Below are 54,484 nucleotides of genomic sequence, written 5' to 3' on the forward strand. Positions count from 1 at the left end.
ATACACACAGGAAACTGTTGAGCGTGAAAAATCGAGCAGCGCTGCAGTTCATGACTCAAACCGGTGCGCCTGGCACCTACTACCATACCCTGTTCAAAGGCACTTTAAATCATTTTAGGTTAAAATTGAAAAAAGGGTTGGATCCTTAAGAGGTTAATTAGTTATTGTTTTGTAAACTATTCCATGTCTTATGGAGCTTTCAAGCACTGTGCGGCATATGAGGTACCCCTTGACACAGAGACAGACAGCTCAAACACCTGTTCAAACACTGACGAGGAGCTGAGCAAAGAGTCATTGTTGAATGAAGCAGGGGTGGAAAAGTTAGCCTGGGGGGCATGGTAGTGGGTGTGGCCAATTGCCTGGTCTCCGACCAAAGATTTTGAAGGCCCTCTTGGCAGCAGAGACAACATTTTGCGGTTTTAAAGCACATTTCCTGAAATTGTACACATTTTGCCATGTTTTTTTTCCATCTCCTTATGCTATCTAAGTGACTCAAACATTATAACAAAATCCCTATCACCCTGCCATGACATTTTTTATATTTTTGATTCTCTCTGACTTGTCTAGTTTTTATTGGGGATTGTTAGTTCTCCAAGATGATCTCATTAAAAAAATATATTGCTCCTTTATCTTTTCTATATACTTTATATCTAGTTTTAGTCATTTAAGTTTACACTACCAAATTTTTACCATAACCAACATTTTTTTTCAAAAAAATAAGTACATCTTGGAGTGGCAACAACAATTTAGCAGCGGCGGCCTGCCACTGCAAATGAATATAGGGAAATACTGGGACACTGAGGAGGAAGATGACATAACACATCTGTTTAGGAAATATTTACCAGATCTAATGATTTATTTATACAATGTTATTCCTTTCTTACAGTCTCTGATGTTACCTGTTGAATAGGACACTTGCACACTCAAGAGGGAAGATTTCAACCCCTTTTCAAATATTCATAAACTATTGAATGTTTTATCAGAATTGATAGAGGACCAAACCTCTTGCCTGGATATGCTCACTACAGGTAAAGGATAATTCTGTCAAGGACCAACATTTACAGTGTAGAATGACTGTGATTGAGGCTAATTGCAAAGTCCCTGTCAGTTGGTGAGTGGAGCTGGTGCATGAAGTCAGGCGCGGGAGAGCAAAATGAGTGAGCAACGTACTTTACTCAAAAATAAAGGCACAAGGTAACAAATACACTTGACCAAATACAAACGGCCACCACCGACCTGAGGAGAGACACATGGAACGAGGGGTTAATTCGATAATCGCGGGGAAGCTGTAACCTGTAACATACCTCGTTCAGTCTCCTCAGGACTTTGAATGTCCCCACAAACCGCGGGCCCAGCTTCCAGCAGGGCAGGCAGAGGTGCAGGTTTCGGGTCGAGAGCCAGACCCGGTCCCCCGGTGCGAACACCGGGGCCTCACTGCGGTGGCGATCTGTGCATGTTTTCTGGCACCTCACGGCCTGCTAAAGGTGCACATGAGCGGTGTCCCATGTCTCCTCAGCATGCCTAAACCAGTCATCCACCGCAGGAGCCTCGATCTGGCTCTGATGCCAAGGCGCCAGAACCGGCTGGTATCCCAGTACACACGGGAAGGGGGAGAGGTTAGTGGAGGAGTGGCGGAGCAAGTTCTGGGCCATCTCTGCCCAGGGCACGAACGCCGCCCACTCACCCCGGCAGGTCCTGGCAATAGGACTGCAGAAACCTGTCAGTAAATGTCAGTTGGCTTTTCATAGCCGATCATTCAGAGTATTTCTACCGCTACTGCTGTCTCTAGAGAGTTGAAAGCAGCAGGTCTGGGACAGGTAGCACGTCCGGTGAACAGGTCTGGGTTCCATAGCCGCAGGCAGAACAGTTGAAACTGGAGCAGCAGCACGGCCAGGTGGACTGGGGACAGCAAGGAGTCATCATGCCAAGTAGTCCTGAGGCATGGTCCTAGGGCTCAGTTCCTCCAAGAGAGAGAGAAAGAAAGAAAGAAAGAAAGAAAGAAAGAAAGAAAGAAAGAAAGAAAGAAAGAAAGAAAGAAAGAAAGAAAGGAAGAGAGGAAGAGAGGAAGAGAGAAAAGGTGAGAAAGAGAGAGAGAATTAGAGAGAGCATACTTAAATTTACACAGGACACCAGATAAGACAGGACAAACACTCCAGATATAACAGACTGACCCTAGCCCCCCGACACATAAACTACTGCAGCATAAATACTGGAGACTGAGACAGGAGGGGTCGAGAGACACTGTGGCCCCGTCCCATGATACCCCCGGACAGGGCCAAACAGGCAGGATATAACCCCACCCACTTTGCCAAAGCACAGCCCCCACACCACTAGAGGGTTATCTTCAACCATCAACTTACCATCCTGAGACAAGGCCGAGTATAGCCCACAAAGATCTGCACCACGGCGCAACCCAAGACAGGAAGATCACGTCAGTGACTCAACCCAATCAAGTGATGCTCCCCTCATAGGGACGGCATGGAAGAGCACCAGTAAGCCAGTAACTCAGCCCCTGTAATAGGGTTATAGGCAGAGAATCCCAATGGAAAGAGGGGAACCGGCCAGGCAGAGACAGCAAGGGCGGTTCGTTTCTCCAGTGCCTTTCCGTTCAACTTCACACTCCTGGGCCAGACTACACTCAATCATAGGACCTACTGAAGAGATAAGTATTCAATAAAGACTTAACGGTTGAGAACGAGTCTGTGTTTCTCACATGGATAGGCAGACCATTCCATGAAAATTGAGCTCTATAGGAGAAAGCCCTGCCTCCAGCTGTTTGCTTAGAAATTCTAAGGACAGTAAGGAGGCCTGTGTCTTGTGACCGTAGCGTACATGTAGGTATGTACGGCAGGATTAAATCAGAGAGATAGGTAGGAGCAAGCCCATGTAATGCTTTGTAGGTTAGCAGTAAAACCTTGAAATCAGTCCTTGCCTTAACAGGAAGCCAGTGTAGGGAGGCTAGCACTGGAGTAATATTATAATTTTTTTTGGTTATAGTCAAGATTCTAGCAGGCGTGTTTAGCACTAACAGAAGTTTATTTAGTGCTTTATTCAGGTAACCTGAAAGTAGAGCATTGCAGTAGTCTAACCTAGAAGTGACAAAAGCATGGATACATTTTTCTGCATCCGTTTTGGACAGAAAGTTTCTGGTTTTTGCAATGTTACGTTCGTCAAAAGAGAGATCAGGGTCCAGAGTAACTCCATGGTCCTTCACAGTTTTATTTGAGACGACTGTACAACCATCAAGATTAATTGTCAGATTCAACAGAAGATCTCTTTGTTTCTTGGGACCTAGAACAAGGATCTCTGTTTTGTCCTAGGTTAAAAGTAGAACATTTGTCAGTCATCATTCAGGTAGGTCCTAGCCAGTCATCATTCAGGTAGGTCCTCCTAGTCAGTCAACCAGTCATCATTCAGGTAGGTCCTCCTAGTCAGTCATCATTCAGGTAGGTCCTCCAAGTCAGTCATCATTTTGATAGTTCCTCATAGTCAGTCATCATTCAGGTAGGTCCTAGCCAGTCATCATTCGACCAGTCATCATTCAGGTAAGTTCTCCTAGTCAGTCATCATTCAGGTAGGTCCTCCTTGTCAGTCATCATTCAGGTAGGTCCTCCTAGTCAATCATTTAGGTAGGTCCTCCTAGTAAGTCATCATTTTGGTAGGTCCTCCTAGTAAGTCATCATTCAGGTAGGTCCTCCTAGTCAGTCATCATTCAGGTAGGTCCTCTTAGTCAGTCAGCATTCAGGTAGTTCCTAGTCAGTCATCATTCAGGTAGGCCCTAGTCAGTCATCATTCAGGTAGGTCCTCCTAGTCATTCATCATTCAGGTATGTCTTCCTAGTCAGTCATCATTAAGGTAGGTCTTAGTCAGTCATATTTCAGGTGGACCCTAATCAGTCATCATTCTGGTATTCCTAGCAAGTCATCATTCAGGTAGGTCCTCCTAGTCAGTCATCTCTCAGGTAGGTCCTAGCCAGTCATCATTCAGGTAGGTCCTCCTAGCCAGTCATCATTCAGGTAGGTCCTCCTAGCCAGTCATCTTTCAGGTAGGTCCTAGCCAGTCATCATTCAGGTAGGTCATCCTAGTCAGTCTTCATTCAGGTAGGCCATAGTCAGTAATCATTTAGGTAGGCCATAGTCAATGATCAGTCAGGTAAGTCCTCCTAGCCAGTCATCGTTTAGGTAGGTCCTCATGGTCAGTCATCATTCAGGTAGCTTCTAGCCTGTCATCATTCAGGTAAGTCCTCATAATCAGTCATCATGCAGGTAGGTCCTCCTAGCCAGTCATCAGTGAGGTAGGTCCTCCTAGCCAGTCATCATTCAGGTAGGTCATAGTCACTCGTCTTTCAGGTAGGTCATAATCAGTCACAGTGAGGAGAGGGCCTTGCTCTGTTTGTCTTTAGAAGGATCTTATCCTTCGTCTAGTTGTGTCTAGGGTTGCAACATTACAAGAACTTTAAATAAATTCCATGGTTTTCCAGTTGAAGGATCCCAGAACCAGGAGGAAATAAGCAGGACATCCGGAACCCTCCAACCAGGATTTCTGGAAAACTAGGGAATTTATTGACAGTTCCCAGAATTTTGTAACCGTAGTTGTGTCCCAATAACTGCAGAAGGAGCTGTGCCAGGAGAGGGCCTGTGGGAGTATAGTGATGAGATTGACCACTCTCTCTGTGGTACAACTGCTGCTGACTCATCCTGCACTACCTGCAGGACTCAGGGTTAGTACTCATCACACACACACACACATTTCCCCCAGATGACATTTGAACCGTCCTTGTGGTTGTCTCGTGGGTGTAGTTTGACCAGTGAGGGTTTCAACAACTTGTTGTTAGTCTACTCCTCTCTGGTTCTGTTTGGCTTCAAGAGTGAAGATCTGGATGTCAAGGTAACATACATTTCAGCTCTCTTCAAAATAAGTCTTTCAATTCACTTCAGATCTGGATGTCAAGGTAACATACATTTCAGCTCTCTTCAAAATAAGTCTTTCAATTCACTCTGATATGAAATGTTAACAAATGTTTTTTTTGCTGACCTACGTCTCTCAATACCAATTGCTGATTGTATCAGAAGTTGTGTACATTGCCAAATGGATCTGCCAGATAAGATGGCGCTGAAGAACAAGGCTGACATTTTGCATATTCCTAACCAATTTTTTGTTTGTTTCTTTGCATTGTTTGTAACTTTTTTTTTTAAACGTATTTTGTACGTAATGTTGCTGCTACTGTCTCTTATGACTGAAAATAACTTCTGGGCATCATAACTGCGATTACTCACCACGGACTAGCAGAATGTCACGACTGCCGCCAAAGTAGGTCCCTCTCCTTGATCGGGCGGCATTGTGCGGTCGACGTCACCGGCTTTCTAGCCACCCCCGATCCACTTTTCATTTTCCATTTGTTCTGTCTTTGTCTTACACACCTGGATTCACTCAACCAATTACATGTTTATTATTTAACCCTCTGTTTCTCATGTTGTGTTTGTGAGTGATTGTTAATTGTAATTCGGTCCGTCTTTGTGGGCTTGTGATGTTACTTTGTATATTTGTCTTTTGAGTAAAGTACGTTGATTACTCATATCTGCTGCCCTGCGCCTGACTCTCTACACCAGCTACACACAGGACCCTTACACAGCATCCTTTTTTTCCTTTAACGAGTCCGACATGCCCAATGTGAATGATGTACTGCTTCCCCGGGAACAGGCCCAGATCCCCGTGATTTGCATGAAGAGAAGGCAGAGAAAAAGGGGCCAGAGGGCGGGCTGGCTTCTGAGAATTCATAGGCGATCGAATATAAACCCCCACTTCCTTCCATTCTGCTAGCAAACGTGTAATCTTTGGGAAATAAAATAGATGACCTACGCTGAAGAATAGATAATCAACGGGATATTCAAAACTGTAATATCTTGTGCTTCATGGAGTCGTGGCTGAACGATGACATTATCAGCATACTGGCTGGTTATACACTGTATCGGCAGGACAGAACAGCGACGTCAGGTAAGACAACGGGCGGAAGACTATGTATTTTTATAAATAACAGCTAGTGCACGATATCTAAGGAAGTCTCGAGGTTTTGCTCGTCTGAGGTAGAGTATCTCATGATAAGCTGTAGACCACACTATCTACCTAGAAAGTTTTCATCTGTATTTTCCATAGCTGTCTACAGAGCACCACAGACTGATGCTGGCACTAAGATCGCACTGAATGAGCTGGATTCCGCCATAAGCAAACAGGAAAACGCTCACCCAGAGGTGACGCTCCTAGTAGCCAGGGACCTTAATACAGGGAAACTTAAATCCATCTTACCAAATTTCTATCAGCATGTTAAATGTGCAACCAGAGGGAAAAAACTCTGGACCACCTTTACTTCGCACACAGAGACGTGTACAAAACTGTCCCTCGCTCTCCATTTGGCAAATCTGACCATAATTCTATCCTCCTGATTCCTGCTTACAAACATAAATTAAAGCAGGAAGCACCAGTGGCTCGATCAATAAAAAAGTGGTCAGATGAAGCAGATTCTAAGCTACAGGGCCGTTTTGCTAACACAGACTGGAATATGTTCCGGGATTCCTCCGATGGCATTGAGGAGTATACCATATCAGTCATTGGCTTCATCAATTAGTGCATCGATGGTGTCGTCCCCACAGTGACAGTACGTACATACCCCAACCAGAAGCCATGTATTACAGGCAACATCCGCACTGAACTCATCAATAAGCAAAGGGCCCTGGGACTAAACATCTCCCTCTGCAACTGGATCCTGGACTTCCTGACGGGCTTCCCCCAGGTGGTAAGGGTAGGTAACAACACATTCGCCACGCTGATCCTCAACACAGGGCCCCTCAGGGGTACGTGCTCAGTCCTCTCTTGTACTCCCTGTTCACTCATGACTGCACGGCCAGGCACGACTCCAACACCATCATTAAGTTTGCAGATGACACAACAGTTGTAGGCCTGATCACTGACAATGACGATGCAGCCTTTAGGGAGGAGGTCAGAGGTCAGAGACCTGGCCGTGTGGTACCAGGACAACAACCTCTCCCTCAACGGGATCAAGACAAAGGAGATGATTGTGGACTACAGGAAAAGGAGGACTGAGCACGCCCCCATTCTCATTGATGGGGCTGCAGTGGAGCAGGTTGAGAGCATCAAGTTCCTTTGTGTCCACATCACCAACAAACTAACATGGTCCAAGCACACCAAGACAGTCTTGAAGAAGGCACGACAAAACCTATTCCCCCTCTGGAGACTGAAAAGATTTGGCATGGGTCCTCAGATCCTCAAAAGGTTCTACAGCTGCACCATCGAGAGCATGGTTACATCACTGCCTGGTATGGCAACTGCTCTGCCTCCGACCGCAAGGCACTACAGGGGGTAGTGCGTACGGCCCAGTACATCACTGGGGCCAAGCTTCCTGCCATCCAGGACCTCTATACCAGGCGGTGTCAGAGGAAGGTCCTAAACATTGTCAGAATCTAGCCACCCTAGTTAAGACTCCAGCCACCCTAGTTAAGACTCCAGCCACCCTAGTCATAGACCATTCTCCCTGCTGCCGCACGGCAAGCGTTACCGGAGCGCAATGTCTAGGTCTAAGAGGCTTCTAAACAGCTTCTACCCCCAAGCCATAAGACTCCGGAGCATCTAATCAAATGGCCATTTGATGGCTATAAATAGCTATAGTTATCATCTATGCATAGTCACTTTAATAACTCTACATACATGTACATATTACTAACTAACCGGTGCCCCCGCACATTGACTCTGTACCGGTAGCCTCTTGTGTATATCTCGCTATTGTTATTTTACTGCTGCTCTTTAATTACTTGTTACTTTTCTTTCTTATTCTTACTCATTTTTTTTAGCTGCATTGCTTGTTAGGGGCTCGTTAGCATTTCACTGTAAGGTCTAAATACCGGTAGCCTCCTGTGTATAGTCTCGCTATTGTTGGTTTCGACGCATGTGACTAATACAATTTGATTTGATTTGTGTGCTAGACCCTCCGTTAAATTACGCATTTCTCGAGGTAGGAATACAGCAAAAAATATGATCAATGGCTCATTCGAGAGAAGACATCCTCCCGAGTTATGGCATCGGCCAGATTTTAAAACTGACATGTATGATAGATGTTTTCGGCAATCTTAAAGTCATATTCCTATTAGCTTCCAGTGTAGTGAGTGACTTTATCACGGTGCTACGTAATACCAGACGGATTTCTGCCTGCTGGAATGCCAATAACTCAGATAAACATGAAATTACCCAGGGAATCGATAGAACATCACTCCGAGATGCACAAAAACAATATAACATTCAAAATGGGTGAACCTTCCCTTTAATTTCATTATCTATTGTGTAATAGTAGCAGTGTCATCATTAAATTCATTACTGATGGAAGGATACAGGTTACACAGAGAGAATGAGTTGTCCCAGTGGATGGTTTGTGCGTGTGTATGTGCGTGTGTGTTTGCATGTGTATTTGCAAATGTATATTTGTATATGTGAGTGTGTATGTGCATGCATGTGTGTATATGTTTGTTTGTTAGGTTTCACCCCTTGCTCTCCCCCTGTCTTCCCCCCATGAACCCTCTAGCGGCTCAGCTGATGTTGAGGAGGAGCCCCTCTCGCGACTGGCTCCTGGGGACCTCCCTCTCCCAGCTGCAGGAGCTGCTCTCTGAGGTCCCTCACAAAGTCATCAAGGTGACCTGGCCAGTCACCTCTTCTCAATTTAGTGTCCTGGTCTTGTCATACACCTTGCCTTCACTGGGAAGACAATATGGGGTTGTATATTGTGTTCTGTTTCCATATACACTAGAGCAGCTGCATCCTCTTCATTACGAAATTTGCCAACTTTGTTTATCAGTCAAACTCCGGTGGTGCTATATTGATAATACTTGCAGTAATATCTTGTTTTTATTCCAGCTCTTCAGTGACACCAGGTCTCTGTACAAGCTGACTGCAGCAGCCTCCTCTCCAGAGTCTCACACTGAGTCCACTCATCAGAAAGACCACAGTAGCTCCACCGACCCTTGTGCCACAGCAGAGACAACCAACACCCACACACCGCGACCCACACACACACTGCGATGAGAACCATTCAAGCCTATCCCCAACAGCTGCCTCGCTGGCTCCCCCAGTGCTGAGAGTTTAGCTAGGAGTTTATATGAAGAGAGCTCTCTCATTACCAAGGAGGACAGTGCAGACTTCCAGGTAGACTTGAGTCAGGCCCCTTTCCAGCACACCTGGAGCCACAACCCATGGGAGACAGATGAGGTGAAATTTGTAGGCTGGAATGCAGGAGGACGAGGAGAGGAGTGGACATCCAGAGCATCCCTACACCAGGAGCCCCGTGGCTCCCCCAGAGACTACACGCCAGAGAACCCTGTTCAGACAGACCCCTTATCATTCAGCTACAGCACCAACACACAGAGACCAGCGTACTCCGACAACCAGATGTACTCGTTCTCTACAGTAGGCTACAGTAAACAGCAGCAGTACCCTGGTGGCAGCCGGGCCTCGCCTAGAGGAGCTCTGCCATGGGGGGCAGTAGCAGTGGCAGTGGCCCCTACAGCACAACTCAGGGGAGGGGTGACATGAGTGAGACACCGGACTATGGGACCAGTTACACGACGGGGATAGAGAGAAAGAGGAGAGCAGAGGCCCCAAAGATGAACAATGAGAGTAACATGTTAGACTGCTGATGAAGCAAGTTTGCATTTAAATATATTTTTTAGAGATCTCCTTTAGTGGTTTGGGAAAGTTCCAGTATAGCCTCTAGTGTGGAAATTATATCATTATTGAGGTAAATGTGAGCAATTACGAGATTATATTGTTCTGTTTTCATGTATTCTTTTCAGTTTTAAAGGCCATTGAAGAGGGGAAAGCTTAGTTATGAGAAGGTGTTAGGCTGAAGGGATGGACAGATGAGACTAACCTTTTTCTAAAATGTCTCATATCTGTGAAATACTGAGATATTAAGATTTGCTTGAAAAGTGAACAGTATCCTGTCAGTCCCTTGCCCTGTCAACAACTACAGATATTTGGTATGTAAGAAATACATGCAGTATGCCATAGGTTCTTGAGTGTTTGAAAGACACTATTAAATGTTTAACTGTTGTTGGGAAAATATTTGTCAATTTATGTGTGTTAAGGTTTTTTAAAATAACGATTTTGTTAATATTTTTCTAAGAAGGATAAGACTAAATAGACGGTTTTGTTATATTTTGACTTCATATAAAACACATACTTCTAAAGATAAATAATTGTAAGTTATGCTAGGACAAATACTTTTTAAATTAAAGTCAATCTGAAATGTTGTCCATCTTTTGTAGCTTTTGCCAGAATGTGTTAGGAATTGTATCAGACAGGATTAATATTTCTGAACTCAAATGAATGAATGACAGTAATTTCCATGAATTCAAATGTTCACTTAGTGCATATCTTCTTCCGACTAGTCCAGCGGTGTCAAACTCATTCCTTTTTCCCCGGGGGCCACGTTCGGTCTTCAACGAGGTCCAGAGGGCCACACTTAAACTGTGTTATAATTCCCGCCTATCAAAATAATATTTCTTTGAAATTATGATCCTCGCTGACTGTCTAACTTTCATTTCGGTGATCATTAGAGAGTCAGACACAGTCTAGAACAGGGATCAGCAACTATTCAGCCACGGGACAATTTATTTTCTTGAGTGGATGGTCGGGGGCGGAACATCATTTCAAATCATTTGTAGACTGCAAATTGACCACAAGAATCCCAAACAGATATAATATTTATGCGTGGGAAAACTTAGTAACAGATTTCCAATTGGATCTGATTTCCTGGTGTTTAAACGATCTTATATACAACAATTAACATTTTAAATAAACAAATAAAACCACCTGCGGTCTGCAATGCTGGTGAAGCCAGGTGTAGAAACTGTATTAATGTAGTTCCATTGTCATTTATACACAGTTTCAATTTGGTGTTAGTCATATTAAGTACAGTGCCTTGCGAAAGTATTCGGCCCCCTTGAACTTTGCGACCTTTTGCCACATTTCAGGCTTTAAACATAAAGATATAAAACTGTATTTTTTGTGAAGAATCAACAACAAGTGGGACACAATCATGAAGTGGAACGACATTTATTGGATATTTCAAACTTTTTTAACAAAGCAAAAACTGAAAAATTGGGCGTGCAAAATTATTCAGCCCCTTTACTTTCAGTGCAGCAAACTCTCTCCAGAAGTTCAGTGAGGATCTCTGAATGATCCAATGTTGACCTAAATGAATAATGATGATAAATACAATCCACCTGTGTGTAATCAAGTCTCCGTATAAATGCACCTGCACTGTGATAGTCTCAGAGGTCCGTTAAAAGCGCAGAGAGCATCATGAAGAACAAGGAACACACCAGGCAGGTCCGAGATACTGTTGTGAAGAAGTTTAAAGCCGGATTTGGATACAAAAAGATTTCCCAAGCTTTAAACATCCCAAGGAGCACTGTGCAAGCGATAATATTGAAATGGAAGGAGTATCAGACCACTGCAAATCTACCAAGACCTGGCCGTCCCGCTAAACTTTCAGCTCATACAAGGAGAAGACTGATCAGAGATGCAGCCAAGAGGCCCATGATCACTCTGGAGGAACTGCAGAGATCTACAGCTGAGGTGGGAGACTCTGTCCATAGGACAACAATCAGTCGTATATTGCACAAATCTGGCCTTTATGGAAGAGTGGCAAGAAGAAAGCCATTTCTTAAAGATATCCATAAAAAGTGTCATTTAAAGTTTGCCACAAGCCACCTGGGAGAAACACCAAACATGTGGAAGAAGGTGCTCTGGTCAGATGAAACCAAAAAACTTTTTGGCAACAATGCAAAATGTTATGTTTGGCGTAAAAGCAACACAGCTGAACACACCATCCCCACTGTCAAACATGGTGGTGGCAGCATCATGGTTTGGGCCTGCTTTTCTTCAGCAGGGACAGGGAAGATGGTTAAAATTGATGGGAAGATGGATGGAGCCAAATACAGGACCATTCTGAAAGAAAACCTGATGGAGTCTGCAAAAGACCTGAGACTGGGACGGAGATTTGTCTTCCAACAAGACAATGATCCAAAACATAAAGCAAAATCTACAATGGAATGGTTCAAAAATAAACATATCCAGGTGTTAGAATGGCCAAGTCAAAGTCCAGACCTGAATCCAATCGAGAATCTGTGGAAAGAACTGAAAACTGCTGTTCACAAATGCTCTCCATCCAACCTCACTGAGCTCAAGCTGTTTTGCAAGGAGGAATGGGAAAAAATGTCAGTCTCTCGATGTGCAAAACTGATAGAGACATACCCCAAGCGACTTACAGCTGTAATCGCAGCAAAAGGTGGCGCTACAAAGTATTAACTTAAGGGGGCTGAATAATTTTGCACGCCCAATTTTTCAGTTTTTGATTTGTTAAAAATGTTTGAAATATCCAATAAATGTCGTTCCACTTCATGATTGTGTCCCACTTGTTGTTGATTCTTCACAAAAAAATACAGTTTTATATATTTATGTTTCAAGCCTGAAATGTGGCAAAAGGTCGCAAAGTTCAAAGGGGCCGAATACTTTCGCAAGGCACTGTATATTGAGTTTTAAATATATATATTTTTTTACTCAAACCTCACGCTGGCCCTATTGGACCCTGGCGGTACGTTTAAAACCCCCTGGTCTAGTCTAATGCTATCATCCTGTGACCTTCATGTAGCAGTCCTGTTTCTCCATGTTAGTGTGTCTGTGCTGTGTGAGAAACAGCAGGTGGACTGAACATCAGGACTGCAGTAAAAGCTCCATTCACAATCATGGCCACTGTGTTTACCAACAATGAGGGACATTTCCCTAAGACTATAGTGGTCCCAAATACCTCAGTTACAACTTCTAAAAAGGCTCTATTACGTAGTCCTACCGACACTGCATTCCAATGCAGAATGGGTGCTGAGAGAAACGTTTCGCAGGGTTAGAGCGAGAATGCCGAAAATAAATATTACATACAAATAAATATTTAGACTTAAAAAATAACGTTTGGTTTTGATATCTTAAACATTTGGACGATGTGAGTGAAGTAACCAATGGTAAAGCAAAACATGCTTTGTTTTTGCTTTTGCTGGGAATTCAGGTTGATTTGGATTGTCCCTGCAATGAAAAGAAGTATACCTTTTACTCTGTAATTGACCTGCAATTTAGTCCTTGATACATCAATAATTTTACAGTCTAAAATGTGTCTGTTTACGAGCAAGGGTAGATGGAAAAACCCAGATACATTATAATTAACGAATACAACATTTTACATAGAACACTCTCAATATTTCATAATCAAAATGTAAAAAATGTATGGAGGTTTTATTTTTCCAGCTAAAACGCATAGTCTCCCTCCATTTCAGAGCTCAAAAGGTCGTTTTTCATTTAGCGCAGCAATCCCCTTATCACAGTCTATCAGAGTGTGGAGAGAGTGCCTATCTTCACGAGCCAGCAGTCTGAAGCTTTCTCCCGCAGGAATTAGCCTCAGACAAGGAGCCCCCCAGGGCATAGATTCCTGCCAGCAGCAAACCTACTATGTCCATAAGCTAACACAATGACACACACGCACACACACCATAAATAACCACCTAGCTAACCTTTTGTTTCGGTTATATGTCTCCTGCCACATTGCCTTAACAACAAGCCTAACAAAAGAGCCAAAAGGGTGTGTTTTTAATGGCAGGCGAAACAAAAGCTGAGTGAGAAAATTGTTAAAAAAGTCCAACACGTGGTGGCTAAATCAACATCTGTGTAATGGTCCAGTAATTGGTCCTGCCTGCCATACTTTAGCCCTTGAGTGAATAGCAGACATATTGTGAACAGGCTGTTCAAACCCAACCTTTAGAGCAGAATTATTTCCTTACCACTGCTTCAAAGGTCAGGCTACTACTGTTATTTTTTATATCACTCTGTTCAACTAGATTCAATACTTTGATTGGACAAGCTCTCGATGGGGACATCAGTTGAAAAGAGATGTACCTTTGTAATTGTAGACTCTGCATAGTTGTTTCTTTAGCTACACAGATGTTTTTATAATGTTGACAGCACTACAGTATGGCTCTCTTACTTCATTTGCTGTACTGACTAATGTATTTTTCCTCACTTCTCCATAGGTTCTTTATGTTGTTGTTTTCGTCAGGGTTGTCGAGCTGCTCGGCTCTATGCCCCCACACACTACCCTCTGTGACAGGAAAAACCAAGTTCAAAACGATCTGGCCCTGCTGAATGCGGCCCTGGTGTGTGTATGAGAAGGGGATGGAGGGACAGGCTGGCTGGCTGAAGGGGCCTGCTGCCTGCTGTGAGTGTGTCTGCAGACCTGAGGCCAAGTAGAGTGCAGAGAGCAGGGGAGTGGGGACCCACCACTGCAGGTGCAGCCCCTTGGAAGTGCAGCAAGGCCCATGAATGGCAGCAATTCAGGGCCAGCCCCATTGGGCCTGTTCTCCAGGACCCAGCGCTAATCCCAGGCCCTAATCGGATTATGTAAATTTCTACTCCACACAGAGATACTTTTATGGAAAGCTGCATCTTTGAAAAAACACTTGAAGGATGTAAAAAGAACAGTAGCAATTGGTTAAACTAGACATCGTTAAATAAAAAAACATCTGAAACTGAGGTTGAAAGTGGGAGGCAGAGAGAGGGGATATGGAAGAGGAGTGGCGAGGAAGAATGGTTTTAGAGAGATGGTTTGGCATGCGCTCATGCTTGTGACCCAGGGAAGGACTCTACTTTCACCCGCCTGGCTCGTTCCCCATGCTCCCTTTTGTAATTTATGTGTGGCCCCTGGAATGGATCAACAAGATTACCATAGTCATAACAAAACCCACATTGTTAAACTGTCAATCTGGATATGGTATTTCTGGCCCAATCAGAGTGAATTAAATGGCAGCAGGACTGGCGATATCAAAGTTTTACTGAACTGGCTACCCATTGTTGATGTTTAACCAACCATAACAAGTGTCCAGAATTGTAAGGGTAGGATCAGGCAGGGAAACATCTCAGTTTCATCTCAATAGGAATTTATTTGTAAGTGTAAATGTAACCTTTAATAGTCACGTTGTGTGTTAAAATTATTAATAATTTAATGAAATGACCAGGTTTGCAAAGTTAGGTTATATTATTGGAAACTTTCAGAGTTTACCAGTTAACTACCAGAATGTTGGTATCTTTCAAGGATTTTATATAATCTATCACAAGACATCTAATGGCACTTTTGTGTACCTCAGATTATCACAGGTGTCTGTAATTATCTATTGTCCTCTGTGTGGCCTTATCACATGTAAAATATATGAAATAATTGAATAAGATGATTTTAAAATAGAAAATAGAATGAGAAAGCTGTGAACATCCTAAATATAAACCATCAATTTAGTGAATGCTAAGTTTTCAGCATGAAATATGCTTTCCATTTTTTTTACACCGTTTTATTCATTTTACTATATCAATATGTGTTTGTTGTCAATGTTTTGGTGTAGGACTGGTGGCAGTTGTGAAAAATGTAAATCGTTGGAAGAGTTTCTTTTTTAAAAATGGCATTGATGATTTGATGCTTTGTCATTAATTAGGCTATTTTCTCTTGAACCATATGGTCTATCTAATAGAAACTCATATAAAAAATTAATACTATATATCGATATCTTTTTTTTTAAATGATTCAAGTACAAATTACCAAAGTTACGATTGATTGCCATAGATTTTCTGTTGATTACCAAAATTACTGAAGATTCTGGTAGCTTTGGTAAATTACCGGTAGCTTTGCAACCCTAGAAATGACTCAACAAAAAGTTGTGGATGATATGAAAGCAAAGTTTCCAAATACTCTTTCAAATTGTTAAACATTATTGTATGATATTATGTATTTGTATGTTTACCCCTAACCTCATTTTTCTAACCCATTGGTCATCTATTTGTTTACAGACAGAATAGAACATCCAACACAGCGGTCTGTGACTGGAAACATCTCTCTTGAGTTGAACACCTCACACAATGCAGCAGACTGAAGGAGAGGCTCAACGACAGCACACGTCACACAATAGGGGCTCACTCTGCTATAAAATGTGAGAAGCGTGCGCTAGCCTTTCCCCTCTCTCCATCCCTCCCTCTCACACACAGTCATCAGAGAGTATGAGAAGGCTGGACTGACTGGACGGACTATACACAGGACTTGGTTACTGCAGCTGGAATAGACACTTCTACTACCTGATACCTCTGTCTGCACGCTAAAGCACTTAACAGGTGAGATCACGGACAATAAGTGGATTCGTTTTTTTTCCTCTGTTGAATTTCATGTTGTGGAATTGTTGGAGTAAGGAACTGGTGGAATTACAATTCTCATGAAATGTTAAGAAACCTAATTGTTGTTAAGATAAAATAAATGATTATCAGTTTGTATTCATGAGTGTACCATATTAGAAATAGATAGTTCTTCAATACAGCCAAAGTGTAATTACTTGTATGTACGCTAATAATGCCGTAACACAATAGCACAAGCATCCTCTATGCATTGACTGAAGGTCAGACATTTTCCACAAACATCTATTTTCATTATGGTATTTTTCATCTTCTAAAGATGAAACTGAATTCCAATGTCAAATGCATTCTATTTGTCATACTTCAACTATATTTTACATCTATTACTTTCCATTACAGTGTGAATGCGTCATATTTCAGTTATCGTTGAGATTTAGATTCTCTGGTGCCACATTTTATGTGATACCACCATATAGTGTTTCTGTCTAGGGTCTGCGCCAGAAATGGCACCCTACTGAACAACACCTGCCTTCTATTAGAACAGCCTCATGGGAGTTTGAATTGTGTGTACATTTCTCTCTAAAACACTCTCCTCTTCTCCTCCCTCCAGGAGAGCCGCACCATGACCAGAAAGGTGTTCACCAACACACGGGAGCGCTGGCGGCAGCACAACGTCAACACTGCCTTCGCTGAGCTCCGCAAGCTCATCCCCACCCACCCACCAGAGAAGAAGCTGAGCAAGAACGAGATCCTGCGGCTGGCAATGCGTTACATCAACTTCCTGGTGCAGCTGCTGGAGAGCCAGAGTGGCCAGCCTGTCTCACACTCCCCCACAGCCCTGCTCACCTTCCTCAGGGGCAACGTGGAACGTCTCCACTCCTCCTCCCAGACCTGGGGCCTGGCCAGCGACACTGACGCCCTCTCCCCTGGATCAAGCTGTGACAGCACTGAGGCCTGGTAGTGTGCCTGCTGCAGTTTCCTCTGAAGGGTGATCATCTACAACTCCCTGGGTGAAACGGTCTGTCACAAGGCCCCCATTCATAGACTCCATTTTGGTTCTGTGACACTTGAGGAGTACAGTGTTGGTTGTGATGGCAAGCAGACGATATTTGTGGATGATGCCCTTCCTGCTGAATTAAATCAACTCTTGATGTTGACATTATGACACGGGAGGATGGGAGCCTTGTGAAATGTAATCTGTAATCTGCATGGATGTAGCTTGGATGTATTCCCCCCTTCATGTCAGACATGTATTTTTATCTTGTCGGTGGGGAAAGATGTCCACATCAACAACAAAAAATGTTTTGAAATAAGAAATAAGGATGCATTAAGGCCATAAAGGATCATTTAAGGGAATTTATTTGGGAAAGACATTTCAGGAAAGATAAAGTCTTGTCCAATTCACCAAGGACTGCAATCTAATTACAAAATGCAAAGGGCACTTTCTTTTGTTCAAATGACGATTTTATGATGAGACTGATTATGACCTTGCTTATTTGCAAATCAATCATTATTATCAAAATCCTGCAATATGACCACATTCATTGATTGACACATTGCTGTTATACGCATTAATTGTAACGGTTCTCTAGTGGTGAAGGAGAGGCGGACCAAAATGCAGCGTGGTTTCTTTGATTCATGTTTAATAACAAAAAGATAAACACGAACACTACAAAACAATGAACGTGGAAAACCAAAAACAGCCCTATCTGTTGCAAAACACAGAGACAGGAACAATAACCCACAAACGCACAGTGAAATCCAGCCTACCGAAGTATGATTCTCAATCAGAGACAACACCTGCCTCTGATTGAGAACCATACTAGGCCGAAACATAGAAATACCCCAAAACATAGAAAAACAAACATAGACTGCCCACCCAACTCACGCCCTGACCATACTAAATAAATACAAAACAAAGGAAATAAAGGTCAGAACGTGACATTAATTGACTATTTATTGGGACGACAGGATTGAGCTGCATGATAACACAACTGACAATCCTCTGAAATATGTTCCAATTGTAGGACTGTATTGTGTGAACAGATAACAGGAATAGTTTTTGTTGTCTGTCCATTCAAGTATTTATTCATCTGGCTCTTTTTGTACAATAAGCATGTCATGTAACCAAAGATTATTATTTAACCATCATTTGTCAAGGCTATTGTGATTATTTATTTTTTGTAAACTATGTTGGTTAATATTAAGTTGTGAATATGTTATTTATTATAACTATTTAATAATGGTTTGTTAATAAAAAATATTTATCAAAAGTAAGTACACATTAAGTACCATCCTCTTATTGTAAATAACCCTGGTATTCCATTGACACCATGCAACCATTTGTACTAATTTTACAAACACCTCAAAGTGCCGAGCCAGGAATTCAACAGTGCAGCTGCTCCCTATGTGTTTGTACTGGTCCATTCTGGACCCTCTGGTCTACTAATGCCCTTGTTTCCTCTCAATGGGGCCAGTGATGGCCACGCCTCTGATTGTCCTCTACAAACCCTCTGACCACTGTGTGGACACGGAGACAACCCCTAACCTCGAAACCCTTATCTAGTGTCCGAGGGCAGAGAGAGGGGAAGAGAAAACAGACAACTTAACTTGTGACCTGCAATCACACAGGTCAACATGTAGTCAAACCCTGATCACTGACCCAACAGGCAGATACAGCGCTGCTAGTCCTGAGGGGCTCCTACGGGCTCTTGAATGGAGTGTTTTTATCCCCTTTCTGTGACAAAATGTCAATGAAGTCAGATGCCAGTGTAGTTTACACAGGCCATTTCTGTGTCCAATAACGTTTGAATTGGAATATGTCATTATTTGGATATTTGCCCTAGGTATGGATATGCACATATTAGATTAAACTTGAATTACTGAATTTGCCTCTAGGCTCTAATCATGGATTATTATGTAAGAACTGTGAAATTAGATTTAGAGAAATGCATAACCTTACAACACAATAAACATGTTTTGAGAAAAAGTGCCATCTGTTAAATACACAAATTAACAGATCCATTTTGTCAAGTACCAGTAAGTACCAGTACCAATAAGTACCAGCAAGGTTCGATCCTAGGCCCCACGCTCTTCTCAATTTACATCAACAACATAGCTCAGGCAGTAGGAAGCTGTCACGCTGGTATAAAGGATTTTGGAGACAGGCGCAGGAATACACAATAGGGGTTTAATACACTCAAAACAAACACGTATACAAAAACACTGGGCTGTACCCAAACAAAAGAGCGAGGGTAAACCTCATTGACCGATACGGGACGATACCCGTAATACACAATATATATAGCACGCAGCATAACAGCTGGACCAACGCATAGGTACTCACACCACCAACAGACATGGGAACAATAACCGACAAAGACAGAGGGCACATATATAATATACTAATCAGGGGAAATGGGAACCAGGAGTGTGTAAGCAGACAAGACAGTCCGGGGTTGATGATAATGAATCCCGTTCAGTGAAGCCTAGAAAGCCGGTGACGTAAACCTCAGGAACTGGTGAACAGAATGAGCATCAGTATCGGGGGGATCCATAACAGAAGCTCTCTCATCCATTTATATGCAGATGATACAGTCTTATACTCAGCTGGCCACTCGGATTTTGTGTTAAATGCTCTACAACAAAACTTTCTTAGTGTACAACAAGCTTTCTCTCCCCTTAACCTTGCTCTGAACATCTCCAAAACAAAGGTCATGTGGTTTGGTAAGAAGAATGCCCCTCTTCCCACAGGTGTGATTACTACCTCTGAGGGTTTAGAACTTGAGGTAGTCACCTCATACAAGTACTTGGAAGTATGGCGAGACGGTGCGCTGTCCTTCTCTCAGCACATATCAAAGCTGCAGGCTTAAGTAACATCTAGACTCGGTTTCTTCTATCGTAATCGCTCCTCTTTCACCCCAGCTGCCAAACTAACCCTAATTCAGATGACCATCCTACCCATGCTAGATTAAGGAGACATAATTTATAGATCGGCAGGTAAGGGTGTTCTCGAGAGGCTAGATGTTCTTTACCATTCGGCCATCAGATTTGCCACCAATGGTCCTTATAGGACACATCACTGCACTCTATACTCCTCTGTAAACTGGTCATCTCTGTATACCTGTAAACTGGTCATCTCAAGACCCACTGGTTGATGCTTATTTATAAAACCCTCTTAGGCCTCACTCCCCCTATCTAAGATATCTACTGCAGCCCTCATCCTCCACATACAACACCCGTTCTTCCAGTCACATTCTGTTAAAGGTCCCCAAAGCACACACATCCCTGGGTCGCTCCTCTTTTCAGTTTGCTGCAGCTAGCGACTGGAACAAGCTGCAAAAAACACTCAAACTGGACAGTTTTATCTCCATCTCTTCATTCAAAGACTCAATCATGGACACTCATACTGACAGTTATGGCTGCTTTGTGTGATGTATTGTTGTCTCTAATTTCTTGACTGTTGACTGTTGACTAATTTCTTTGTGCTGTTGACTGTGCCCAATAATGTTTGTACCGTGTTTTGTGCTGCTACCATGTTGTGTTGCTACCATGTTGTTGTTCTGTTGTGTTGCTACCATGCTGTGTTGTCATGTGTTGCTGCCTTGCTATGTTGTTGTCTTTAGGTCTCTCTTTATGTAGTGTTGTCTCTCTTGCTGTGATGTGTGTTTTGTCCTATATTTATATTGTATATATATATATTTTTTAATCCCAGGCCCCCGTCCCCACTGGAGGCCTTTTGGTAGGCCGTCATTGTAAATAAGAATTTGTTCTTAACTGACTTGCCTAGTTAAATAAAGTTCAAATAAAAAATAAAGTAAGTGCCCATTGTTACCTCCACATATTTTCCTATTAAATACAAAGAAAATATCAGTGAAAACAGTCATGTAAATTAAAGTGTCACCGATTGGTGAACAAATGTAAACAAAAACAAAACAGTTTCCTCGTTTCACCCTTGCATTGGCCCTGATGTCATCAACTAAGAAGACGATTATACCCCAAGGTCACACATCTAGAGCCCTAATCACCTAGCCTGCTTAAACCAGCCTGAATGCTGAGATCACCATTGTTTAAAATTTAACCAGGCTACTAATCACCTATTGTCACTGTTTAAATCTGCCCCATGTCCTTTCCGTGCCAACAGGCTGCAACTACTGAGCTGAAGGGTAAACAGTGAGTTGGTGTAAGGCCTTTTCTCCACCACCATTAAACCTGCTAATGGTGTGTAAACGGAGCAATGTGCAGCTGCTGAACACAGGCATACAGCCCGTGGGAATGGACAGGTGACTGCTCTTAAAGGGATAGTTCCCCCAAATTACAACATTACATATTGGTTTCCTACCCTGTAAGCAGTCTTTGGACAATGTATGACAGCAATCCATGCTTTGGTTTAGTTTCCTTGGCACTGTTTACAAATGCTACAATTTTTGCATTTGTGACACAAATTCCCTTCAAGTCAGGGTACTGATATGAGCAAAGGACATCCAGCCAACTTGACACAACTGTGGGAAGCATTGGAGTCAACATGGGCCAGTGTTCTGAGGGTGTTCTGAGGGCAAAAGGGGGTGCAACTCAATATTAGGAAGGTGTTCCTAATGTTTCGTTCACTCAGTGTATATGGTAGAGAGAATGCACACATGATGCAATAAATCAATTTGTTGTTGCTCAGCAAACTATAGCACTCTTTTAAGGCCAAACAAATGTAAATTTTTCAACACAACACATAGGCCTTCAGTGTAGTCATATTGAATCATTGTCTTATTTACAGACATTTATGTACATTCTTGGCAGAAAACATCCAATCACAGTAGATGCTTCCCTGACAACATTTCAGCAGGATAATGTCAAACTCACTAGCTACTGAAAATCAAATCTGTATTCTGCTCATCTCCTCATCCAAGGATATTTGCCTGATTGACTATTCTCTCCCAAGTACAGTGGTAATGGTCTATTGAGAGCACATTTCCTTATCTACGTCTAACACACTGTCTGAATCTGTTATCACAATGGACCAGATCAGTGCAGGCAAGCCCTCTCTCCTGGCTGAGGTGCCATGAAAAATATTTTCTGGAGCTGGGTGCCAACCGATAGGCCCTGAGCTCTTTATCCCCTTAAACCAATTCACACTGCATGTTTAAATTTTTCATCCTCCCCCTCCTCCTTCCCCATCACTTCCTTTCCTCCCCCTTTTTCCCTCCTCTCCATTGCTCGGGTCTTCCCCAGCGAGGACAGGGAGAAGAGGGCAGCCCAATGAGGGATGGATGCAGGTTCAGGCTCATCGGCGGAATGGGGACCCCATTCTTGGCTGGACAGCACCCTCTCCTCTGGAGCACTTTCTTATAGGGCCCACCACTGACAATCCCACATTCTAATCAGATTATGCAAATGTAGACTTCAAAAAGCAACACACTGTAACCCAAACCCAGGCACTGAGAGAGAGAGAGAGAGAGAGAGAGAGAGAGAGAGAGAGAGAGAGAGAGAGAGAGAGAGAGAGAGAGAGAGAGAGAGAGAGGGGCCAGAGGGAGGGGCCAGAGGGAGGGAGTTGGGAGGGAAGTACCAGGGATGGTTAGAGAGAGAAACCATTTCGAGAATAACAACTTCCAATAAATCTTGTTCACATGTATATATAAAACACTACGCACTAAAAGCTCTACTGACCACATGTACTGTATACACCTACATCCTTCACAACAACAGTAGCCGAGGACCGTTATTTCCCAGAGAAAAACTTCCACAATACCACAGCTTTCTGAAGACTGGTATACACTGTCTATTCACCCAACCCTGACCCTGGGAAAACTCTGTGGCTCCACACTTAAACCAGCTGCCGAATTTACCTGACAACTATGCTTCTACATCTCACTTGCTAAACAGAGATAGGGGCCTATAAAATAAACTATACTGTCGTTAGCGAGGAAGTTTAGAAATATCTATTACCAAATGTAATAGTTTGTCACACGTAGTAGTAACACAAACATTTTGAATGAAGACTTCTATACACTTTTATATTTGTTTTACTTTGTTGACTTTCTCTGTGTGTTGACTATTTTCAGATTTACAATGTAGGCTTTTACCTTTCACCCCCAAAGTTACCGGTTTGCTCTTCTACCCGGTGGCATGAGATAAGATGAGTACCACTATGATTCAGAGTTCAAGTTCTTCAGTTAATGATTGCTTGACTTAAATGACTAGTTTAAAAAGGATTGATTATAGACCCTGTCTACACACTTACCATGAGGCTGGCAGGCAGAGCATACCGGCTTAAATAATCATACAGTTATATATCATAGGGTGCATAGACTGTGGAAACATATTAGTTTGGCACACTGAAGGCAGTCACTGGATCAACCTCAAGCCTGTATTGGAGACTAATAGACAGAGGCCACAATGTTACAGTGCTGGTAAACAGTGCTTCTCTGTACATAGACCCCACGGAATGCTCTCGCTTCAGCTACCAACCCTTCAATGGCTCAGTCTCTGTGGAGGATTGCCTTGAGGAGTTCATACATTTTTCCATGTACGAGATGGACCACCTGTACTACTGGCAGATCCACTGGAGACTTGATGAACTCATACAAAGACAAATTCAGCAAAACATGCAGATTGTGGATGGACTGTTAAAGTCAGAGAGCGTCATGGAGAGACTGAGAGAGGCCAAGTATGAACTTCTATTAGCTGATTCCATTTGGCCTGGCAGTAAGCTGGTGGTAGAGATGCTGGGACTTCCTCTGGTGTACACGTTTCTCTATCGCCCACACCAGGGAGAGGCTCTGTGGGCAGCTTCCGGCCTACCATTCTACGTCCCTAGTGCCATGGTAAAATGAACGGACAAAATTAATTTTGCTGAGACTGAGGAATTTCCTGTTCTATACGTCTTTTGGCGTGATATAGATGACTACTACAGTGATGCTATAGGTGAGCTGTTACAGTATCATTGGATGAGGTAGCCACATTTGATGATAACTACAGAATAACGTAGCATAGTGTATTTATTTATATTTAAATGTCAGTTCTAATGCAAATACCACTTAATTCTACTGATTTGTAGCCAACAACAACTTGTGCGATGATAGGAAACGCTGATCTCTGGCTGGTCCGTACATACTGGGACTTTGAGTACCCCCGACCTTTCCTCCCAAACTTCAAATTTGTTGGAGGAATCCACTGCAAGACCGCCAAGCTCTTACCAGAGGTAGGCTATGGCAAAAGCACACTTACCTTAAATCAGCATCACTACAAAACATATTAGGTATATCAACATCAATCTGTCCTCACAGATATCCGTTTGTCTTCTCCGCAGCATCCGTTGCATACACAATGTCATTCTAACTAAGCCTACAAAGTACATTATGGTCATGTTTTAGCCATGTCATGTCATAGTCATGTCAATGTCATTACGCTCTGGATAAGAGCGTCTGCTAAATTATTCAAATGTAAATGTTTGAAACAGAACAATACAAAGAGCTAGATATACAGTAGAGTTCTATTTATGGCTCTGTGGTGAAGTGAGAGGACTACTGTCCCATCAGGCCCTGGAGGAGTTTGTGCAGAGCTCTGGAGATCACGCCATTGTTGTGTTCACTCTGGGGTCCATGATCAGGAACATGACCACAGAGCAGGCGGATATGATCACCTCAGCCCTGGGACAGATACCACAGAGCAGGCGGATATGATCGCCTCAGCCCTGGGATAGATACCACAGAAGGTCAGAGAGAACCTTTAGACCTACAGTAGAACATTCCCTAAGCATATTTGTTCTATTACTGGTTCTTATTTACAGCAAACCAAGTAGACGTGTTGCATCTGTCTTGTGCAGCCTGTGTAACATACTTAAACAGTTCAATATAAAATATAATAAATTATAAATAATAACATATAAATATGTCCCTGTCATGGCCAGATTCTGTGGAGGCACAGTGAGGAGAAGCCTGAGACTCTGGCTCCCAACACCAGAGTGTACAACTGGATCCCACAGAACGACCTGCTGGGTAGCTATAGGTTTTTTATAACAAAGACAATAATTCATTATTATGCCTGTTTGGTATAGTGCATAAACTAATCTAAAACTAGAGCATTGATCACCCATGGTGGAACCAATGGAATCTATGAGGATATTTACAATGGGGTTCCCATGGTGGGTATTCCTATGTTTGCTGACCAGCCAGACAATATGATCCATATGAAGGCCAAGGGAGTTGCTGTCATCATGGACTTCAACTCCATGCAAACCTGGGACCTTGTGGATGGACTCAATGATGTGATCAATAACCCATCGTAAGTTGTCCTCATTTTCACAAACATTTATTTTGCTACAGAGTACAGAGTAAATGAGCAACTAGTTTGCTATCACATGAATACACATCTTTATTAAATATATTAAATAAATAGAAGGCCCTACGTATTCTAGGTCATCTGAGAATTGATCAACAGGTATAGGGAGAACGCCATGAGGCTGTCCAGAATCCATTATCACAGACCGCTCAGTCCTAAGGATGAGGCATTGTTCTGGCTGGAGTTCACTATGAGAAACAGAGGTTCCAGGCCCAACAGCTCACCTGGTACCAGTACCACAGCCTGGATGTGCTGGCTCTGCTTCTGGCTGTCCTGCTGCTCCTAACCCTCCTCTTCATCAAAACAGGCTTCTTCTGCATCAGGAGTTGCTGTTATGGAACCAAGTTTAAAAGCAAGGCAGAGTGACAGCTTCAGCCATATAAATACAATGGACATCTCTATTCACGTCAATTATGGCATAATGGGTGGACTGGAAGCCTTTGAGTGTGCACGTAAGAGCAGGAAATAAAAGCAGTAAGTAAAAACATCAACATGTGTTGTGATTTGTTAAATCAACTCAACTGACATTACAAAAAAATACATTCCATTGCATGAGCCACATCAGTTAGCCTCATTTGAATTAACATTCTATATTACCATGGAAATGATTGCATCGTAATACCAGGCAGCAATGGAGTGTATCAATGAGTTTAATCAGTCAAATTGCCAGGGTTAGAGGTCCCTTGCCCGTTCTATTCATTCAATTTATGGGTTCAGCACCAGGCAATATTATTTCAATACTGTTACTTGACTTTCTTCCTCATCAGGGAGAAGTGATAGCCACCAAACAGAATGTTTTGTCTCATATTGTACGTTCCATTTATTTTAGTTAACGTTTGCATTCATTGCCTGGTTGTAGAGGAAATTACAGGCTTTACACAAGTTGGACCTGTTCTTTCAAAATAATGGTGTTAAATAATTATTGAAATAGTTTATCCTCAGTGACACTGAGGTTTTATGTATCATCACATAACATCTGAAAGTGTTGAGGACTGTAGATAGACTGGGGAGGGGCCTGTTTCTTGCTCACATTGAGTTTATTGGATGTTGGACTTGACTCTAATCTCCTCAGGTGTCACACACCGCTATGAAAGCATAATGCTGCAATTTCCATCAACCATGATCATAATAACAATAATACCCCACAACAGATTTCTTTACTGTGCTTTTACTTTCAATATATATTATTCTTTCCCAGTGTTGAGTGCATCCCCAAATAATAACTACATTGGCATAAGAGACTGAGAAGCATAACATAATTGAACAAAGATTAAACAAAAATGAATTCCATCAAAAAACAAATGTACATAAAATATAATTTACCTCTCCAAGCCTACCCAGACCATTTGAAGAAATGAGCCAACAACACTTCCCCTTTATACAAATAAGTGACATTTTAACATACATCTCTGTGATTTCATGAATAACGAAGGTGGGCGATGCCAGTTTTATTCAGATCACCATCGTTTAGTTTTGCCATCTTCTTTGACCTTCCACAGCATGAGCTCCATACAGGCAGCAGCATCTTCTGCTGAGTCATGGCCACCCACTGGAAGAGACAGGAACAATGCCATACACACTGTTACTGCAAGACTAAAGTAGGCCTGGATATATCTTACATGTATCAGAAAGCCTTGGATCAGGAATGATTCTCGCATTAGTGGATACATGTTTTAGGCCTTTAGCCTCCTACGCAACACAAAATATTCTCGCGCAGAGTTTCCTTCACACCTGTAACGTTCCTTTTTATTAGTGTTCTAAGAACATTTTTTTAAATGTAGTGAATGGACAGAATTGGGATTGTGAAATATTTTTCATTAAGAACATTCATGCAACATGTCTCCCTGATTTCACCATGATCAGTTTGACGGTATAAAAAAAAACTTTAATGACACACAGTAGATGGACATCCTCCCCACTGTCAGACTTGTTTGTGTTTGACCCACCACTCTCCTGGATGATCCTCCTGAGGTAGTCTGCTGTCAGGTTGTGGAGGGTCATCTTATGAGGCAGGCCCAGGCGGTGGGGGAACGACACAGAGGTGTCCACCACGGTGCCATGGAGCAGCTGAGACAGGCAAGGTGACAAACTTTATGGGTCAGTTTCCCAGACACAGATTAGGCCTAGTCAGGACTAAAATAACATGCTCTAAGAGGATCGTAGTAATGTTGTTTTATTTGATGTATCGAAAAAAAGACTGATATTGACTTTCCATATCAGTGTCCATTCACTAATAAATAGTTAAATAATGCAGCACAACTCACCTTCAGTGCACAGAGGTCAGATTCCAAGCCGTAGCCGATCAGTATAGTCTCAGCACTGACAAAGCTCAGTAGAGTCTCCTGAACGTCTCGGATGGACGAACTTGTTCCTTTCACATCAGCTTCATTGATGCCTGAAAACCTGAGGAAAAGAGAGCAATAATGACTTCCATGCCATCCTTGTCAAAAATACTGGATTAAATAAAAGCAGTCTGTCAAGATTCAATATTAATTATGAAGTGTTATGTGGCCTTACCTGGTGTTGTAGTCAATGACGTCATTATCAGGTTTCACAAAGGTGTCATAGATGACCTGCAAACTGGAGTTGACAACAGTCACTCTGGCCAGCTCCAGACCTTGAGTGGTATAGCACTGAAGAAAAATAAATGTATTAGTCATACAATAAACTTCACCAGATCACTAGTGTGGCAGTGTGGACATTGATATTCAAAACACACTGACCCAACCTTAATTGGCATGTCATGCAAAATGTTGCCTATGAATTCCATAATGTGACTGTTGAATCTCACCATTTCACAGTCGACTGAGAACACACCCGGGCATCCCTTGTCAGAGGCAGGCCTTGGAAGGGTACTGACAAAGCCATCCAGGCTAACTGCATCATGGACATGCAGCTGAGGGGGGAGACATATGTGAGCAATACAAGATGTTCCCTGACATCTTTGAAGGGTCTTAAGGAAAATAAGTGTGATGCACCAGTCATCTTCTTACTTTGAAGACTTGGCATCCAGGGCACCCAGCCACACCTTCACAGCAGCTGTAGCGTGTTTCCACTCCACCTGGAACTGTACAGTAATAGCAAGTTATTAAATATCTGTATTCAGACATTTAGAACATACCATAACGTCCTCTCACCCTTCTTCTCAACTCCTTTCCCATAGTGGTAGTTGCACTCCTCCTTGCGAGTGTGCTTTCCCACTTGGTTCACAGAATAAGTGGCCCCACACCGACAACAAATCCTCTTCAAAGCTTTTCCCCCAGAAACAAACAAAAACACAAGTTGCCAATTCAGGAGTTAAACAGAGCCCTGAAAGCAAAGACATTATAAAGCTGGAGTATGCCCTCTTCTGGAATGGGGAATGATGAAAAGAACATGAAGAACAGGTCCATGTTGACTACAATACCCAAGGTAGACCAGTCCAAGGGAAATGACTCATACCACAGGCCTAAAATTAAAATATGAACCGTTGAAGCCAGTTCCACTGCTTTCTTTCATTGTTCCCCTCTAATCAGGGACTAATTCAGAACTGGGACACCAGGTGGGTGCAATTAATTATCAGCAACAGAGAAACAGTACTCTCAGTACCTCCAGGGTTGGATTTGAATACCCCTGGCCTATTGATGTATTTTACATGCTTGGCTTGCTACAGGCAATACATGCTTATGACCAAATGTCACATTCCAAGAGGTACATTTTTACATTTGGTCATTACTCAGCAATATAGACCTGAACAATGCAGTGCGTCATACTGTACTCACGATCAGTGATTCCCTTTTTATAGTCTTCACGGTACAATATGGCACTGCCAGATTTCTCTGGGTGCTGAAGAGGATAGTTATTCTCCGTCAATATCTCCTCTGACAGAATGTGCTCCTTCAAACTGTCATACAATGCAACATCTCCTTCAGCAGAAAATGAAAAGGAAAGCTAAATGAGTCATGGAAGTGTCAGAAAGGCAGTCAAGATTTTGATATGACGCATAGCATAACTTAGAAAAAAATCTTATCCTTTAATGAAAATGTGTGTTGAGGAATGCATGATACCATTTCCCCAAAGTGCTTTTTCATTGAGTGGAATATTTCCTTTGGACAACTGGACATTAGTTTCATTTCCAGCTGCAAATGAACAGACAAGAAACAATTCAACTTGAGTTGCGAAGCCCAAAATGTCCTTTGTTTACATCTGTCCCACCACAACATATTTAACAATATAATACTATTGCAAGTAATCAAAAAGCAATTTAGAATACATTCACTCAGTTGCTGTAGATTCCCACCTTTGACAGAGACGGAGCTCTGGTTCTTCAGCCTCTTCAGTGCATTCACTGCAACACTCAGATACTTGAGTTTGTTGATGCTGCGATCATACACAGTCTTCTCCTCAGCAAGAGCCTAAAGTATAAATCACACTGTCACAGCTTCCAACATAAAACAATAGGTCATGGCAACATGTATGACAATTCCCATTTAATATAATCATGGCTAGTAGAAATGTTGACTGCCCTGGGTCAAACCTTTTCAAAAGCATCTTGTACAGTGACGGACGTTTTGAGGAATTCCTCTACAAACAGGTTTACATAGCGCTGCCGTACGTCATGTGGGACTTTGGCGCTGACCTCAGGACGCATCTTGGCCTTACGTTTGGTAGGAATGGGCTGGGAGGACAAAAGCAAAGTAATGATTTTTTACTTGAGAAACAAAACAAATGACCTTGCCATGCACAGTTTTTTTAGAAAAGATATGTGTGCAAGCGCTAATGAAAATAATCTGCTCAGTAATGTGCTACTGTGTCAATACAAAGAAAACCACTAAAGCCATTTCATTCCACCTCTACATTATGTTGGTACTCACCTTAGCAGGGATATAGGCAGTAGGCTGAGGTTGTACAGGAACAGGTGTAACTGGAGTATGGACTGGGGTATGGACCGGGGTATGGACCGGGGTGACTGGAGAATTAGCTGGAGTGATGGGCAGAGTGTAGCTTCCTTCTGGGAGGATGAAGTGCAGGTTGTTGCCCACCTGGATGGCTGTTCCCACAGGTATGACATTCACACATGCTAGCAGGGAAAATATATAACCAATAACTTAGTATCATGTACAGATGGAAATAAGATGCATATAATATAGATGAAATATTCTGATGCATAACAGACGAAATATGTACAATAGGATATACATGCCAACTGACTGGAGGAGTGCATTTTCACCTCAACATCACCCTGTTGTACTTTAGCATTTACAACGTCAAATTGCAGTGGTTGGTACATTCCTCACACATACAAAAGTATAGTTTACACATTAAAGATATGGACTCTTACAGTTTTGCATAGTAGTTTGGTGAGTTGGCTGGTGAATGAGGTATTGAACTGGATGGTGGGTGGCCTGATGACTGGCCTGATGAGCAGGAGAAGGCAGCATCACCATTTTTCTCTGTGAGTTGGAGATGAACGCCTGGCCTCCTTTCAGAGCAGCGGACAAAACGGAGGCCCTCTGCTGCAGCTGCTGGATCTTAGAGGGGTTGGACAACTGGGGGGCTCCTCCACGGAAAGGAACGATCACCTGGGCTTTGCTTTTGCCCACCGGTGGCTGTAGGACAGGAAGGTAGTCAATTACAATAAGTAAAGTTTCATGAATCACAGTTAATAAAGTTATTCATATGCTTTAGTTGTAGCCTTCAATAGTGTACCTCAGTATATCTGGACACATGGGCCACCCTCTTCCTGGGTCCTGGCAACGGTTTGGGTTTCACTGCTAACCCTGGTGTCTCCACATCCACAGCGCCTACCTAAAACACACAATGACAACATTTTCCTATCTCCATTGAACTGTACAATTAGCCCACCCAATGTCTGTTTGCATGCACTTACAGGTGTACAAGCCTGGTCTGTCGATCCCTCTTCACCCTTGTTGGCTTCCTCCATGAAGATACGATAGCATTCCTCCATTGTGTCACTATCAGATAACTCTGAATACTCAAGCTCCTCAGAATTTGAATCAATAACAATGTGTTCATTCATTGCTTCCACAGTAGGCTGCTCTAAAGGAGCAGATTGTAATTCTACTCCATTAGTCCCTGACGCAGTTGGCCCATATGACAGCTGGCATTGGGTGAAACCCACAGTAGTGGCCTCTTGCTCTACAAAGTTTGCTCCCGGAACTGGACTAGACAGGGAGAAATCAAGCGCTGACGTTTGGCCTGGTATTTTCTGCAGACATGGCACTGATGATACACTTTGTACAGGTGACCAGTAACTCTGAGCAGAGCTCTGTGCTACTGGCTGCTCACTTCTCTGGGTCTCAATGGGGAGTTTATGGGGGGAGTAGACAGAGGGAGGGACTAAAACATTATGAGGTAGTGAAGATACATGTCCATATGAGACTTCATTGGGTTGAAGATGGTTACTGTTCTCAACACAGTTGTAGGCAAGCTCACGTTCAAGCAATCCAGGCTCTGCCATCAGTAAGTTGACATCAGTCTTAACTGGCTCATTATGGTGGTGTGTCTGTAAGGATGATAGACTCATTTTGAGAGTCACAGGTTCTGGGACACAGTTGCTTTCCGCAGTGACTTCAGCCTCTTGGTAACAAACTATTCTCTCACTTTCACTCCTCAGGTTTTCCAAGCATTTGGACAAGTCATCGAATACACTCTCAGCACTGGGTTCACCATCATTTCCCCGACTAGCGGAAACACTAGATAGGCCATAAGTGTTGAGGTTATCATCTTTCACAATCTCAGACACTGCAGGTGGGGATAGGACTTCGACTACTTCAGGACCAGGAGTGGACACAGGAAGTGGAATACTAAGTGGAGCATGAGCCACAGTAGGAACAAAAACAGGGTGGACTTCCTCTTTGATTTCCTGTGATTGGTTTGTGTTGATCTTACAGGGCTTCTGAGCCCGACACCTCTTTCTATCGCTCTCCAGAGGTGGAATATCAATGATGAGGACCCCTTCTTCTTCAGAGTCATCAACTAGCTTGTTACTACTAGCTGGTGAGGCAGTGAACTCTTGAGAAGGTGGCTTAGTTTGGTCCTCCTTACAAACATTCTCTCTAGTCCTCTTCACACCTTGCCCACTTCTCACTTTCTGCTCATTACCTGGTTTGTACTCAGAACAACCACTAGATCGCAAAGAAGCTGAGAAGTTGGACAAGGGGTCGTATTCCAAATCAGTCCTGGGTTTGGAGTTGTCAACCACATACTTCTTCCGGGCAGGAGAATAGACTGTAGTTGACTGCCTGTGTTTAGACTTGACACTATTTCCATTCAGATCTTTACCTGGGGTTTCAGATTTGACAATCAAGACTTTCTTGGACCCTGTTCTTTCACTGTCCACCTGCACAGTTTGGTAACGAGATAATCTCCTTTGCTCCTTCTCAACCTCATTCTTAACAGTCTCAATTTCTTTGTTGATCCTCTCCAACTCCAAAAGGCAAGGGTCTTTGGCTTCATTGACCTGTGGGACTCCATTAATGGAAGTGGAATGAGTTTTCCAAACACCTGTTCATGGAGAAAAAGTAAATAGAAATCTGATGTCATTAAGAAGATCAAACGACGTAAATTACTACACTTACATGCCATACTATTTTTCCAAAGTGAAAAAAATAAAATAAAATGCAGCCACCTCGCATAATTCCTTACAACATGGTCAGGGCAGGTTGATGCGCTGCAATTAGGTTATAGGCAGATTTGAAAATAAGTAATCCGGTTTCAAATTGATGGGCTACTGCCCATTTCCACTTGAGGATGTAATGTGGCAATTAACAAGTATGCCTTTTTGGAAAACTATGGCAAAACTAAAGGCAAGCTGAAGAAAAAAAAAAATACTTCGGGGAATTTGTATTAAATTAATTACAATAAAACCAGACTGACCTGCTGCTGTTACCGGTGACCCATACAGGGTGTTGTCAAACATTCCTCGCTCGTCTTTGTCATGCTTGTACAGACAGTGGGGCCGCTTACAGTGGTCACGTCTGAAAAATGGACAGTCTATTTCAGCGAAGAACCCAATGGAAGACAACATCGACTACTTATAATGTATCTGTACTCCGGCTATATTTAATAACATTTATTCACGCGTGGGCGCTTTCCATCAATTGTCCACTCACAACACTATGCACCTGTCATGACGTCAGTGTTACGTGAGTTTTATAGCATCAGTCTTGGCGCGGGACATTCTGTCAAAAAAATTATAGTGGACTGCCATGCGCAATCATTTAAATTAATGATGATGATGATCATGATCATGTGAAATAAGTTCGCTTTGGTAAAGAGTCAAGCTAGCACATTTGAAATTAATTGACAGGGAATCCACCTGAAATTGATAAAACTTTCCCCAGGCCTAAAATACAAATATGCCTAGTGGCTGGTACCACCAAGTGGCTATGTCTGTCTGCTACTCTGGAAGTACTTCAGAACTGTAGGTGGTGCAAATGCGCTTGTTGCTGCTCAAGCCATCGAACCCAGAATCAGAAGAAGACATCCAAGAGACGTTCGTGTGTTGCGTGAAAAATCGAAACAACACTCAAACATATTCATATTAGATGTTTGAGTACATCAGAATGTTCTTGTTGTTTAGAAATGGACGTGGGTGTTGAGGACATTGATGAGGATGAAACTGACTGGAACAGCATTTGCTCGGACTTTGTTCAACCCCCCCATGTTGGTAAGAAAACAACACAAATGACACCAAATGACGGAAGCATATTCCTTTGCTTACATTGCATGTTAAGTGTAGTGAATAATAAGTGTGTAATGCTATACTCCGTGTGTAAACAGTGTTTGCCTACCCTTTTCGGTTACTGTACCACTCCTTGGTCATGACTCTGTTCCATTGCATTAATGTTACACAATAGTCATTGGACGAAGGCGTGTTGTGTAGGGGAAAGTTTTGTTAAGAGCCCTGATTCTCGGTTTGAACATTAACATGCATCGCTTGCACTACGGTTTTGGAAGCATAACGGACCTTATTTCATATCAGCGAGAAATAATTTTCAAAAAACAAAAGGTTAAATTAATACACACCTTGTTAGTGTTCCCACACGGCAATATATCCATGTTACAGCGCTTGTTTACGGAAGACGAGACTATCTAGCATGCTCTGAACACCTGTGTGTAAGTGTAACTCGGGATATGTAGCGGAAGTGTAGTTTCCTCGTATGGGGGCACCCATAGCTATATGGATCTGTGCAAAACCGCTACAGTAAGTGTATGTTTTCTGTGTGAATAATTGTTTCTCGCTGATGAAAGACAAGGGCATATGCTTCGAAAGCCATATTGCAATACATTATTTACGTTTCTAAACGTTAAAACACAACGTCAATATTGTAATTCACATGAGGCAGTCGTGGGTGAAGCTAATGGCTGAGAACAATAGGGAGAAGGCAGACTGTCGCCTAGAGTTTGAGAGCTACTGTACCACCAACTGAATGTTGCTCTGCCCAGACTACCCTAGTCCAGTGGTTCCCAACCTTTTTCCTTACTGTACCACCAACTGAATGTTGCTTTGCCCAGACTACCCTAGTCCAGTGGTTCCCAACCTTTTTCAGTTACTGTACCACCAACTGAATGTTGATCTGGCTAGAGTACCCTAGTCCAGTGGTTCCCAACCTTTTTCCTTACTGTACCACCAACTGAATGTTGCTCTGCCCAGACTACCCTAGTCCAGTGGTTCCCAACCTTTTTCAGCTACTGTACCACCAACTGAATGTTGCTCTGCCCAGACTACCCTAGTCCAGTGGTTCCCAACCTTTTCCCTTACTGTACCACCAACTGAATGTTGCTCTGCCCAGACTACCCTAGTCCAGTGGTTCCCAACCTTTTTCCTTACTGTACCACCAACTGAATGTTGCTCTGCCCAGACTACCCTAGTCCAGTGGTTCCCAACCTTTTTCCTTACTGTACCACCAACTGAATGTTGCTCTGCCCAGACTACCCTAGTCCAGTGGTTCCCAACCTTTTTCCTTACTGTACCACCAACTGAATGTTGCTCTGCCCAGACTACCCTAGTCCAGTGGTTCCCAACCTTTTTCCTTACTGTACCACCAACTGAATGTTGCTCTTCCCAGACTACCCTAGTCCAGTGGTTCCCAACCTTTTTCCTTACTGTACCACCAACTGAATGTTGCTCTGCCCAGACTACCCTAGTCCAGTGGTTCCCAACCTTTTTCAGCTACTGTACCACCAACTGAATGTTGCTCTGCCCAGACTACCCTAGTCCAGTGGTTCCCAACCTTTTTCCTTACTGTACCACCAACTGAATGTTGCTCTGCCCAGACTACCCTAGTCCAGTGGTTCCCAACCTTTTTCAGTTACTGTACCACCAACTGAATGTTGATCTGGCTAGAGTACCCTAGTCCAGTGGTTCCCAACCTTTTTCAGCTACTGTACCACCAACTGAATGTTGCTCTGCCCAGACTACCCTAGTCCAGTGGTTCCCAACCTTTTTCAGCTACTGTACCACCAACTGAATGTTGCTCTGCCCAGACTACCCTAGTCCAGTGGTTCCCAACCGTTTTCCTTACTGTACCACCAACTGAATGTTGCTCTGCCCAGACTACCCTAGTCCAGTGGTTCCCAACCTTTTTCCTTACTGTACCACCAACTGAATGTTGCTCTGCCCAGACTAGCCTAGTCCAGTGGTTCCCAACCTTTTTCAGCTACTGTACCACCAACTGAATGTTGCTCTGCCCAGACTACCCTAGTCCAGTGGTTCCCAACCTTTTTCCTTACTGTACCACCAACTGAATGTTGCTCTGCCCAGACTACCCTAGTCCAGTGGTTCCCAACCTTTTTCAGCTACTGTACCACCAACTGAATGTTGCTCTGCCCAGACTACCCTAGTCCAGTGGTTCCCAACCGTTTTCCTTACTGTACCACCAACTGAATGTTGCTCTGCCCAGACTACCCTAGTCCAGTGGTTCCCAACCTTTTTCCTTACTGTACAACCAACTGAATGTTGCTCTGCCCAGACTACCCTAGTCCAGTGGTTCCCAACCGTTTTCCTTACTGTACCACCAACTGAATGTTGCTCTGCCCAGACTACCCTAGTCCAGTGGTTCCCAACCGTTTTCCTTACTGTACCACCAACTGAATGTTGCTCTGCCCAGACTACCCTAGTCCAGTGGTTCCCAACCTTTTTCCTTACTGTACCACCAACTGAATGTTGCTCTGCCCAGACTAGCCTAGTCCAGTGGTTCCCAACCTTTTTCAGCTACTGTACCACCAACTGAATGTTGCTCTGCCCAGACTACCCTAGTCCAGTGGTTCCCAACCTTTTTCCTTACTGTACCACCAACTGAATGTTGCTCTGCCCAGACTACCCTAGTCCAGTGGTTCCCAACCTTTTTCAGCTACTGTACCACCAACTGAATGTTGCTCTGCCCAGACTACCCTAGTCCAGTGGTTCCCAACCGTTTTCCTTACTGTACCACCAACTGAATGTTGCTCTGCCCAGACTACCCTAGTCCAGTGGTTCCCAACCTTTTTCCTTACTGTACAACCAACTGAATGTTGCTCTGCCCAGACTACCCTAGTCCAGTGGTTCCCAACCGTTTTCCTTACTGTACCACCAACTGAATGTTGCTCTGCCCAGACTACCCTAGTCCAGTGGTTCCCAACCGTTTTCCTTACTGTACCACCAACTGAATGTTGCTCTGCCCAGACTACCCTAGTCCAGTGGTTCCCAACCTTTTTCCTTACTGTACCACCAACTGAATGTTGCTCTGCCCAGACTACCCTAGTCCAGTGGTTCCCAACCGTTTTCCTTACTGTACCACCAACTGAATGTTGCTCTGCCCAGACTACCCTAGTCCAGTGGTTCCCAACCTTTTTCCTTACTGTACCACCAACTGAATGTTGATCTGGCTAGAGTACCCTAGTCCAGTGGTTCCCAACCTTTTTCCTTACTGTACAACCAACTGAATGTTGATCTGGCTAGAGTACCCTAGTCCAGTGGTTCTAGAAATATAAAGCCCTTTACTTTCATATCACATAAAAAATAATTTCACACCTACTGTCACTGTTTTAACCAGTTGCAGCCAAAAGTATTTTTCAGTGACAACACGTTTCTGGAGGCCTTCTTCCGTTACACACAGGTTTTCAGAGCATGCGAGAGAGCAAATTAGCACAGGTGGTCCCTTTGTCTTCTGTCTGTCTTCCATAAACACACGTTTAGCCCCTCCAGACCCCCTTATAGTAAAAATATATTACCTTTAAATGTGCCATGAACACAACCAGTTGGGATGTTTTCATCTGATTGTCAAACAAATCACTTCACAAAGCAGTTTACCTTCGTACGTTCATCTAAAATGATTCCAGGATGCGAACAGTGCACTGTGCACCCGCCAACGCTCCTTCACTCATGCGAGTGGTTGACACTATCTTACCGGAGAAAGCATCCAAGCAAGGGAAACAGTGCCCCTCTGTCTTACTAAATGTATCTGATGCTGTCTGGCCCAAACAAAATGTATTATATGCCATACTCTTTTTGGCCAGACAGCATCAGATACATGTGCTACACATACGTTGTTCTTAACTGACTTGCCTAGTTAAATAAAGGTTCAATTAAAAAAAAAAATTAATGTCCTCTGCCTCAATGATGATGTCAGTATTATCATCAGCACCTGTCTTTCTTCTAAAGAAGTGTGTATTGTATCCCCATAGAGTCTAAGGACCCGAGGCTGGGTTTCTACTAAACTAACCTGGTAATTTTATGTATAGAGCACATCAGTGTGTCTAATTGGTATATTGTAATTACTTCGCCACCATGGTCTATTTATTGCCTACCGCCCTTTTCTTACCTCATTTGCACAGACTGTATATAGATTTTCTTCAACTGTATTAATGACTGTATGTTTGTTTATTCCATGTGTAACTCTGTGAGGTTGTATGTGTCGAACTGCTTTGCTTTATTCTTGGCCAGGTCGCAGTTGTAAATGAGAACTTGTTCTCAACTTGCCTACTTGGCTAAATAAAGGTAAAATAAATGTAACAAATTCTAACAAAACAGAATTATGTTTTTCTTCCAGGCTTTCATCCATTTTCTGCAATGTTGCAAACTAGCATACAGAACAACTCTCTGCAAAATGTGACCTTCCCTGTCTAAAAACAGTGGCAAACATTACACGTAGCACCAATGGGCATGGGGAGAGAGGGTTCTTGAACCGTAAAGTCCTATCAAAAATCTTGCCGCTGGGAGCCATTAAACCATTCAAACTGTTTTTGCAAGAAAAAATGATCCAGACCTCCAAAGGAGGTGTGACAGTGATGCGATATTGGAGGTATGGCAAAGCGAGATGACTACTACTAAGCTAACATATGGAATTGTTTTAAGATGGTCATAGCAAGGATATTTTAGCTATTTTATTTTAGGACCCTTGTAGGTATATAAATAAGGACCCCTATAGGTATACAATAAAACAAAATTATACATTTTTGTTATGCCTCAAGTGGAGCATGGGGGCCTCAAGTGGAGTATTATTATTATTATTATTATTATTATTATTATAATATATTTTATATGCTCAACTCATGAGGCCCCTTGATGATGTGAGGCCTGAGGCAATTGCCTCTTCTGCCAAATGGTAAGTCCGCTAGCGCCTCTAAAGATGTGTATCAATTTAACCTTTTGTTTTTTCTCCCTGATATGAAAGATGAGGTTCTTATGCTTCCAAAACTGTACCGCAAGCAGTGCGTGTTAATGCTCAGACATGGCATCTGGGCTCTTATCAAAACTTCCCCATACAGAAGACGCATTCGTCCAATGACTTATGTGTAATGTAATAGAACTGGGAGTCGTGATCAAGGGCTAGGAGTACCCCTGAAGTACCCCCTCATGTGCATTTTACCAGTAGGTCTATGGTCTCATGAGTCTTCTCAAGTACCCCCTGTGGATAGGCCGAGGACCCCTGGTTAGGAACCACTGGTGTAGTAGCTCTTTCACCTGTAATTGTTCTCACTATGAAACTGCCCTTCTCTCTTTCAGTGATCCATGGGGGCAAATATTGCAGTAAGGTACCTGCACCACCAGTACAGAGAGTCATCCTGCATTTTGACCTGGACTGTTTCTATGCCCAGGTTGAAATGATCCGCAACCCAGCACTGCGGAAGGTGCCTTTAGGTGATTTATTTTACATACTATTTCTATTTTGTCTCCTATTCTTTGTGTCTAAGTATTGTTTCTCAACATGTTAACGGAAGCACTGGTTGCATAACAACTTCCCTCTGGACTCCTTGTAGGTATTCAGCAAAAGTACATCATTGTCACCTGTAACTACGTGGCCAGGGACCTTGGTGTGACAAAGCTGATGTTAGTGACGGATGCCAAAGAGAAGTGTCCTCAGCTCGTGCTGGTCAAGGGAGAGGACCTGACGCACTACAGAGAGACATCTTACAAAGTCACAGGTAATCAACTCAGTAACTCTTGAAAGGAGTTAACCACCACAAACAGCTAGAACTGTGATGATCTCACAAACATCAGATAAATAATTTTTATAGCCACAGTGTTACGCTCTAATGAATTCTACCTTACTATCAGTTTTTTGTTATGGAAAAACTCTCACCTGTCTCTGTGCTTTCCTCCATTTAGAGTTGCTGATGTCGTTCTGTCCATTAGTAGAACGACTAGGGTTTGATGAGAACTTCATGGACATCACAGAGATGGTGGAGAAGAGGATGGAACAGACCCCAGAGTCTGCTCACTATTCATACGAAGGCCACGTTTACAATCTTGACAGTGAGTAGCATAAGATCTAGCAGCATTCAGACGGGGGACTTATGAAACCAAGATATGGGTTGTGAAACAACCTGTGAAGCTAAATGTATAAACATTTGCATTGCACTTTCAGTTTCCTACATTTAGAGCCACTGTGGGTTTGGATTCTTAACCTTAGCCTTTAGTTATTAGAAATTCCATGTCTACATACTAGCAATCAGGTTGAGATGATGTGAATTGTGTATGTTTTTGTTTTGTCTACTCAGCCTCGGATGCCAAAGTCATGGTACACCCTAGACTAGCGGTAGGCTCACATATCGCAGCTGAACTGAGAGCAGAGATCCACAGCAAGCTGGGCCTCACTGGCTGTGCGGGCATTGCTACCAGTAAGCTGCTGGCCAAACTGGTGGCGGGTGTCTTCAAGCCAAATCAACAAACCACACTTTTGCCAGAGAGTGTGAAAGACATTATGGGCAGTCTAAATGGTTTACGTAAAGTACCAGGTATAGATTTGCGCTTTATTCCTAATTTGACACTCAGCAAGTTATCCAAGTCACTACATGAAGTAGAGTATAGTGGTAGATTATCCAACCTGTTGTTGATCCATGTAGCCCTAGTCGTAATCACCTCTGTATCTGTTGTCATGCCATTCAGTGCTTTACCTTTCTTTACCCATTATGGCCCATTTCAGGAGTAGGCCACCAGACTGCTAAGAGGCTTCAGGCCCTGGGATTGGTTTGTGTGCAGGACCTGCAGCTCTTCCCATTGGCTGACCTGGTGAGGGAGTTTGGAGTTTCCACTGCTCAGCATCTCCAGAACCTGGCTTTGGGCATTGATGACACTCCAGTCACCCCCACTGGTGCTCCACAGGTGTGAGATGATAACTGATCAATACAATAATCAATTTTCAGCTAATACTGTTACAGTGCACATATTGATATGTCTTTCTGTATTTTTTTCTCCCTGTCTTCATAACATACCAAGTCTCTTAGCAATGAAGACTCCTTCAAGAAAATGTCCTCAACCAATGAAGTTTGCCAGAAGGTTAAAGATTTGTTGAGTAGCATTTTAGACAGGTAAGCATAAGGTTTGAATTGCAAGGTGCAGAAATTCCAAGTAGTGTTTCTGCTCTTAAGTTTAACTAAGCTGTCTTGGTTTTAGGATGCATAAAGATGGCAGGCAGCCTTTGACCCTTCGACTGACCATCAGGCGTTACTCTGCAACCAACAAGTGGTTCAGCCGGGAGAGCAGGCAGTGTCCCATCCCCAACCACATTGGGCAAAAGATAACCTCTGGTACCTGTTAAATAATTCTCACACATATGGAGTATATTTTGTCTGCAAGTCATTAGGAATTGAAACGGCCAATGTACTGCCAATGGCTTTAGCAAATATACAGTAGCTATTGTTTAGTACCTACTGTACTGTGTATCTACATTTTAACTGTACATTAATTTCTAAGTATGGATTTCACAGATCTTGAATGGTAGATCAGTTACTGTGCATTTAGCAGCTAACACTACTTAAATCTGCTGTGTTATTTGTCAGGCAACTGTGATGCCTTGGCCCAGCTGGTCACCATGGCCATGAAGCTCTTCCACAAGATGGTGGACACCAACACAGCCTTCCACCTCACCCTCCTCAATGTGTGCTTCAGTAACCTGCAGGCCAAGTGTGCTGCTGTCAGCAAGGGATCCATCGCCTCCTTCTTCACACACAGATCTCCTGAGAAAACACAGGCCTCCTCTCGGTGCCAGGTAAGAAGACCTGTGGATGTCACCCATTAGAAGTAAACTAGTATCTCTGTCTCAGGCTTTACCCTGCCATGTGTACTCCTTATGTGTCATCTTTAGAATTCTGAAAATGTGCATCCTTTCTCTGTCTCTCTTCTTCCCCTCTAGGAGGATCTGTCTCAAAGTGTGCTTGGTAACCTCCGTGGACAGGCTGGATCTGATGTTGAAGGTAAGACAGAGGAGTTGACTGGTCAGGATGCATCACACTGGATACCAGACATACCTAGCAACCTTAAGATCAAGCCTTACACACAGTCAACGATGCATAGCCCTGAGGCCTCCCAGCAGCGGCCTATAGTGCGTGAGTGCTGTAAAGGTGGAACAGTAGATGATAAAATTACCAACAGTCCTGGGATGACAGATGTTCATCCATTGCCCCCCAACATTGACCCTGAGGTGTTCAGACTCCTGCCTGAGGACATCCAGAAGGAACTGTTATCAGCTGCCTACCCAGAGACCACCCATGGCCTCCACAGCCATGGCACTCAGTCCGTCAGACCCACAGTATCTGATCCAGCAGACAGAGTCCACTCATTTCACCACAACCATTCAGAACAGCCTGCCTCTTCCTCTCAGCCTGCTGCATGCAAACTTAATGACTCATTTCACAGCACTCCCATAGACCTAAGAGAAACTGTGAAGGGCTTTGACAGACAGCCCAATGCACCGACAACCAACAACCAACAAGAACACACAGTCTCCTCCCTGCACTATTCACTCACAGACCTCTTGGAGGAGGGAAACTCCTCTACAGGCCTCGTGTCACAGAGGCAGTCAGCTGACTGTGGTTTCCCAGGAAGTGTGGACCCCAAGGTGTTCTCAGAACTACCTCCAGAGGTTCAGAGAGAGCTACTGTCTGAGTGGAGACAACAGATACCTGTCCTTAAGATTTCCTCCTCTTTGAAAAAACAGGGCAAAAGCCCCCTGGCCAGAGAGAAGAAGGCTCCAGCTAAAAGCAGTCAGGCTAATAAATTATTGAACTATTTCAAACCCAGCTCAGGTTAGAATGTGTCCGTTATATCAAAGTGATTAAGATGTGGTGATTAAGAATTTGGACAAATATTAAAATCATTCTCTTATTTTTAGGATGTTCAGCAAGTGAGATTCATACAGTTATTTTAGTCAATGCAAATATAAGGAATTGAATGTTAAAATATAAAAAATTTCAAACTGTGTTTTACATTTGTAAACATGGTAATGTTCCAAGAAATATGTAAATAAAGATCATTTCCTTATTTTATTGTACAGTTTTAAATTGATAAACATTGTAATTAGTTTGCATTGCATGTGATGTTTAAGCTATAGCCTTAAAACGTAGATGATTATGCTCCCAGGTGCACAATTCTGTGTCATATGGTTAATATGCAGTTTATCTAGTGTAGACCTTCTATAAAAATTATTTACATACAGTGGATGACACAATACATGTTCCCCCCACAAGTTGTCTTCATAATTTTTCCTAATGGATACTTTTTATTTTTTATTAGCCAACGATTAGCCTACTTGTTGAGCTTCCAGAAGAATAAGTGGGAGAAGGGGCCTTTTAAGGGGTTTACAAAGCTTACAGTTGGCTGAGTTCCACTGAAATCCACAGCAGGACATTATTTGTGGACAGGGCCTCAATCCAGTTTTTCTTTTTTTTTCTCCTGAGAAATGCCAGAAAGCACAAGGTCTGAACACCGCACTCTGGTTGTTTTTTTTTGCTGGAAACTCCTCCCTTATAGCATGTGAGAGGGGAAAAGGTTCAATCAACAGCATGTCTCCCCCCACTATGTGTTTACCAAGCACGGGTTGAGCTCCCTGAATGGAAGTTGGCAGTACCTCCGGCTAAATCGGTAAGACTGAATTTATTTGTTTTTGTCAAATCTTGGTAAAGTTCATCTAATTATTCAGCGGCATCAGTGTGTGGCATATTGGCTTAGTCTTTCAGGCATTGATTGTGTTGTCTGTCACACTATATTGTTTGGGGGCTTTATCATTGGCCTACATTTTCTGAAAAGGCTACGTGAGACTTTCCTTATGTGCATAATGGCCATTTATCATCATTAGAATTTGCATATTGATTGATTTGATTTTGTTCTATGGCTCAAATATTTCTGGCATCACAAACACATGCCACTGACAGAATTCTGGGTTTTTTTCTGGATCAAAAAGGGGCTGTGGTGGTGGGTGTGGCAGAGCACGTGGTATTGGGCAAGGTTGGCTGCATTTAGCAGAACACTTTAGAGGCCCCCATCTTGGTGGTTTTTGTTGTTGCATTTTTAAGCCAATTTCCTGCAATTCTCAGAAATCCTCCTCCGAGCCGAGATATATTTTTGCCGTTTTAAAGTTAATTTCCTGCAATTCAACATATTTTGCCATGGAGCTGAGAGCAAATGTTGCAGTTTTTTAAGGATAATTTCCTGCAATTATATGAATTTTGCCATGGCTAATGCTGTGTTATTTTAGTCAAACTCAATAACTAAATAAATACTCTTAAATTCAATGTTTTATTCATTTTCAATTCCCCTGACTGTTTAGCTTTTATTTTGGTGATTGTTCTCAGTTATTATATTATAAAACAATATACAGTGCATTCAGAAAGTATTCAGACCCATTGACTTTTACCAATTCTGTTACGTTACAGCCTTATTCTAAAATGGACTAAATTGGGGGGTTTTCACATACACAATACCCCATAATGACAAAGCAAAAACTGTTTTTCAGAAACTGCTAATACATTTACATAAGTATTCAGACCTTTTTATTCAGTACTTTGTTGAAGCACGTTTGGCAGCGATTACAGCCTCGAGTCTTCTTGGGTATGACATGGGAGAAACTCCAAATACTGGCGTGCCAAGCTTCTGGCACGCCAGTATTTGGAGTTTCTCCCATTCTCTGTAGATCCTCTCAAACTCTGTCAGGTTGGATGGGGAGCGTTGCTGCACAGCTATTTTCAGGTCTCTCCAGTGATGTTCGATCGGGTTAAAATTTGGCCTCTGGCTGGGCACTCAAGGACATTCAGAGACTTGTCCTGAAGCCATTCCTGCGTTGTCTTACTGTGCTTAGGTTTGTTGTCCTGTTGGAAGGTGAATTCAATTGATTGGACATGATTTGGAAAGTCACACACCTGTCTATATAAGGTCCCACAGTTGGCACTGCATGTCAGAGCAAAAACCAAGCCATGAGGTCGAAGCAATTGTCCGTAGATCTCCGAGACAGGATTGTGTCATGGCACAGATCTGGGGAAGGGTACCAAAATATTTCTGCAGCATTGACGGTCCCCAAGAACACAGTGGCCTCCATCATTCTTAAATGGAAGAAGTTTGGAACCACCAAGAATCTTCCTAGAGCTGGCTGCCTGGCCAAACTGAGGGAGGAGAAGGGCCTTGGTCAGGGAGGTGACCAAGAACCCTATGGTCACTCTGACAGAGCTCCAGAGTTCATATGTGGAGATGGGAGAACCTTCCAGAAGGACAACCATCTCTGCAGCACTCTAATCAGGCGGAAGCCACTCCTTAGTAAAAGCCACATGACAGCTCGCTAGGAGTTTGTCAAAAGGCACCTAAAGGACTATCAGACCATGAGAAACAAGATTATCTGGTCTGATGAAACCAACATCCAACACTGGCCTGAATGCCAAGCGTCATGTTTGGAGGAAACCTGGCACCATCCCTTCGGTGAATAATGATGGTGGTAGCATGTTTTCCAGCGGCAGGGACTTGGAGACTAGTCATAATTGAGGGAAAGATGAACGGAGCAAGGATCTTTTATATAATCTACACGGGTAATGAGTCTGTATTTAATGAGGGTATCTCATCCCTTTTTAAGTGTTTAAGGAATCTGAGTCTCATGACAGGCCTCTTAAGAATGACACAGATTGCAAATAAACAAAACATTTGAAATAATCAAGAAGGTTGTGCTTTTTAGACTTCTCAACTCGTAATGGGTCAATTGCTGTCCATGATGGTAATGATATAAAAATGTAAACATCCTTTTTGATATTTTCTTCCACTTGACCTTTCTATCCATCAGACTACACAATACTTTGTCATTTCATTTCTCAAATAAAAATTTACCGGTGTAACTGAATAAGTAAGAGGAGCACAAGTTCTTTGTGCTCTTTTGTATTCTCTCTCAGAACTATATGAGATTATACTGTATGTGGACAATGAAAGAATTTCCTCGCATCAATAGAAGCCACAGTTGAGTTTTCCTACAGCTCACACAGGACAGCCACTTGACTGATCATGTGAAAGCTGGGTCAAGTCATGTGCTAGCTCCTCTCTGATCAGCTTTTAAAACGTCCTGTCCATGGGACGTTTGAGCTAAAGTAGGCTAATGCGATTAGCATGAGGTTGTAAGTAACAAGAACATTTCCCAGGACATAGTCATATCTAATATTGTCAGAAAGCTTATTCTTGTTAATCTAACTACACTGTCCATTTTACAGTAGCTATTACAGTGAAAGAATGTCATGCTATTGTTTGAGGAGAGTGCACAATTTTTAAAAGTTATTAATAAACAAATTAGGCACATTTGGGCAGTCTTGATACAACATTTTGAACATAAATGCAATGGTTAATGCAATGGTTAATTCATTCAGTCTAAAACTTTGTACATGCACTGCTGCCATCTAGTGGTCAAATTCTAAATTGCACTTGGGCTGTAATAATACATTATGGTCTTTCTCTTGCATTTCAACGATGATGGTACAATTTTTTTTTTTTACAAAATAACTTTTTTTTCTTTGTATTATCTTTTACCAGATCTATTGTTATATTCACCTACATTCCTTTCACATTTCCACAAACTTCAGTGTTTCCTTTCAAATGGTACCAAGAATATGCATATCCTTGCTTCAGGCAGGAGCTACAGGCAGTTAGATTTGGGTATGTCCTTTTAGGTGAAAATTGGGAGAAAAAAGGGGCGGAACCTTATGCCCCTGTGATCATGAAGCCACTCATTGGGAATTTCAGCTATGTGTTCTGTTAGACCTGTGTTTGCCTGTTTCTAAATGTTAAGGCAATTTGCAGTATATTGGCTATATTAACAGTACTGTAATTACATTGTATATTATGACCGTTTCCAATTATATAATTAGTTAAGCCTGTAATGTCCTCTGGAAGACCTGTATAGAATCTTCTGAAGTCCTTGCAATGTAATAGTGACTCAACTGTATTTATTGTTACTATAATAATGGTGAATGTACCACTATTTACAGTAATGTATGTAATGTAGTTGTGTTCTCTATGCAAAAGCATGTTACATGCAAGTAAGAATATGACCATAATATGGTACTTTTGTTTAATATTTTAGGGCAGGTTCAGTACGAGGCTGCACAATGACAATGACTGACTGGGATTATGACTTTCTGATCAAGCTCCTGTCGGTAGGGGATTCTGGAGTAGGGAAGACCACATTCCTCTACAGGTACACAGACAACAAGTTCAACCACAAGTTCACCACCACAGTGGGAATAGACTTCAGGGAAAAGAGAGTGGTGAGTCGTGATGCTTTACTCCAGTGTGTAGCTTATGACATTCATTTCAAAGAGAAAATTCATTTTCGGTCATCATTGCTCCACAGCTTCCAATTTATGATAATGTGGTTCTGCAAATCCAAAAGGTTGAACAGTTGATTTGTTTTTTTACAAGGAATAGTAGGGTATCAACTCAAATATAGCTGCAAGCAGCGATGACCTGGGGTCCAAGCCTTTCTCGCCTTCTCAAATATTCTGCCTTATTTTACAAGTCATAGATTTCAGTTCAGGTACAACACCAACAATCCCTCACTGTCTAGGGATGTCTATCTGAAACCGGCAGTGGTGGGATTTGAACCTGGGCTTTCATGTAATTACAAGACGAAGGCCTATGGTCACAGAAAAAAAATGGGTTGAACACTGTGGAAGAGCATGCGTGTATGTATGAATTGCAGGTTCCAGTCTTGACTCAATCTTGTAACACTGTAATATTTGCCATTTAGCAGGTCACTTTTATCCAAAGCAACTTGCGGTCATGCGTGCATTCATTCTTTACATTTGAGTGATCGTGAGAATCAAACCCACTATCCTGGCATTGCAAGCGCCATGCCCTACCAACTGAGCTACAGAGGACCACCATGTGGGTAGCGTGCTGGCAATGTAAACATCTGTCGTTCTGCCCCTGAACAAGGCAGTTAACACAATGTTCCTAGGCTGTCATTGTAATTAAGAATTTGCTCTTAACTGACTTGCCTAGTTAAAGTTTCAAATAAAACATACTGTACTGTGCTAAACTATGGTGAACTGTGGGGCTCAGTTGGTAGAGCAAAGCGCTTGCAATGCCAGGGTTGTGGGTTAGATTCCCACGGGGTACCAATACGAAAAAGTATGAAAATGTATGCGCTCACTACTTTAAATTGCTCTGAAATAGTGTCTGCTAAATGACTAAAATGTACTGAACTTAACAGAACTATAAACTACTCATGTTTACTCTATTGGGTCTTATTTTTACCCATTTAAACTGGTCTTGTTTTGGTCATGGTCTCGATCCACTGGTCTTCGGTCTGGGTGTTAGAAAGTCTAGTCTGAATCTAAAGGGCTCCGGTCCTGACTTCATCTCTGGTACTCGCACCAATTTTATACTCTTGAATCCATACGTATGGTTACATGTAAACAATAATGTGATTATTGTGGTTGTGGATAGTCAGATTAATATAATAGTTTGATTAAAACGTAAACAAGCTTTGCAAGAAGAACTATTTCCCTAATAATGCTGTTTATATAATGCACTCTAATGCAGAAAATCGACATTCAAAATTAACATTCTACTACAGCGACCATGTTATTTTTGGGAAGCATATTTGATTCTGAGTTCGATCATGTAAAGTTTGTATGTGGAAAACTACGTCTAAGACGCATACATTCAGTCCTAACTCGCTGATCTGCGCATATCTCAGACACCGCTGGAATGCCGATTAAGACGTTTACATGTCCTAATAATAAGAAAGAATCCTCAGAAAACCAGGTGTTTTAATCGGCTGACGCTAACTTCGATTTTGACCTCATGCCGATTTAAGATAAACAGAGTAAGGTGTGTACATTACTTTTTCATAATCTGCATACTGCCATAATCCCTTTAATATCGATTTATTAGTGTGCGTGTAAACGTACTCCATGTTGGTAGTGGACAAGTGCACACTTCAGGTAACATTGTAGAGTATTGAGATGAATGGCCAGGAGGGGGCTCTGTTTCCTTCAAGGTTGACTTGAATTGTCAGGCCGGGGCTCACTTTACTTTTAAGAAATCAACTTAATTTATGGAGCATATAACGATATTGGTCTATAGATGCTGTACACCAAGTTTCTGAGAAATCGGTTTAGCGGTGTCTGAGAAAAAGTTGAACATTTTGGAAATGTCAGATGATCCGTCATGGTGATGTCATTGGTCCTAGCGGAAAATGTGTTTATTTGGGTAAAGAGAAACCTTTGTACCTAATTCTGTGACTAGGTCAAATGGGGAGGCGGGGCTGACCTTTTGAAGTCAAGTTGTTTATAGTGCCACCATTTTTTAAAATTAAAAAGTAGTTTTTATTGAACTAGGCAAGTCAGTTTAGAACAAATGTTTGTTTACAATGACGGCCTACCCCGGACAAAGCTGGGAAAATTCTGTACCACCCTATGGGACTCCCAATCACGGCTGGATGTGCTGCAGCCTGGATTTGAACCAGGTACTTTAATGATACCTTTTGCACTGAGATGCAGTGCTTTAGACCGCTGTGGTACTCGGGAGCCTGAGTTGCACCATTTGGCTGAATTGCACCCGTATTAACCAGATGTATTTGTCCACCAACGTACACCATCCCACCAAGTTTGGTCTCTATAGGTCTTACCATTTTAAGCGCTATAGTGCTCCAAAAATAGGATAATAATAATCCGAACAATTGTAATTTCAAGCCTCGCCGGGACTTGGACCGCTAATTATAACAGTATGTTGGATTGGTAAAACAAATTCTAGAGCCAAAGAGTATGTCTTTGGTCCTAGCTCTTGATATGACACTTATTTGACATCTTATGTCTTCAGACGTATTTGGGGACTGGCTCTGATGGAACGACAGAGAAGACTTTTAAAGTGCACCTACAGCTCTGGGACACAGCAGGGCAGGAGAGGTAGGCCATGTAAACAAGCAGACAGTACATTTTGTATCATTTTGTAAGATAAGGATTTTCAATGATAGTCCACGTCCATCGCTTTACCAGCATCTGAACATTGTTGTAATTGTATAAATTCCAGGTTCAGAAGTCTCACCACAGCCTTCTTCAGAGATGCCATGGGCTTCCTGCTCATGTTTGATCTAACCAATCAGCAGAGTTTTCTGAATGTCAGGAACTGGATGAGTATGTCTGTGAATCATCCATTTAGTACATCCTTTAAGAACCAGACCGACCACATTGATCGGGTATTTCAGTTGTGTATTTGGCATTATCAGTGGTGTAAAGTACTTAAGTAAAAATAGTTTTTGGGGGGTATCTGTACTTTACTATTCATATTTTGACAACTTTTACTTCACAACATTCCTAAAGAAAACTATTTACTTTTCTTACTCCATACATTTTCCCTGACACCCAAAATGATAGGAAAATTGTCCAATTCACACACTTATCAAAATGACATCCTTGGTCATCTCTACTGCCTCTGATCTGGCAGACTCACTAAACACATGCTTCGCTTGTAAATTATATCTGTGTTGGCGCGTGCCCCTGGCTATCCGTAAATATATACATGTTTTTTAATGGTGCCTTCTGGTTTGCTTAATATAAGGAATATTACATTATTTATACTTTTACTTTTGATACTTAAGTATATTTAAAACCAAATACTTTTAGACTTTTTGCTCAAGTAGGTTTTTTACTGGGTAACTTTCACTTTCGCTTAAATCATTTTCTATTGAGATCTTTACTGTTACTCAAGTATGACAATTGGGTACTTTTTCACCACTGGGCATTATAGTAAATTATCTTGGTAGCATGGTAGTTTGCTGTGATTCAAATATGATTTGACATATCCATAAATAACTGAAATTGTATTATGTCTTGTTATGATTGTTCAGGTCAGCTGCAGGCAAATGCCTATTGTGACAGTCCAGACATAGTCTTAGTTGGCACCAAAGCAGACCTTAAAAACCTGAGAGATGTACAAGGAAAACAAGCCAGAGACCTGGCGGACAGATATGGGTAAGTGAGATCAATACTTGCTTGCTCAGGACAAAATTCTGCTGCCTCTATGAAATCTGATCTGACCGTACAATGCAATAAAATGACTGGCTAGTCCTTTTACCATTGGCACTGCTAACTTCTCCAGTGCCTTAACATGAACTGAGGTTGTTTGAGTTCATACCTTCAGCACCACTGTAAAGCATTTATACCGATCCAGATCCAATGCTGGAAACAGGCTCACTATTTTAATACCTCTAATTTACAAGGAAGGAATCCGTGATCTACTACAAGCCAAGGTCTATGGATCTTCTTAAGCATCTTTAAACTAGAAATGACCCTATTAGAAATAAACCACAAGTTAACTGACCTTAATAATACATAAACCGAAAGTTAACTGTTCTTTATCCATTCATTATTCAGTATAGTGTTCAGTATAATAAGTTCCTCCCTTCCTGCTTAGTATCCCCTACTTTGAGACGAGTAGTGCCACAGGGGCTGAGGTGGACCAGGCAGTGACCACTCTGCTGGACCTGGTGATGAGACGCATGGAGCAGAGCACAGAGGGGCCTGGGTCAGAGGCAGCCAATGGGAGTGCTGCCACTAACGACACGGCTGAAACATCCACCAGCAGGAGGTGTGCCTGTTAGGATGTAGGGATGTCCATCCATTCAAATGTGTAACTATTGCATCTGGGGAGTATTATTACATTAGAAAGTTCAATTATCCCATACAGTATTTATAGGAAGTGTATTATCCTCTTATGCATTAATGTGTGTTTGTCTGGATTGATAACTGTCACACTCAAGCTATATATTCCCAACCTGGTCATCATTACCTGCTGAGTCTGTACATGTACTGTATGTTAATAATATGAAACGAGCAAAAGAACACACAATCTAATACTGTAAAATGATTCAAAGTAAATGAAAGCACCATGTGTATGTACATCTCAAACTGATATTTGCAATTTGACTAAGCTTTGTGTGATTCTAAATAGGTAAATACTAATGGGAAGTGTTTGAAGAAAAGTTGTATATCAGAGATTTTTTAAATTTATTTTATTTGACAGATTGAAGCATTGATGGAAGGAAAATACAGGTACATACATTTATCATTGACAATATATAATCCTAACAGATTATGCAACAACTCATTAACAATCATGGTTATTTCCTTAAATGTGAATGAGAAAATGTATTATTCTGTTTCACAAACCGAGATAGCAAAGTGCATTACAGGATCCATGAGTTCTATATGACATGGAGCACATTTGGTGTTTAGCTTGATTATTAGTGGAACAAAATTGTCATGCACATTGAATAAAGTATAGAACATGTTTAGAGCCCATAAATACTGTCAACCCAGACAAAAATTAGTTGAATATGTTTTAATACAAAGTCTTCAGAGTAAATGCAGTCACTTTAAATAAAGTTAATGTCTGTTTTACCAATGATTGCCCTTTGACAGGAAAATGTCTGGTTGCTTTATTTTTATCAAAGAAATACATACAAGCGCAAACTTTTGGTGATTTGCAATCCTATAGGAATTCCGGGGTTCTATCACTGGCATAGCAACAAAAAAAACGCCACACACACCCCTGAGCTTTGGGGGCCCCGGGCCACGCAGATGGTACTGAAAACATAAGCCATTCATCATAAGCCATTCATCATTTTTTTTGTTACATTAAATTAGTACTGCTAAATTTTCTCTCAGCCTCATGGCAGAATGTGTCAAATAGCAGGAAATTGGGTCATGGATTCTTGAAAGTCGGGGCAATCCTTGTCCAGCAGGAAACTTTTTTTTTTATAGTTGAAAAAGTGATTTTGTTGCATTCTTTGATCTAAAATGTATATTTAGCAAAATTATGTAAGGAAAACCTTTTTGTGGGGTAATATTCAATATACTTTCAATATTATTTGTTTCCATGTCGGCTCTATGCCTGGAAATGCCTTTGTCCCGGAGCAAAGGATTTCCATTTCAAACTCTCCCAAAAAGTACTTAAAAAATAATGGGTATTAATTGAAAACATATGTTTCTTTCCTCTGTGACTTTAATATTTATCTCAAAACTTGTGGCTGGAGATTTGGTCAACTTTGTCAGATTTGTCTAAAATGCAGAATTAATTAGGAATGAGCAGGGCCAGCTATACCATAAAGACCCCTTGTTTTAAGATGGTCATACCAAGGATAATTTAACTATTTAATTTTGAATTTTAGGACCCCTTAAGGCACGAGTGTGCTAAGCTGTCATCAAGGCAAAGGGTGGCTATTTAAAGTATATAAGTAGCGTACTACAAATATAACAGATTTGGATTTATTTAACACTTTTATGGTTATTACATGATTCCATATGTGTTATTTCATAGTTTTGATGTCTTCACTATTATTCTACAATGTAGAAAACAGTAAAAATAAAAACCCTTGAATGAGTAGGTGTTCTAAAACTCTTGACTGGTTGTGTGTGTGTGTGTGTATGTATATATATGTATATATATGATGAAACATGAATAAACAGTCAAAATAATTAATAGGATGATTGTTCTGAAGAGTCTCTCCTATATCTGAGAGATACAGTGGGGCAAAAAAGTATTTAGTCAGCCACCAATTGTGCAAGTTCTCCCACTTAAAAGATGAGAGAGGCCTGTAATTTTCATCATAGGTACACTTCAACTATGACCGACAAAATGAGGAAAAAATAAATAAAAAATCAGGAGAAAATCACATTGTAGGATTTTTTATGAATTTATTTGCCAATTATGGTGGAAAATAAGTATTTGGTCACCTACAAACAAGCAAGATTTCTGGCTCTCACAGACCTGTAACTTCTTCTTTAAGAGGCTCCTCTGTTCTCCACTCGTTACCTGTATTAATGGCACCTGTTTGAACTTGTTATCAGTATAAAAGACACCTGTCCACAACCTCAAACAGTCACACTCCAAACTCCACTACGGCCAAGACCAAAGAGCTGTCAAAGGACACCAGAAACAAAATTGTAGACCTGCACCAGGCTGGGAAGACTGAATCTGCAATAGGTAAGCAGCTTGGTTTGAAGAAATCAACTGTGGGAGCAATTATTAGGAAATGGAAGACATACAAGACCACTGATAATCTCCCTCGAGCTGGGGCTCCACACAAGATCTCACCCTGTGGGGTCAAAATGATCACAAGAACGGTGAGCAACAATCCCAGAACCACAT

General features: G+C 42.2%; 5 protein-coding genes across 7 annotated transcripts; 4 read left to right on the top strand and 1 right to left on the bottom strand.

The window, feature by feature from the left end:
• Nucleotides 1-16,084: 16,084 nt before the first annotated feature.
• On the top strand, nt 16,085-17,984 carry LOC110525424 (T-cell acute lymphocytic leukemia protein 2-like). Its single transcript, XM_021605519.2, has 2 exons — nt 16,085-16,257; nt 16,883-17,984. The coding sequence occupies exon 2, from the start codon at nt 16,895-16,897 to the stop codon at nt 17,231-17,233; it is 339 nt and encodes a 112-aa protein (XP_021461194.1). The 5' UTR covers nt 16,085-16,257; nt 16,883-16,894; the 3' UTR covers nt 17,234-17,984.
• Nucleotides 17,985-22,277: 4,293 nt separating this feature from the next.
• LOC110525429 (UDP-glucuronosyltransferase 2A2) lies at nt 22,278-26,507 on the top strand. The gene is given in 10 exon segments (XM_036980144.1): nt 22,278-22,296; nt 23,562-23,637; nt 23,639-24,004; nt 24,006-24,058; nt 24,061-24,189; nt 24,318-24,463; nt 24,801-24,930; nt 25,170-25,545; nt 25,702-25,805; nt 25,808-26,507. Coding segments are annotated over 10 exon segments (1,560 nt in total). The 3' UTR covers nt 25,969-26,507.
• Nucleotides 26,508-26,754: 247 nt separating this feature from the next.
• zgc:152968 (EloA-BP1 and REX1_like domain-containing protein) lies at nt 26,755-40,305 on the bottom strand. 3 transcript variants are annotated; one of them, XM_021605520.2, is made up of 17 exons: nt 40,170-40,305; nt 33,481-33,581; nt 31,472-33,108; nt 31,291-31,389; nt 30,923-31,190; nt 30,456-30,661; nt 30,119-30,259; nt 29,882-29,996; nt 29,649-29,720; nt 29,364-29,507; nt 28,740-28,853; nt 28,596-28,669; nt 28,394-28,498; nt 28,120-28,235; nt 27,867-28,005; nt 27,549-27,669; nt 26,755-27,151 (listed from the first exon to the last, which is right to left on the bottom strand). In XM_021605520.2, the coding sequence occupies exons 1-17, from the start codon at nt 40,217-40,219 to the stop codon at nt 27,060-27,062; spliced, it is 3,594 nt and encodes a 1,197-aa protein (XP_021461195.2). In that variant the 5' UTR covers nt 40,220-40,305; the 3' UTR covers nt 26,755-27,059. The 3 variants fall into 3 exon arrangements, with proteins under 3 accessions (XP_021461195.2, XP_021461196.2, XP_036835463.1); XM_021605521.2 differs by lacking the exon at nt 40,170-40,305 and adding an exon at nt 34,633-34,743; XM_036979568.1 differs by lacking the exon at nt 40,170-40,305 and adding an exon at nt 34,398-34,475.
• On the top strand, nt 33,989-43,348 carry poli (polymerase (DNA directed) iota). Its single transcript, XM_021605522.2, has 10 exons — nt 33,989-34,273; nt 39,593-39,727; nt 39,847-40,011; nt 40,196-40,342; nt 40,588-40,824; nt 41,013-41,191; nt 41,306-41,397; nt 41,483-41,616; nt 41,869-42,077; nt 42,222-43,348. The coding sequence occupies exons 1-10, from the start codon at nt 34,189-34,191 to the stop codon at nt 43,116-43,118; spliced, it is 2,280 nt and encodes a 759-aa protein (XP_021461197.2). The 5' UTR covers nt 33,989-34,188; the 3' UTR covers nt 43,119-43,348.
• A 384-nt stretch (nt 43,349-43,732) lies between these two features.
• LOC110525428 (ras-related protein Rab-27B) lies at nt 43,733-53,082 on the top strand. The gene is made up of 6 exons (XM_021605523.2): nt 43,733-43,948; nt 47,412-47,595; nt 50,156-50,241; nt 50,366-50,469; nt 51,183-51,306; nt 51,749-53,082. The coding sequence occupies exons 2-6, from the start codon at nt 47,437-47,439 to the stop codon at nt 51,933-51,935; spliced, it is 660 nt and encodes a 219-aa protein (XP_021461198.2). The 5' UTR covers nt 43,733-43,948; nt 47,412-47,436; the 3' UTR covers nt 51,936-53,082.
• Nucleotides 53,083-54,484: the final 1,402 nt, after the last annotated feature.

Source organism: Oncorhynchus mykiss, chromosome 6, assembly GCF_013265735.2.
Source record: "Oncorhynchus mykiss isolate Arlee chromosome 6, USDA_OmykA_1.1, whole genome shotgun sequence".
Lineage (NCBI taxonomy): Eukaryota > Metazoa > Chordata > Actinopteri > Salmoniformes > Salmonidae > Oncorhynchus > Oncorhynchus mykiss.

Excerpts from the sequence above, each read along its gene's own strand:
- poli (XM_021605522.2), top strand. The coding sequence starts at position 34,189 with ATGGACGTGGGTGTTGAGGACATTGATGAGGATGAAACTGACTGGAAC. Across the intron at positions 39,728-39,846 it reads ACTGCGGAAGGTGCCTTTAG|GTATTCAGCAAAAGTACATC; the intron begins GTGATTTATTTT and ends GACTCCTTGTAG. Across the intron at positions 41,617-41,868 it reads TGGGCAAAAGATAACCTCTG|GCAACTGTGATGCCTTGGCC; the intron begins GTACCTGTTAAA and ends GTTATTTGTCAG.
- zgc:152968 (XM_021605520.2), bottom strand. The coding sequence starts at position 40,219 with ATGGACAGAACGACATCAGCAACTCTAAATGGAGGAAAGCACAGAGAC. Across the intron at positions 30,662-30,922 it reads CCAAACTACTATGCAAAACT|CATGTGTGAATGTCATACCT; the intron begins GTAAGAGTCCAT and ends TTTCCCTGCTAG. Across the intron at positions 28,854-29,363 it reads TAAAAAGGGAATCACTGATC|CTTTGAAGAGGATTTGTTGT; the intron begins GTGAGTACAGTA and ends CTGGGGGAAAAG.
- LOC110525424 (XM_021605519.2), top strand. The coding sequence starts at position 16,895 with ATGACCAGAAAGGTGTTCACCAACACACGGGAGCGCTGGCGGCAGCAC.
- LOC110525428 (XM_021605523.2), top strand. The coding sequence starts at position 47,437 with ATGACAATGACTGACTGGGATTATGACTTTCTGATCAAGCTCCTGTCG. Across the intron at positions 47,596-50,155 it reads ACTTCAGGGAAAAGAGAGTG|ACGTATTTGGGGACTGGCTC; the intron begins GTGAGTCGTGAT and ends TTATGTCTTCAG. Across the intron at positions 50,242-50,365 it reads GACACAGCAGGGCAGGAGAG|GTTCAGAAGTCTCACCACAG; the intron begins GTAGGCCATGTA and ends TATAAATTCCAG.